The sequence below is a fragment of the Pan paniscus genome, chromosome 7 (assembly GCF_029289425.2).
Source record: "Pan paniscus chromosome 7, NHGRI_mPanPan1-v2.0_pri, whole genome shotgun sequence".
Lineage (NCBI taxonomy): Eukaryota > Metazoa > Chordata > Mammalia > Primates > Hominidae > Pan > Pan paniscus.
The window spans coordinates 76606723-76678811 of record NC_073256.2 but is presented as its reverse complement, the minus strand read 5'-3'; the positions used below and the strand labels follow the sequence as shown (position 1 = coordinate 76678811).

Here is a 72089-nt window from a genome sequence, read left to right as displayed (position 1 = left end):
GGAGTTGCAAAAGAGGTGCACAAAGACCTATGTTCTTCAAGTGTTAGCTTCTCACCAGGAAAGTGCTTTTTGTGTCCAGGTACATGAAGCTAAATAGAAGACAAGTTATTTCTATGATTAGCCATGGTTTACACATGGCAGTAGTGCTCCACAGACTTCAGTACTACCTTATGGTTTGCGGAGGATTCAGCAGCTAAGTTGGGCAGGGCCAGGCTGGAATCTTCCAAGGGCCTCGTTTAATGCACCATCAAGGAATTCCCAAAGCACACCACATCTCCCTGCCTGCAGGCTCTTCTAAATAATGGAAGTTATTTTGGAATATCAAAATATATGGATGACTGAATTAATTCCCTCACCTCAGCTAGGGCTGGGGTTGCCGTAACAAAGCGTCACAGACTGTGTGACTGAAACAGCAGACATTTATTGTCTCACAGTTCTGAAGGCTGGAAGTCCAAAATCAAGGTGTAGGCAAGGTTGGTTCCTCTTGAGAACTGTGAGAGAAAGACCATTCCAGGCCTCTCTCCTTGGCTTTAGACGGCTGTCTGCTTTCTGTGTCTTCTCATGAAGAGGGTCTTCCCTCTGCTCGTGTCTGTATCTAAATTTCCTCCTTTTATAAGAACACTCACCATATTGGATAAAGCCCACCCTAATAACCTTATTCTAACTTAAGTACCTCTATAAAGACCCTGTCTCCAAACACAGTCTCATTCTGAGGTACTGGGCATTAGAACTTCAACATGTGAATTGGAGGGGTAGCAGGGGGAGGGAAGGGGGGTGGGACATTCAGCCTGGAACATCTTCCTGGGGGTGTTTTGGTTTCAGATAGCACAATCTTAGGGTGATTTTGTTTCTGTTTTTCTCCATAAACTAGTAAGACAAACAGATTAAGGATTAAGTTTGGGAATGCTAGCTCTTGCCTGTGTTTCTTGGCCAACTCCTTTAAACCACCAAACAAATTATTGTATTAGGCTAGAGCTAGAAAGTCATTGTTCTAAGAAAGACAGACCAGGATGAGGTGGGTAACTCCAGGACAGGCACCGGATCAGCACGTTGGCAGGGAGGCTTGCAAACCCTGACAGAATGCAGGTCGATCCACACTATGATAAATCTATAACAAAAGTGACCCTGATGATAAAAATGCAAAAACAACATGAACAACAAGGCCAGGATATTTCGAAGGGTTTGCCTTCAGTTAACAAGTGAAGAAAAGATGATTCCACCTCGAACTTCAACAGCCTAGCAAAAGAGTCTCTGGTCTTTCCTCACACCACTGAACAACGAGGAGGAAGGCTCTCTGGAGGTCCTTTAAGAATTGGATTTTCTTTGGTAAATGCAGTCTCAGAAAAAAGACCTTGTAGCATGATTCACTCTGTTCCTCTTAAGTCAAAAGGCGGATGTTACTTAGTTTTGACTCTTGCTTGAAGAGTAGAATGATCTTAAAATCTCCAGAGATTTGTAACCTAACACATGCAAAATAAATATAAATTGTGTGATTTTGCTTCCAGTCTGGCCACTTTTTTCTTACATTTCTTTTCTGCACAAACATCTCAAGAAAATGCCTGGAAACTATAGAGTGATGGTATAAGGTAGAGAGAGAGGTTTACTTTTAAGGAAAGGGAAGGAGAACTCCTTTTGAAAAATGCTTTAACGCCCGGGCATGGTGGCTCATGCCTGTAATCCCAGCACTTGGAGGCCGAGGCAGGAGTATCACCTGAGGTCAGGAGTTCAAGACCAGCTTGGCAAACATGGTAAAACCCCATCTCCACTAAAAGTACAAAAAATTAGCCGGGCGTGGTGGCACGTACCTCTAATCCCAGCTACTCGGGAGGATGAGGCAAGAGAATTGCTTGAACCCGGGAAGCAGAGGTTGCAGTGAGCAGAGATCACGCCACTGCACTCCAGCCTGGGTGACAGCAAGACTCTGTCTAAAAAAAAAAAAAAAAAGAAAGAAAAAAAAGAAAAGAAAAACAGAAAGAAAAATGCATTAACAACACTAAATCATGGGACTCAGTGAAGTTAGTTTAATTTCTAAGAGAAAGTTGTACCATCTCATTTGAACTTATTAATGGCAGAGTGGACTTATCACCACAGTCCTCCTGGGAAAGCAAAAAAAGACCATACTAAACTCAGCAAAAAGCTTAAAACACCATCTGTTGCTATGTTGAAACACTTGACTGGGGGGAGAGAGAGAGGAGACAGCTGATCAGTTGGAAGGCACTTTCAGACACACATATCCATGCTGAGCACTCTGTTTAGAAGCTTAGAGAAGAAAAGGAATTTCTTGGATGCCCTGTTGGGATGCTCGGATTATGATATTACTTGAAAATGTGAGCAAACTTCTAAGTGTCACACTCATGGAACTTTACTGAAGCAAGATAGATCAAACAAAGGTGCCAGAGAGGTTTGAATTAGGGAATAGTTTAACTTTGCTTTGAAGGGATTTCCTTCCTTCAACACACACTGCCATTGTCTGATGGTTGTTTATTTGCTAAACCACAATCAAATTAAGCGTAAATGGAAACCTGCCACTAAGAAAACCAATGGCTTGCCATTGCCCCCACCACACCAGAATTCAACTCCTTTTCAGAAATGTTAAAGGGAAAAGATTTCCCTGGAAGTAAAATACTTTTTAAAAACATAACACATGACAAAATTTATCATTGTCTTTCCCTGGGGGACTTTTTGGCATCAGCAGCTACTGTGCCTAAACATCCAGTGTCCTCGTCTAACAGGAATGTGCGAGAGCAGAGAAAGGCTCCGAGTCATGCAGGAATGGCTTCCCAGATACGCCGGGACACAGCAGTTTAATTGGATGTCTGGGCTTTTATAAAGAAGAACGGGAGGCGCGGAACACCACCACCACACGTGTCAGCTTTGCAGCAGAAGAAAAACTCCTCCAGCCTCAGCAGCCAGTCTCTCCGGCTTCTCCCTGCGACTTCAGGCGGACCCCCAGTGACCGAGACCAAGGAAGCTGTGAGCACAGCGGCTGAGAGCTCTGTCCTGTCTCTGATGTTTTCAGGGCCAGCGCTCTGGGCCGTCCTGGCTCCCTGGGCCTCTCCCCAACCCTGGGGCCGGCGCGCAGCCTCCCGGCGGCCGTGCAGAAAACAGCCGGTAGATGGCGCTCCGAGCTGCGACTCACCGGGCCCGCCACGAGCGCTGCGGATGGCGCAGGCGAGGATCCTGATTCATAAAAAACATAAATCCTACTTGATGAACAATAATAATAAAGGAAATTGACTACTGGGCACCATAGAGATGAATTTTTAAAGCCCCGAAATCAAGTTATTTGATATTATTTAATTTAACTTACTAAATTTGAATAACTGTGGGATGTAATGGTGCATGGCAGGGCATTTAGGTTTTATCGCTTCTAAATGTTTCTCTTTAGGGCGATTGCACGCCGCTGCATGGTCGCCAGAGAACTCTGTCCCCGTCTCCAAGCTGTGTAAACAAATTGAGGACAGAATAATTACACATTGGGAGAAAGGCAGGGAAAATCTATTGAAGGCACAGAGAGCCCAGCTACAAAATGTCCCCTCTTTCAGCTAATAAACTACCTCTAAAGTACGCAAAGATCCATGTTAAAGAATTTGTTAATATAAGCACAGCAACCAAGCCTATGCTAAGCACTTTCCAGGTGCTTCTTGTAGTAGTATCCTCATCTCCTAGTAAAACAAATACTATCTATAATATTTATTTTCCTCCCTAAATTTTTTAACTGATGAAAGTACATTTTTAGTAGCTTCCAAACTGACAAATTCGGGCGCTGCAACATTTAGAAACTTTGCTCATCCCTTGATCAAAGAAAAATTTTCTGCAAGCAGCTATAAAAAGTCCTTTTATTAAAATGCAGCCGTCACATTCTCCTCAGTGTAGCTCCGGCGCACACATTATGTGTTTGCACAGATGCGTGTGTATATTTGCATAAACAGAGGGAGGTGCACACACACGTATTAATTCAGATATCGAGGCGTGCGTATACATATACGGGTATATATATGCTGTCTGTGTACCACTCTCTATTGTTTTCAGCGTAACTGATTTTGGCACCAGCTCTTTAGCACTTTGGAAGGGCCTTCATTAGCACTGGGATAGTATCCAAAAAGAATCCAGAAAAATCAACACATGGCTGCTCTTGTTCTCACGATAAATGACAGCTTTCCTGGAAAACAACAACAGTCAAGAAGCAAAACAAAAACCAAAAAGCAACAAGAGTAGCAATAACATGAATAGAGGAAGTCAGACATCACTAACTTGGATTTTTTTAAATGTATTTATTTATTCAATTTTTTACAACTGTCTTCTTTGCCACTAAGCTTTCAGGTACTTTCACACAATTAAAAATATAAATAACAAAGGTCTATTAGGAACCTAGGGAAAAAACCACAATCATGCAGGCTTGTGTCTCCTTGTCGATACAAATATGCTAGAGATCAGTGTGGCATAAGCTGCTCGTTAAACTATACCAGCTCCCAAAATGAAGCAATCATCTACAACTCCTTGGAATCAGACTTCTGAAAAGAAGAGCTTTTCTTGGAAAACAGAATCTCCCTAATTACCTGAAAGTCTCCTCTTGAAACCATTAGTAGGAAGTCTTGGGTTATTCAGATGCCGTGAGGATGTGCAGGGAAATCGGTCATGTCTAAACTCGTAAAAAACCCAGTAGCATCCAGTGTGTGTGCGTGTGAATGTGCTCTGACACTCATGCCTTAAGAGGTGAATAATAAATCACACTTTGAAGAAAAGCAGTAACTAAACTATAGAAGACTTTGACTTAAAGGGTTAATGTCTAACACAGGAACAGAAAACAAAATACCACATGTTCTCACTTATAAGTGGCATCTAAGCATTGGGTACACATGGCCATAAAGATGGGAACAGTAGACACTGGGGACTACTGGGGGTAGGGGCCAGTAAGAAAGAGGGGAAAGGGCTGAAAAACTATAATAACTATTGGATACTATACTCACTACTTGGGTGACAGGGTTATTCATAACTCAAAACTCAGTATCATGCGATATACCCATGTAACAAACCTATACATGTACCCCCTGAATCTAAAATAAAAGGTAAAATTATTTTTAAAATAACATAAAATAGAAAAATTAATTCCTTTGCACTTCAGCTGTCAAAACAACCATGGAGGCCGGGTGCGCTCATGCGGTAATCCCAGCACTTTGGGAGGCGAAGGCAGGCGGATCACCTGAGGTCAAGTGTTCGAGACCAGCCTGGTCAACATGGTAAAACCCCATCTCTACTAAAAATACAAAAAAAAAAAAAAAATTAGCCAGTCATGGTAGTGTGTGCCTGTAGTCACAGCTACATGGGAGGCTGAGGCAAGGGAATCGCTTGAACCCGGGAGGTGGAGGTTGCAGTAAACTGAGATCGCGCCATTGCACTCCAGCCTGGGCGACAGGGCGGGACTCCATCTCAAAAACAAACAAACAAACAAACAAAACACAACCGTGGAAATCTAATGTATGTGGCCCTTTAAGGCTAGCAGCTCTGCCCAGGAGACCAGCCGTCCAAGGAGAAAACCCCACCGAATCTCATGAAAAGAGAAGTTATTGTGCCCGACTCCTCCATTGGCCCTTGGCCTTCTCTTTCCTCAGTTTCTCAGTCAGATTTTCTCATTTAGAGCTGTTTATATTGCAGGCTCTTGAAAGTTCTCAAGAGAAGTGGGAAAAGGAACAGGAAAGGAGTGAAATGATTTTTTTAAAGGGGGGAAGCAAGTGTGTAGAATTTCTAGCGACATGCTTCAGAACAGGAAAAAGTGTGTGCAGCATGGGCTAGGAGAGCCTTTATAGAGAGCCCTCCATCATGCTGGTGGGGTAGGTGTTAAGGAGAAGATAGTTGGACATGGGTAGGTGGCAACAGAAGCATGTGAAAGAGCCAAATCCTAAACTTCAGATATCCTGGAGTGTGGCTCTGGAGTAATTCAAAATACAGGAACAGTCTGAGATTATTGATAACAGCAGAGAGGAAGCAAAGCATCTCTAAATTCATTCATTCATTGCACAAGTAGATATGAAGTGCCTTTAATGTGACAGACACCATGTTAAGCATCAGGCATGCAAAAGTAAGCAAGCTATGTCTTCTCAATGCCTTCCATGCTGAGAAACATGCTGCCATGTTGTCCAACTTCAGACTGAATCAATTCACAAAACCTTCTAACTCAGGAGGCAGGGGTTAAAAACCTGGTAAATCTGTGGGCTGAGAGGAAGTTAAGCCCCAAAGCTGAGTATTCCTAAAGTGCCACGTGCTTGGCCAGCACCTTAAACTGTCTTGGAGTTGGCTGCATGCTAAATTCACACCCTCCCTCTCAGGGGCTAAGCTGTTATTCCAAACTATAGCTGAAGTATCTGTTGACAACAGTTCAACCTTAGAAGTGGCTCAATTTCAGCCTATTGCTGATCATTATTATGAATAAGCTAACACAATCTCATGTTTGACAGAATTGTCTCTCTCTCCAATAAGGGCCAGAAAGCCGACTGAAATGTTTCCAAAAAGGGAAGAGATTCCAAGTAGAACTGAGGCTACTTCTCAAAAGCCTATTCAATAACCCTTCTCTCTTTCGTTTCCCCCAAAATGAGAATAGAAGCAGACTGGTGTTTGGCAGGGAGACCAATGTCAACACTCTCTATATTTACTTATTTATTGGCAGTTTGGAAGGCAGCCACCATTTATGGTCCTTCATTCCCAAATAGAGGCAGTGATGGTTCCTGCCAACAACGTCTCTAAGCCACCTGACTGGCCTCTCTCTGCACAAGCCAAGAGGAGAATGAGTCCAGGCCATTCATTGTTGGCCACCATGTTTATAATACAGCTAACGTGGCCTCTACTCTAAATGAACCCAACTGCAGATGACAGTGGGCTGCAAGCTCCCTGAAATTGTTTAGCTCTCACAGAAGCAAGGCTTGGAAAGGCAGAATCTGACTGTATCCATACCCAACCACATCACCCTACTCCAGTTAAGCTTGTATTGGTGTTCTGCTTGGAAGGTACAATTGCAGGATGATGTAAAGACCTTAGAGAGGGTCCCAAAGGTTCCATGTCTACATGGATGATGATATGTTTGGGAAAATTGTCCCTCTGAGAAAAGGCCAAATAAATGGAGATTTGCTTTAGTGGAGCAAAGAGCGAAAGCTAAGATGAGGATATGGGACCTTAAAACATTCTAGAATGATAATGGGAGAGTGAGACTCTCTCTTAATGAGAGTAAACAGCTGGTCTCAACTTCCAGCAAAGCTAGAATAAGATAAATTAGAACATTCTAGAGCCAATAGGACCTTAGTGATTGTTGAGTTTGACCCTTTCATTTGACACAGGATGAAGTTTATTTTTTTTAGGAAAATATTCTGGATGAGAAGTAGGTCTCCTGAGTCTAAATGGAGTGTGAGATTCTCACAAGTGGCTGACACCAGGCCAGGAGGATCAGTTTAGACATCATTAGAATCACAAACATTACCAAAGGTGTGCGTGCCTCAGGTTAAGTTCTAGACTGAGGTAAGTGAGTTCATTCAGCCAGGAACACAGCATACTCCTTGCCAGGAGTTGAGAGATCTCCTGAATCTTTACGATGGGAGAAGACGACTCTCCATAGACTGCTTACTCTCGTGCTTTAGAAGCCCAGCTGACTTTTAAAATAGGGCACAGGCCAAGTTCAGTCAATCTAAGGCATAGGAGAGTACAGTTTTACTAAATGCTAGAAGGAGCCTAGTTATGAAATCCAGAGAGGCTTCTAGAGAAGCAGCTCAGCCGCAGCTTCCCAGGTTGTCCATGCTTATAGGCAATTTCACGGGAAGCAGGTTGTGGACACACCATGTAAGTCACTAAAGCTCAGTTGGCCTCCACCACGGCTGCAGCATGAAATTTCCTGTTTGCTCCACAACCTCTGAATTCAGAGCAAAATTGCCACCAGCTGTGCTCTTGACTAACTTTCTTTCTTCTACTGCAAGTGAGGAGCAAAACATTGTAGACAATAACATGAATGGAGGTAAATGTAGAAAACCCCTTTTCCACTGAGTTAGTCAAGGCTGCCAAAGTCAAAGTCAACCAAGCCACTTGCTGAGATGCCGCCTGATCTCAAAGATGATCCTCCATAGCCCAGTAGATGGAATGATGAGACTAGACTGGAGCTCCAGAAAATGTACAATCAAGATATAATTGTGTCTATAGGAGAAATGTGACCTGAAATGTTTCAGCAGTTTATACATTAATCAGTGTTACACAAATGAGGTAAGTGGTATGATTTCAGTTCCTGAAACACTTTGCCCCCTTTTCACTCTATCTCTTTGCACACACTGTTCCCTCTGCCATCCCCAACCCATCTCCCATCTCCACTGGGTCAACTTCTGCTCATCTTTCAAAACTCAAAGCAAATGTCATTTTCTTAGTGAAGTCTTCCAATGTTCCCAAAGCAGAATTAGGCACTCTCTCCCTGTAATTCTAGATATAAAATATTAGATTATTTGTGTATATTTGAAACTTATCACATTAAATTATAAGAGACAGTAAGGAGGAGAGAAAATAACACGAAATTTGGAGTCATAGAAAAGAGACCCCATATCCCAACTCCTACATTTCCAAGCTGTTGTCCAAGAGCAAATTACTCACCCCTCCTGACTCAGTAAAATTCCATTCATCAAATAGGGGTGATAATGCATACGTTAGAAAATTCTTGCCAATGATGTGAGATTGACGAATAAAGCTCCCACACTCTGCCTGACTCACAGTCAATAACCGGTCCTCTCCCCTTCCTTTTTTCATCTTCCCTCCAAAGGCAAAAACAGGTTTTTCATCTTTCTGCCCTCAACATTGAGCATAAAACATTGAACACAGTAGGGATTTAATACATGCAACCATGCAGTGAAGTTGATCACTAAGGACGTATTGGGGCTAGATTTTAATTCATAGAATGTCAGGCCCAGAAAGAGCCCTAAACTGATGGCATTCAACCAGGTGATCAATACAGAGGAAGTTCAGAGGCAGTCAGTAGTGGGGCCCAGAGGAGCCCCCCCAGCCCTGATCTCAGACCAGGATTCCTCACCCTCTCTCACAGCCAGTGCATGCTCACCTGCTTCTAAAGGTTGCAAACTGGAGCCTGAATGGCCTTTCTGGGGATACTTTTCAGCTGGCCTCTTTGTCCCTGGACCTGGAGACCAGCACCAGTCCTTGTGGCAGCTTTCCTATGAATCCTGTCCAGCTATTAGTGGTTAAGGGCAATTTCTCATCATCTACACTAATACGGCTTCATTCAAATTGGAAATGATAGATGATTAACAGGCACGAGAAAACATGTTGTGCTACATTCGGAAAGGATGCAAATGACAAAAACATGTTGCCTTCTGGACAGGCAGGGAAATGGCGTATAGCAGAACGCACCCGGCTTCTTGCACCTCCGTGTCTGGCTAGACGGTTTTATGGCATTTAGCAGCACTGTGCGAAGGCACCCACGGCATACCATAATTCTCACAAAACAGCGTTTTCATGTGCTAATGGCAACCAAATCAGAGACACATGGATTTAATTTCCTTCAAAATACCCACGGGTATAAAAATCAATGCAGGAAAGCCATTTGGCTAACTCTATTTGGGGCTTTTCTGAGCCCAAAAATTATGAGAAATTGTTGGAAATGGCTGCTGAGCCCAAAAATCCCACCAGGCTCGGCTCTCCCCCAGTGCAGCCCTGGCCTAATGTGATGCGAAGCCCCGGCTGTCTTTTTGGAGAGAGGCAGGTGCTTGCTGTGTGGTACCTTACCGGCTGCCATCTCTACAGATTTCCTGCTTTGTGCTATTAGTTCATTTGCTCAGCCGCTCCCACCACATTGCCGTAAGGGAGATCTCATTTTGGCAGCAGATCGGGATCCCTGCCTGAAAGTTGATAGAGGTTGAGCTATTTGCAGAAATAATGCTTTCCAGACGTACTAAACAGTACCCCTCTTTCCAGATGGAGTGGCATTAGTGTTGCTTCCAGCCATTTCCTCACCTTCTGGTATACTTGTCAGTTCTCCCATATGCACCACAAGCCTTCTGTATTCTGGGGAGTCTCGGAAAACTGCTCAGACCCTCAGCTTCTCACCACTTGCATGCACAAATGCAAGCACACACACATTTACGCAGCTTCCACTCTTATGTATGCACATGCAGTTTTCTTCCCCCAGTCCACTTAGATTTTGCCAGAGTGATAATCACTGAAAGTGATAGTTTAGCTGCTCAGGGAATTAGACAGGCATGAATACATGAGACATCAGAGTAAAGTCCCTAGGTTTGGTGGATGTTCCCACTGTCAGTAGTCATCAGTGACATTGTCATTCACATTGTCTTTTGGTGGCCTCTAGTCATAATGTCAGACAGAGCCCTTGGTGAAGGGGCTGCTCCCCCACCCAAGATAAACCTCTTAAGAGTGGGATTAAGCCCGTTTGTGTTATGACCCATAAGACACTTTGGGTCGTGGGGCCTCCATAGCATCACATCCATGTGCTACAGGTTGAGTACCCCTTACCCAAAATGCTTGAGACCAGAAGTACTTTGCATTTCTGGGTTTTGGGATTTTGGAATACTTGCACATACAGAATGAGATATCTTGGGGATGAGACCCAAGTCTAAACACAAGATGTTTTTATGGTTCGTATACATCTTATGCACATAGCCCGAAGGTAATTTTATATAATATTTGTACTAATTTTGTGCCTGAAACAAAGTTTGTGTACACTGAGCCATCTGAAAGCAAAGGTGTCACTACGTCATGTTGGCACTCAGAAAGTTTTGGATTTTGGAGCATTTCAGATTTGGCATTTTCAAATTAGGCATGCTCAACCTGTATTTCCTTATTGAGTAACCACCCAGCTCACCATATTTTATTGATTCTGGTGGTCTAATCATACTCAGGCCAGTCTTAGGGGTCAGATGAAGCTTTGGGCTGGAAGCTTTGGGATGGAAGTGGTGGAAGGCCGGTTGGAAGCCATCACATTTTTCTACCAATAAGCTCTCCTTTGGTTGGCCATTCCATTTTATATTCTAATTCCCTCTGGAAGCTGAGAGGTCCATTTTGAGGGAACAAAAGGTAGGGAGGGGAATGGTTTCTGTGTGTCCAACCCCTGCCCCACCCTGCTGCTCTGCTTTCTCAATTTGACTCGCTTTTCTCCCACATGTGTTCAAGATGGTGAAGCTCTTCCAGAAATCTAAGATCTGTCCTGTTACTGCTGTCACAGAAGAAAGACCACGTGACTCAGAGTGGATGAGGTAGTTTGGATCAGCTTCTGAAGAAAGCCTGACATTGGACCCTCTGAACACTACTACACACTGTGCAAGTCACATTGAGCAGCACAGCCCAACTACTAAACACTATTAAAACAAGATAAATCCATTTAACAAATACAAACCATTGGATATAACAGATAACCTTCCTCTTCAGCTCAACTCTTCAATTATTACTCAGAATCAGTATATTCTGTGTGACTGCAAACAAGTTACTTAGCCTCTCTGTCCCTCAATTGCCTCAACTATAAAGTGGGGCTAATACTAGTAAATACCTCATAGGTTTGCTGAAAGGATTAAATGAGATAAGGCACGTACAGCACCTACTACAAGCTTGCAGTGCAGCCAGTGGTCACTATGTGTAGGCTTATAGCCAAACCACAAATGTTCTTTCTACCTCCAGGAAAACTTATTTCCTGCTACCTTCCATGCTTTTTGGGACCAAAAAGACCTTGGGTCTCAGCCTGGCAATTGCCACTGGCAGATTTGGTATTTCTAACACTTCTGGGACATTGTGGCCATTGGCCTTCTTGTCCTTGCCCTGTGAACAGAGTCACTGATGGTCAGGCCATCACAGAGGAGCTACTTCTAGAAAGGCACTCTCCTGGTCACCTTAAGGAACGCTTCATATCTTCCAGCCTCATTTATTGATCCCCACATCTATTGAGCCTGCCAGAATGACAGAGATAAGATTATTTTGCAGTTGTTTTGCCCAACTATGCTGTGTCCTTCCAATTAGGAAAAAGTGACCTTTGCAATCAAATAATTACCTCATTTACCCCACTGTGCATCATCCTACCTTCGTCAAGTCTTCATAAGCCTTAAATCTTCCTTATTCAAAGCTTTACAGTTTTGCCACACATTTCTTAAAAGCCCCACGCTTTTTTCTCTGATCAGTCAAAACACATAAAAACAACTAAAGACTTCTCACAAGTTACAGGAATTTCTTTAAACATTTCAAAGTGCATGTTGTTGCTTGACTGATGTGTACGTACAGTTGAAATCACCTATTTCATATTCATTTTCTTGATGCCCATACTCCTTTAATTCCTAGAAGTCCCAAAGAGCAAAATATCACCCTCCCTGATTCTTTCTGCTACTGCCGTTGATAAAAGGAAATGAAATGTATGAGTCACCACCCATCAACTCAGGCTTCCGATTACATTTGGAGACATGCTCATTAAAGCAGGTATGGGGTGCAGAGTAGAAAGGAGGAGTTTCCACGTAGCCCATGGTGATGGGAGTAACAAGTTGATCAGCGTGGCACACCAGCTCCACGAGGGGGAATATCTTAAACAATTCCATCAACACTGATTTACTTTAACCAAGTGATATTTTAATGAGCCAACCTCCATGCTCCCTGGATGACATGACTTCTCAAACTAAGAGACCACGCCACCTTTACAAGAAAGAAAAAAAAAAAAAACACTAAAAAGTCAGAGAGTTGACACTTGCAGATGAGTCTAATTCCCTTTGTCCTGTGGATATGCACCGTGTTGGGAGAACTCCAAGTGCATCGAGCTGATTTTTGCTGTCATCAGAACTGACCCTCAGTCCCCCAGGAGGCCCGAGGCCTGTCTGCTACAATGACAGGGACAAGAGCCAAGCTTCAGCTCGGGGTCCTCAGATGTGCAGCACAACAGGCTGCGTCCAACCTTGGCGAGGGCAGCTGGATCACATGAATTTTTAAAAGTAACACAACTGATGGTGGGAGGAGGGGTCATGGAATATATTCTTACTTTTTCCCCCTGTGAAATCCCCATGGAGGAAATCCATGGACCAGCATGTTGATTTTGGCATCGGCACACACAGTGCCTCTGTTCTGAAGATGAGCTGACACGTGCAGATTTGCAGATCAGCCATTTCAAAAGGTTAATTAAATATTACCATTGTTTTCCAAGCTATCAATGTATGATCTTTTATTTCTTCATGCAGAAGGCTTCACCCCACTCAAAAATCAGGGTTTGAATTTGTTTTCCAGTCCCTTCCCCTTTTTAAAATCTGGAAAGAAAATGACCAAAGGACCGAGAGAGAGAAAGAGAGCATGAGAGGGGAGAGATGCAGAGACTCCCAGGCCAGAGGCAAAATGCAGCTGGGAGCTGGGGAAGGAGACTGGGCCAGCATTGTCTGAGGTACAGCCCTGAAACACATTCTCAGCCACAGCTGGGGACCAGAGCCATGTCATTCAAAGAAGGCTCTATATGGAGGCTGGGAAGGAGCCCCCTGCTCTCTCCATCTTTATTTATTTGTGGCATAATTGGCTGTGTTGGGGCTCAGGAACGTTGCAAGTTTTGGCCTCCAGTGGTTATGGGGGAGGGTCAGGATGTGGACCACCGAATGGCCAGGAAGGACCGAGGCAGGAAAACAGCCCACTTGGCAATGTCTGTCTGTCCCCTGCCATCTCCAAATGACACGGTTCTCTCCCTGCCTGGGATGTCCTGATGTTGGTAGCAGGAGGGCCTCAGTGCAAATGGGAGAGGGATTCCAAGATGGACGGCAAGGGATAATAAGGCAGAGGTCAGGGAGAGGACAAGGTTCCCTCCGGCAGGAAGTGCCACCCTCTGTGACTGCAGTTTACAAGAATCCTGAGCCACGATGAGCACAGCAGTCTGCAGGAAATCTCTGCAGACAACCCATCTTCTAGGGCAAGCAGGACATGTTTTGTTTGCAAAGTAATAATGCCTCCCTAGATGTGAGGAGGAAGAAGCTAGCCCACAGTGTAATGAATGAAAAACAAAGGAGCGGGGTGAAGACAGGTGATGATGGAGGCAGTGGGAGCTGGCACAGATGGAAAGAGCGGGGGAGCACAGCACCAAGCCTGGTCATGGATGAAGCTGGACGAGGACTCGCACAGTGCTGCACAGGACACCAACCCCTAAACATTGGCCCTCCCCTTTCCACCCATATACATGTCATGCATGCTGAAATGTCAGCCTCTGAGGGCTACATGTCAGTACAACACAACACTCACAAGTACAGACTCTGCTGTCAGAAGATCCAGGTTCAAAGCCCATCTCCATCACTCTCGGGCTGTATCTCCTTCACAGTTCTCATTTCCTAATGTTTCCATTTTTCATTTGCAAAATGGAAATAAATATTGCTACACTATAGCATTGGGAAAAATGATATAATGAAAACAAAATGTATGTAAGGTACTAAGGTGCCCAGTATATAGCAAATGTTCTTTAAATGGGAGGAAAGAGAGAGAATGCAAAAGAGCTTGGGTAAGCGAGAAGGTGGGCAGTGTGGTCAGGACAGGTTGTGGGGTGGAAGGAAGTTAGAGGAAAGGGTACTGGGGGAGGAGAAGACTCCAGATAGAGGAAGAGGAAATGCAAGAGTGGGAGGGAAGAAAACAGGAAAGGGAAAGCTGGACATCTTTGCTCTCCAGAGCCATCTGCTAAGAAGCCTCCCAGGATGTTCAGGGTCCAGCATGCCTGGGTGAGCGGATTCTGGGTGAGCATCTGCCCTAGCACTGTCTCCTTTGGCTAAAAGGTGTGCCTTGACACACTGGCCTTCTCCACTCAGAGCTGAGCCCCTGCATGGGCGTGAGGCTTGGCAGTGACCAGGCAGGCGGGAATGGAAGACACTGAAGGTAAACAGATGCAGATCGCCATTCACTCAAACACAGTCACTGCTTTCCCATCATTCCCCAACACCCAATTACTTTGTTACAGTCTTCTACATTTAAGCTTTGTTTTTTCAACAATAACATGGCACCGAAATTGGTCACCACACTCATAATGGAATATTAAAAACTGAGACATGGGCTGGGCAAGGTGGTTCACGCCTGTAATCCCAGCACTTTGGGACGCCGAGGCGGGTGAATCACGAGGTCAGGCGTTCGAGACCAGCCTAGTCAACAGAGTGAAACCCCATCTCTACTAAAAATACAAAAATTAGCCGAGTGTGGTGGCAGGACCCTGTAATCCCAGCTGTTCGAGAGGCTGAGGCAGGGGAATCGCTTGAACCCAAGAGGTGGATGTTGCAGTGAGCCGACACCATGCCATTGCACTCCAGCCTGGGTGACAGAGTGAGACTCCACCTCAAAAAATAAATAAATAAATAAATAAATAAATAAATAAATAAAGACATGATGCATCAGGCTACCTGCAATACGATAAAATGGGTCAAAGCACAGGCAAAATAACCCCATCATTAGAAAAAATTTTTAACGTGTTTTCTAAATTAGAGAAGAGAGGAGTACCACAGAGTAACTATTATTTCCTGAGACAGTAAGAATTGGGGATTTACTTCTTTTTAAGAGATAGGGTCTCACTATGTTGATCAGGCTGGAACTCAGTGGCACAATCACAGCTCACTGCAGCCTCAAACTCGTGGGTTCAAGAGACCTTCCTGCCTCAGCTTCCCCCAGTAGCTGGGACTACGGTAATTTCGTCTGCACAAGCGAAAACCATGAAGAAGTAGAAAGGACAAGAGCATGCATGGTCTCTCCAGATCAAAGTGTAGGGTATCCCATTACAGCGGTGACGGGACAGGCGTGGAAGGAAAAGCATGTAACAGATAGGGGGGACTCTTAGCTGAATTGGTGCGAACCAAGTGTGTCCTTCCGCCTAACGTGTGCCGGGCCCTGCATGAAATGTGGGGATGCACCGCAGAAGCCCCAGCCAGGCGCTGCGCTGCTTCTCACATAGCTTACATCATAGCACAGAACAAAGACCCAGAGAGTTGACAAACAATGACAGGAACCTGAGAGGATTGTGCCAGAGAGTAAGCAGTATGCAGGCAGGCCAGCCTGGGAGCAGGAGAGCTGGTAGAAAGTCCATTCTGGGCAGAGAGACCAGCTGCTTTAAGTAGAGCAGGTATGGTGGATACTCATAGAATTGCCTGTTTAGTGTAATTAACCACCCCCTCATCTCCACCATTAACAAATGGGCAACAGTAAGGACATAATCTGGCCCACTCTTTAATTGATGTGAGGGTAGACAGAACCTCAGCATCCTGGCTCTAGGTCAATTGGTCCAGGAGCAGACTAGGTTTGCCAAACTTCGCAAATAAAAATACAGGCCATCCAGTTAAATTTGAATTTCAGATAAACAATGAATAACTTTTTAGTATAAGTGTATCCCATACAACTTTTGGAACATACTTATAACTTTAAAATGATGAGTTGCTTCTGTCAAATTCTAATGCATCCGGTTGTCCTGTATTTTATCTATCAACCTTACTCATGACCTGGACTGGGCCCTCAAGAGAGTGCTTTCTGCAGGATGCAATTAAAAGACAAACGAGTCTGCCTCTCTCAGGGGAGGACAGTGCAAGATATTTTCTGTCACATGAAGAAGGCCAACCTACCAAGGGAGAAAATTAGAGGAAGTCAGAAGTCAGCAACAAGCAGAGGTGAATGGAGCAAAAGTAGGCAACATTTGGGGCCAGGTTCAAGTCTTTTCCCTGCCCTTCCTACCACCTTAGTGATTCTGCTATCTATTTACTGATTCCCTACTCCCTCCCCATTCCCATCCCAGCCCCAGCTCCTGTGGTCAAGGGAGCAAGGAGAGGCATTTGAATTCATCAGCTCAATGGTAATAATATCAAGCAAATGCACCTTTGGCACAATAAGGCCAGGGTTGCTGTGTTGTATGGTACATGGTCAAAGCCGTTTCTTATATAGACAAGATGAGGTATTTTTCCACAGGAAGTTAATCCTCAAGATAGTGAATTATGTTTGATTTCAGAAACTTAAAGAGAACACAAGCCAGCGTTGAAACACACACCTTTCTCCCACCCCATCGGCAGTGTCTCTGCAAACCAAGTGCAAAAGCTCACTGATAGCTCATAGGATACCTAAAGTGCCTAAAATTTGCATGACAAAATATATATAACAAGTAAGAGACATTGGGTTCATGCCCCATAAAGAGGTCCTACAGACCAATAAGAAAAACACAATTGGCAACTGCCAAAATCGGGCAAGGGGGTATTTGCAAAAGAAATAAAAATTTCTAATAAATATATGAAAAAAAGTTCAACCTCATTAATAAGCAAGTATATATAAACAAAAACATCAAAATACTCTTTTTAGACTCTTCAACTGGCAAATTAAGAATATCAATTTGCCAGGCACAGTGACTCACACCTGTAATCCCAGCACTTGGCGAGGCCGAGGCGAGTAGATCACTTGAGCCCAGGAGTTCGAGACCAGCCTGAGCAACACAGGGAGACCCTGTATCTACAAAAAATTAAAAGATTAGCCTGGTGTGTTGGCATGTGCCTGTGGTCCCAGCTACTCAGGAGGCTACGTGGGAGAATCGCTTGAGCCTGGGAGGGCGAGGCACTGCATTCCAGGCTACACAACAGAATGAGACTCTATCTCAGAAAAAAAAAAAAAAAATTGTTAAGAGTGTCAATTTTACTGAATGCTGGCAAGGGCACAATAGAATGTATACTCTCTTATACTAATGGTATGTGTATCCCTAATATGCATATAAATTAGATAAAATAATAAATGGCAAAGAGCCTAACAGAAAAAATGACCAAAGGGATTGAATAGCCAATTCACATAAGAGGTGCAAGTGGTCAAAAGAGATTAGGTATAGATATAGATTCAGATATGGAAATTTATATTTAAATAAATGCTCCCCATCACACCCAGGGAAGATCAAAGTAAAACAAAATACTAGTTTTGTTTTACTAGGCCAAGATACTTGTCTTGTCCTATGACATCATGAGTCCTGATAACTTCTATTCCTGGGAAGCATTTGGGGAAATAGCCAGTCTTTCACAAACTTCGTAGGAGTAAATATTCCTGCAGCATTTTTGCAGGGTAACTCAGCAATATCAGTTACAAGGACCTGAAATCTCTAACATCTCTGTTTCTTCCTTGAAGATAGAAAACTATTGTTTACCCTCCTCCTCTTAAAAGTGAATGCCCGCCTGCTGTGGTGGCACATGACTGTAGTCCCAGCTACTTGGGGAAGCTGAGGCAGGAGGGTCACTTGAACCCATGAGTTTGAGGCTGCAGTGAGCTATGATTGTGACACTGCTTTCCAGCCTGGCCAACATAGTGAGATCCTATCTCTTAAAAAAAAAAAAAAAGTAAATCCCCAATTCTTACTGTCTCAGGAAATAATAGTTACTCCGTGGTACTCCTCTCTTCTCTAATTTAGAAAACACATTTTTTAGAAAAATTTTCTAACAGTGGGGTTATTTTGCCTGTGTTTTGATCCATTTTATCTCTACTGAAGGCAGCTTGATGAATCATGTCTCATTTTTAATATTCCCTTATGAGTGTGGTGACCAATTTGGGTGCCATATTATTGTTGAAAAAAACAAAGCTTAAATGTGGAGGACTGTAACAAAGTAATTGCGCGTTCAGGGATGATGGGAAAACAGCGACTGTGTTTGAGTAGATGACGATCTGCGTCCTGCGTATCCAAGTTGCCCTACTAATAAATGGCCCATTCCTCCTCTTTCTTCCTTGGAATTCTTCCCACTGACCCATCAACTAAGCACATATTCCCTCCTTCAAGATTTCCTTCGTTCCTGGGCAGGAGTCCCTGTGCTTGGAATCCTGCCCCATCCCATCCTGTCAACCTGTCTCCTGCAATCATTCTAGCAGCTCCTGAAATCCTGCTTCCTCCACAAAGCCCTCCCCAGCTGAGAGCAAAGTGATTTTCCTCCAGCTTCCCACCTGTTCCGAGCGCATGGCCCTGCCACACTGCTCCTTCCCTCCCCCTTCCGTTGTCTGTACCCAGGGGCGGTGCGCTCAACGACGTCCTGTCCACTAAATGGCCACTGTGTCCTGCACGTCCTTTTCTGTGCCGGTTTGTGTCCACAGTGGCAGATGCCCGTGTTTATAAATGTGCTTTGCTTCTATCAGCAATGCGGGAGTAGCGTGGTGGCTGCATGCGTTCTCAGGAGATGACCTTACAGAGCATCACCAAGTTCAAAGTTCCATGGCTTGGTAAACCAGGCTTGCATTTAGGGTCAGGTTGGCTCTCTGGGAGACTTCCTGGAATCTTTCTATGCCTGTCTCAGGTTTCCTTAGGATAAAGTGATGCTGATTTAACTGGCAAAATCTGAAAACTAAACTAACGATAGTGACCTTAGTGCAACCAAGAACTTGACTTTTTAAGTGGTTAAAAATACTACAAATAGCCAAATCTAAATATTAGAATCCACCCTCCCACAATTCTATTTTCCTCTTCCATGGTTCAGTAACACTTCAATTGAACTGAATTCCACAGCATTAGCAATCTGGTATCTGCTACTATAAAACATCTTCACTTGCTAAAATAGATGAAAAGTTTTCTTTTAAATCCTTTTTCCGATCTCATATCTAAACACGACTAAAATTAATTTCACACTATTTTCACCTTTGGGGAAAATGCTTGCTTTTACAGCCTTCTCCTAATGTCAAAACAAAAGTTTCCTTTTACTTCTCAGAATCTCAAGATCCTTTTCTGATAAAGAGAAAAACAAATGCGCTGGAATTAAGTCCTGCATTATACATTACTGAATCAAACCAGGAACTTCAGCTTCCAGGAACTGGTAGTGCTAATGTTAACAGGCAGCATGAAACAGAAGAATGCAGGAATCACCCAATTTTCTCACTCACTTATTTCCCCCTTTGTTTCCTAAAGTGTTGTACAGATATTTGAAAGCCATATTTTGAATCCTTTACAGTTTAAGGTGAGATACAAAGGCATTTTTTACAATATTATATATAATTACATTCTGTAGTTAGCAGCACTACAGAAGGGCAAAGGATTTTCCCTCCTCCTCTGTCAGGGAACAAGAGAAACAGAGCAGGCTCAGGCTTCAAACCTCTGGTCCTTGTGAGTGATGTTTTTCTGTTTTACATAGACACCGACAAAAATATCCCAAGGAGTCCAAACGGTGATATACAATCAATTATAGATGCTAGAAAATGGAAGCACCTTGCACGTTAGCATTTCTGCCTTCTAATAAAGCAGTGGGGATGGGATGCCCTTCTTCATCTGTCTGCTCAGGATCATTTGTTTCTTCACACCCACTGTGTCTTGGGTCACCTGCCCAGGACCGCAGCAGACAGACGGTAAAGGCAGGTGAGTGGCCGCTGACTGCTGAACCCTGCTTCCCTCCTCCTCGGGCCATCTGATCTGGTCCAACGGCATCCTTGAGAGTAAGAAGAGATGAGGAATTGTTCCCCTTTCAATGGCAAGGAGAGGCCAGGAGAAACTACAGGTCCCAGTCTCTGCAGAACCATCAAGGGCTCCCTCCCTCCCACACCAAGCAGACAATCACTTTCCCAAATCCAGAAGATCAGCAATAATTGATTTGGCTTCTGGCCATTACCCTTCTGATGCAAAAGCAACAGCACAGTTCACTAGCTCTTTCCGATTTGTCCCTGCCCTCCCTTAAAGTGACTCCTCACATCTGATTAAAATCGGTAATGTGCTAGTCCTGGAGAGAAGAGGCGCTATTTATTTCTGTCAAGTTCTGCTTGGAAGGTTTGAGGCTTCCTCCTACCAGACATTTCACTAGTAAACAGAAAAGTCACCCATATTGTCATGCTTGCCCTGACCTGCAAGCTAGTGAACAATAAATCTTAATTATAGTTAAATGCCAAAATCTGCAAAGAATGAGGCAGCACTAGTCAACTGTGAATTGGTCCGACTCCCCCGCCTCGGCTGGGGTGCAGCTGCAGGAATACATAAATTAGTTTGTGATTTGTTTGTGCCGGAACAATCAGTCGAGGCTGTTTCTTGAGAGCATTTCCAGTATCAGTGGGCACACTGGCATTCATCCTATTGCCATGTCAGATGCAGGTGGCATCTGGGAAGTTTTATTTTAAAGGACTTTCAGCATTATGCTCGGGTTAATAAGAAAGTGCTATTTTTAAATATCTCGGCAGTTTTCCAAAGTAGCGCTCAGCCTCCTGACATCTGCTCCGTCCATACTTGTTACCTTTGGGTTTATTCGGAGAAGCGCTGAATAACCTTTTTGTTAGCAATCTCCTTTTTGCACCGTGCAGGGCCACTGGAGTTGGAGGCAGGCGTCCATGTGGGGGCTTTTTTTTCTTTTCTTTTCTTTTTTCCCTGCTGCTGTAAAGCTCATGTGCTCCTTGGTATTCAAGCATTTGCTTGTCATAATGCTAAAAAAAAAAGCCACCCTGTTGTTCCCTTGCCTGGGTCCCCTTGACGTATTGGCACCCATATGAGAGAATGAGAAAGGTGATTGCTGACATAACTCTGTTTAATGGCTTCAGGCTGTTCTATCAATTTTGAGACTGACAGGAGTTCGGAGATGAAACTTGGAAGGATGGAGTTTGGGCTGCTCAATGCTGGATCCCATGAATCAATCCGCAATCTACTCATGTTATTTTAGATGCAGATCCTGTTGTCATTGGGAGTCAGTCATCTGCAAGATGCCCCTATCGGGCAGTTTTCTAAATAATAAGGCTGGCATGGATTCCCAGCTTCTGGACTCAGCAGAGTGCAATGACAGACATTGGGATGAAATGGCATTTCATTAATTACCAGGTGGATGTGTATATCGGTAAGAAGGAGGGTTTTGTTTTGTTTTGTTTTAAACAAAAAACAAACAAACAAAAAACATCTTTCCCGACAGAGATGGGAGATGGGAGTTGGGGAGGGGGTTACAAAATAGGCAGCTTTCTGATGTCCTTTTTAAGAAAAATGAAAGGGGAAGCTTTATTTGGTACTTGAATGGCAGGTAACCCTCACCGCGGGGCCCAGGCAGAGGCCTCCCTTCCTGCCCCAGGGTGCGTCACGGGTGCATCCCAGCTCCCCCGCAGCCCTGCTGCCGGCTCCTCCAGGCCCGCGGAGGCCCCACCCTGTCGCCAGCTTCCTGTTTGTGTCGCTGCTTTGTTGCTTCCTGGCGGTCACTCTGAGCCTGCCCTTCTGCAGAGCCTCCATCCTGGGGACTGGCTGTCTTCCCAGCTCTCTCTTGTGCTAGCAAATCTGTCTGTGCCACAGCCTAAACCTTACATTTTTAAAGACCAGGCCTGGTCCTGGAGTCTGAACTGAGCCTTCAGTCAGGGCCGGCCTCTCACATGGCTCTGGCTTTCTGGGGACCTTTCTCCCAAGAGCTGGCTCAATGCATTCTTACGGATGCTTCCTCACCTGGCTGCCTGCATTCCTTTGAGGAAGGGACAAGAGTTGTTTCCTCCCTTTACAGGCTGAGAAAGAAGCCTGGAGAGACTGCAGATTGAAGTGGTCCTGGGGAAGAACAGAATGAGCTCCCAGTCTACTCACCCAAGTTATATAAAGGAGCATCCGCTAACATTGAAACACCCACCCGAGGCTTTCTACCACGTGCAAAGCACTTTATATGTGCTATTGCATTTAATCCACACAAGCACCTTGCCAGGTCGGCATTATTAGCCTTATTTTAAACCATGGAAACTGAGGCTCACAGAACTTATTATTATGCGTTTGTCTGAATCGACTCCTCTCTCTCTTCAGGTACCTGGGAGCTTCCCCAGGGACACTCTTACCTCATTCAGATCCCTGCTCAAATGCCACCCCCTCAAATGAGGCTCAAATGATAGATTGCTTTGTCTGAAACAGCACTGCATTACCTCCTGACCCCTTATCTTGTCTTTATCTTTCTTTTGAGAATTTTTCACCACCTAATATTGTGTATCTATATTTACTTGTGCTAGTTTGTGTATAAGGTCAGAAACTTCATCTGTTTTGCTCACTGCTGTATTCTCCTGGTACATGGCAGGTATGTAATACATATCTGTTAAGTGAATGAACTAATGGATAGATGAATAAATAAGGCTGCATGTCTTTCCATCTTAAAGCCAAAACAGTCATAATGTTTGGTCAGAATGCCAGAAATGACAGGTAACAATCTCTCCCAGATATGGAAACCCGGGCACAAGACGGACCAGTTCAGGATTCTACCATAAGGCACTGGTAGATCTAGAGCTAAACCATCAAATTCTGTGACTAACAAACTGAGTCATTGCCAGTTATCCTTGCAGTGGCTTCCTGCACCCCAGAAATTGTGGCTGGGAGCTGCTTTATTAAGCTTCTCAAAGATATCTTCCTGCATACTACCAAACTCTTGCCTAGACCTCGCTCACCTGACTTCCAACATGTTGGTGGCTCCTGACAGGCCAAAGGTGGTGAGCCTGTTGAGTTGACCCCTGTGTTGTTCTGAGAAAAATCACAGTAACCCTTACTGCCTTCCCTCTATCCACTCCCCAGAACCATACTTTTTCTTTTAAGTCAAAAAACATAATTCCTATGTTCTCTCTAATCCTTGAAAGTGACCCCTTCCAGTGTTGGGGGGCGTGCAGTGACAACCTCATGCTTAGAAGATCCAAGAGGAAATGTTTGGAGCAGGACCCAACCAGAGACCCCCCAGAGCAAGTCCCTCTAGAAGTTACTCAAGTGTAACAGAATTTTCTCAGAAACCGCTCTCTCTATCTACCTATCTGTCTGCCTTTTAACTGTGTACCTCTGAGCTGCAGAGAGCCAGCAAGGGAAGAGGACAGCATATTTGCAAGTCCACTCTTGGGCTCTGCTTCTGGGCCCAGGAAAGACACACCTGCAAAAGCAAAATGTAAGGCAGCAGATTTGATATGCTAGACTAGACCAAGACACAAAACCCCAAGGCCCTGCCTTCTTATTTCCTTTTCTACCAGACCCTCCACCATATATGATCCTTTTAGCAAGGAAAACTTAATAGAGAAGAACTCAAAAAGAAGACTGACTCTAAGATGAATGCTTTCTCTCTTTCCCAACCATGGTGGCCCACAAGGAGGCAACTCAAACTTTATTGCAGATGGTAAGTATAGGGGGCTCACAAATGTGTAAGGCATGATTTTCTACTTCAAGGAAATGAGCATCTTGGATTAAACAAGCATACAGGCTGGGTGCAGTGGCTCACACATAATCCCAGCAGTTTGGGAGGCCGAGGCAGGTGGATCGTGAGGTCAGGGGTTCGAGATCAGCCTGGCCAACATGGTGAAACCCCGTCTCTACTAAAAAATACAAAAAAAATTTAGCCGGGCATGGTGGCAGGTGCCTGTAATCCCAGCTACTCAGGAGGCTGAGGGAGGAGAATCGCTTGAACCTGGGGGCAGAGGCTGCAGTGAGCCAAGATCATGCCACTTCACTCTAGCCTTGGCAAAAGAGCAAAACTCTGTCAAAAAAAAAAAAAAAAAAAACAAAAAAAAACAAGCAAGCATACAGGAACTAGAATACATGTTAAAGTGGATTGATCAGCTGGGTGCAGTTGCTCTTGTCTGTAATCCCAGTACTTTGGGAGGCCAAGGTGAGAGGATCCCTTGAGCCCAGGAGTTCAAGACCAGCCTGAGCAACATGGCAAAACCCCATACCTACAAAAAAAATACAAAAATTAGCCAGGCATGGTAACATATGCCTGTAGTCCCAGCTACTCAGGAGGGTGAGGTGGAAGGATTGCTTGAGCCTGAGAGGCGGAGGCTGCAGTGAACCAAGATTGCACCATTGCACTCCAGCCTGGGCAACAGAGCAAGACCCTGTCTCAAAAAAAAAAAAAAGTGGGTTGATTGAAGGCACAACATGCTTTAAAGAGGGTTCAAAAGAAAGGAGAAATTACAGTCGACAGATTGAGAGAGTCAGGAAAGATTTCATGAAAGTGGCTTCTGAGACAAATCTTGAAGGAATGGTGGGATTTCAATAGGCAACGATGGTGTAAAGAAAGAATGTCCCAGCAGTGCAGAGCCAGAGGGGCAAAGCACTGCGGGTTGGGGAAAAGTAGTTGAGTTTAGCCGGAGCTTGGGATACATGCCAAGGAATGAAAGAAGATAAAGCTGCAAAGGAATTAGGATGCAGAAAGCCAGTCAAAGGAGTTTGCCCTTGATTTAAAAGGCAAAGGGGAGTGGTCCATCCATACAATGGGAAACTACTCTGCAGTAAGACAAGGATTTGTCATTTGATTCAAATTTAATTCAGCTCTAAAGACTAATATTTGATTCAGTTATTAGAAAACTGTAAGGTGTGTTTGGACAACTTGGTTTGCGAATCTTCTCTTTCACCTGTAAATCTTATGAAAGCAAAATACAGATTAAGTATGTAATCTCCACATTGAGATGTGCTGTAACTGGTGGAACACACACTGGATGCTGAAGCTCAGTATGAAGAAAGGATAGAAAATATCTTAGTCATCATTCTGATGTGGATTATGTTTTGAAATGATAGCATTTTGGATCTCTTGGGTTAAATAAAAATGTTATGGGAGCCAGGCATGGCAGTGTGCACCTGTAGTCCCAGCTACTCGGAAGGCTGAAGCGGGAAGATCACTTGAGCCCAGGAGTTCAAGTGAGACCAGCCTGAGCAATATAGCAAGACCCTAACTCAAAAATAAGACCAAAAAATATAATGAAATGGAAACAGCAAAAGGCGCCACAGGGGAGTCATTGAAGGTTTTTGAGCTGGGAAGTTACTTGATGAGAGATGCTCTAAAATAATAATGATAATAACTTTAAGGGGGTGTGTGAGGTAGACTGCAAGTTGGGGAGACTACAGACAAGAAAGTCCATTGAAAGGTGTTTTTAATGGCTGCACCAGGAAGAACCTGACTGAGTCAGAGGCTCAGAGATTTGAACTCCACTCCCCAAATATGGTTCAGAAGTGGACTCCCTGATGCTCCCATTGGGCTAACACCAACCCTCAATCACTTGCCAAATACCTCACAACTAGGAAAGTTCTGGGTTCTACTGGGAGGGTTCAGTCACTGTGAAGGGTCAAAGGTCACCCTGATGAAGGACCCTGGACCAAACCTGACCCCTGGCTTGACTTGCAGGAAAACCTCACAAGGTTTGTTATTACATCTTGAGCTGGAATTTACCATTGGAAATTCAGCCTTTGTCACAAGCATGAGGAGAACTGTTTTGCATTAGATGACATTTTCAAAATGGTGTGAAAAATCTTTGACGTTTTTATTAGAAAATCTATAAAGCCCAAACAAATGGTTTCATGCTGCTTTGCCTCATTCTTCATAGGTTCGTCGGCAATCCATCATCCCTCTCACGTCTCCTGTGCCCTCCCACTCCCCTTGAACCCGTCAGCAGCAACATCTTGCCCGTGAACAAAAGAACTACTCAGAGAAGCCCTTTCAACCTTAGCTGTCCTTTGCCTCTCAACTTTTACCCCTTAAATCAACTACAATCATTCCATGTTCACTGGCTCCCTTCCTGAAAGGAGAAACAGTGTTGTCACCTCCTTCCAGAAATCCTTTCCTTTTCGTCTCATGACACTGAATTACAGAAGCTTGACTTGCCCTCTCTTCAGTTAGAGATGGGACTCTCTTTCTCTGGTCTCTTTTATGTTTGCTTTAACTTCCAATTTGAACCAAATCATTGGATTCAGAGCAAATCAGTGAATACTGTCTCTCCTGAGAAAATTGTTAGTCTCTTCCTTAGATTGCCATTTTGAATAAAGAACTCCTGTATCTTGAATTTCAAATAAGGTGACCTGCCTCAGGCTTCAGATGCAGCTCTTCCTCACTTTCAACTCTAACCCATCCAAGCCAACTCCATCTGTCTGATTATTATGCAACTTCCTGCCTATCCCTTCAGCCTCCCTAAAACAGACAACAGAAAGTTGTTAGACTTTCTCTTACCCGCTTTCACCCAGTCGTTTCTCCCCTGTGAACCTTTCTCCCTGTACCTCCCTCCCACCCATCAGCACAGTAGCTGGTACTCCAGGTGTTCACAGCAAGAGTACTGCTATACAGCCATTGGACACTGCCACTCTCTTCCGCCATTTTTGAGTGAGTCTGATGCCTTTGCCAACACCATCACCATTTGGTTCTTTCTTACCTTCTCCACCTAGCTCCCTCTTGCTTTATTAATCACCTTTTATCTATTTTCTGTTTTATACTGCTTACTTATTCAAACAAATTTGTTAGGTGATCACAGTTGGCCAGGTGGTATGTTGGCATGGATTTGGGGTTGTTTTAATGTTTTCATTTAATTCTCACAATATCCTTGTGAGGTAGGCAGGGTGGAGATGATCACTGGCTCCATTTTACAGATGGTAAATCTCTTTCATAAGGCTTCCCAGTTCATAAAGTGCAGAGGTCAGAGCCAGGTCTTCTGCCCCCAGAGAGCAATGCCTTTCTACCATACCCCACTGTTTCACTTCCTCATCAAATACTATTCCATGTTCTCATTCTGATTTCTGGCCTGTCACACCTCTCCCCAGGCCTCTGCTCAGTTCAGCTTTACCCAGGTCGCTTCCTCTTCTCTTGGCTCTCTGCCCATGTTCCTTTGCACAGTAACTGCCAGCCAGTAGTAGCACTGCACGCTAAGCTGAAGGGAATTAACCAGCTAGAAGTCTTGCTCCGTCTTAGAGCTAAACACCCTGGTTTGGCTCTGAGCTGGCTTTAGAGTGAGATTTGGATCTCAAATGCTATCACTAGTCCTCTCCCACCCTGCACTCCATCCTCTGTCGCCTCGATCCCACACATGCCCATCACACCCCAAGACACTGGCCCTCAATGGCAGGACTGTCTCCTGGGTTCTCAAACCACTCTGGGCTGTAAAACCTGGGAGGCTCATCTCTGTGCTTCTTTTTTTCTCATCCTCAATGTGTTTTGTAGCACTCCCTGGGGGCAAATAAATACTGAAAAAAGAAAAAGAAGAAAGAAAATCCCAGCAGACAGAGTCCGGCAGCCCAAGCCACTTTACCTGCAACTCAGCTGACACTGGGTGAGATGCTCAGCAAACCTCTACTACAGGTGCAGGGAAAAGCTGCAAAAAATACAAATACAAATACACTGCTTTGCTGTGGATTCTTCCTTTTTAAACTGAGACTTTCAGGGTCATATTTATTCCCCTCCAAAGACCCGGAACAAACCCAAATAGCAGAAAATGCAGCATTGCTCTAAAAGGCACAAATTAGCCAGAGGCAGGGGGTGGGGGAAGTAAATGGAATTCCTACAGTACCCCCAAGCTCAGCAGGAATTCTTTTTGTCCCCTAATCCATCTCCTGTGTCACCAAGTGTGACGGTAGCCAAACAGGCAGGCAGGCTCTCATGGCCACAGAGAAGACAGGACGCCCCCACCCTCACCCCTTACCCCTCACCACCAGGGCAAACACTTCATATGCAACTTAAGTCGGGTATTCCGGTGTGACATTGTGGCAGTGGAATCAAGGTCAAATAAGTTCACTGAATAAGGCTGAGGGGGCTGAAGTGGCAGATGATAGTGGGATAGGCAGGAAGTAGGTAGGGTGTGGGTAAGGACTTGCCAGCCAGCCCTCCAGCATTGACTCAGCACCCCTCCTTTCCCTCTGCATGTCCTGCTCTCAAATCGCTGCCAACTACCAGCCCCAGCACTGTCAGTAAAAGAGTGGGACGAGGCGCTTTTCTCCTTTTGTCTTACATCCTCCTTGAGGGAGCACTCAACTACGAGTCCACACATGGGTTCCTTTCTTCTGAGAGACAACGGGCAAATCACAAACTCAGTGCATCTGTTTTTCTTAAAAAGAGGAAGATGACGCCTTCCTTCCAACCTGTTCCCAACCTTCCCACCGTCCTCCACAAACACACACATACACACAAACACAAACACACACACACACACACACACACACACAAGCACCTTAAGGACTAGAAAGAGTCCCAAGAGGGCTATGACCTTTTTGAGTGAACTCCACTTGAATCTTAGAACATTGGTTATTCAAGGTGATCCTGTACTGTTTAAAAGAAAAAAGTCTTAGGCTCTTCTCAGCTCAAGAGAGAGCTGCACTGCAGCCTGAGTGATGGTGGCAGCCTCACCTTTCGTTGGTGGCACAGCTTCTAGGGAGGGTGGAGAGCATGCCTCGACCTGCACTTGGCTGGCATCGTTCATCACCACAGGAAGCCAGTCCCTTCCCAGAAAGGCAGCCAGGGACTCATTCCTGATAGCGACATAGGAGAGTTCATGACAGATGGAGACTGTGAACCCTTGTGGTCAGCCACCCTCCCCCTATTTGACTCCATTCTAATCAGCATAGATTTAACAATGTGTACAACCTTTATATGTGTATATATATGATTTGTATATGATCTATAATTATATGTGCATGCATATAGATGCTAAATATGTATATAGTTGGCTGGTCTGTGTATTTGTTCTCAGCACACACTCCAGATGCTGAGGCTGTGTTGTGCTGTAAACCTGTATTTTAGGCAAGGATGTCCTACAATCATTTCTAGATGCTAATTGCGACAGCTCCCAGGATTCCCAGCATGTCTGCCCGCTCTCTGAAAGCTCTTTGAGGGCTTCTCATCATTAGAATTCCCCGAGTTTTCGCTCCTTCCTTACAAGCCATCTGGCCTCTCCGCACTGCAGCTGCAGTCCACCATCCCCCGCCACACACACCTGAGCCTTTGACATCCCCCACCTGAAGCAAATCCATCCATCAAGAAAATCAAAAATTGCAACCAGGAATATTTTTTCCCAAAATCCAAATTTAAATTTTTTTCTTTTAAACCTCTATTAGGTTTCAGATCTTTTTTTTTTAATTTCATTATTTATACTCTTGAAATATACATTGCTGTGTACTAAGGTGGGGACGGGGGTGAGGGTGGGAATCTACCTCCATTTAATCATGTAGTCCAATTAGCTGAGGCCTCTTGCCTCAGTGGTGTGCCTCTTGAACATTATAATTGTCATTAACTAAAAGAGCAGAGAAGGTCAGGATGTAGAGGCCTTGGAGAGTCAGAGGTTGCAGACAATCGCGCAGGGCTTGAAAGCCTCTGTGTTCTTCTCTCCTGAAGAAGGGTAGGTGCCAATGAGCAAGTCCTTGCTCACAGTCATTAACCTCAGCTAGAGGGACATTTTGAGTGACAGAGAGCCACCAGAGCACCACACAAAGGAATACATAACTGGTGGTGGCATTCATCACCTGGGAACCTGGGAACAAGAAGAAAGAGAATAGAGGCCCAATAGCAGTCTCAGCTACCGTTCTGAAACTGTCCAAGGTGGGCCTGGTGGTAGAGGGTCCAAGAGAATGATCCAGCTAAAAGAGAAATTTCCACTTTTCTTATATCTGGAACCAAGTAGCTCCTTCTCCCACTGTCTTCATTCTCTTGTTGTTGTGATAGCTGCTGTTGGCTTGCTTTTGTTTTAATTGAAGAGATACTGAAAAGCCATTTTGTAAAGATATTGCATGCAACCCAAATGGCTCAGGCAGACTTTCCTTTATTCATAAGATGCCAACTGTGAGCTCGTGCTCCAGTGACACAGGGCATGTGACCAGTAAAAGCAAAATCCAGACAAAAGAGATGATGTCATAATAACCCTAATAATATGTAGGCTAAGGAGATTTACCAAATAGATTTTTCCATTCAATAGCATTGCAGCCAAAAAAGAATTTTTTTTTTATTATACTTTAAGTTTTAGGGTACATGTGCACATTGTGCAGGTTAGTTACATATGTATACATGTGCCATGCTGGTGCGCTGCACCCACTAACTCGTCATCTAGCATTAGGTATATCTCCCAATGCTATCCCTCCCCCCTACCCCCACTCCACAACAGTTCCCAGAGTGTGATATTCCCCTTCCTGTGTCCATGTGATCTCATTGTTCAATTCCCACCTATGAGTGAGAATATGTGGTGTTTGGTTTTTTGTTCTTGTGATAGTTTACTGAGAATGATGATTTCCAATTTCATCCATGTCCCTACAAAGGACATGAACTCATCATTTTTTATGGCTGCATAGTATTCCATGGTGTATATGTGCCACATTTTCTTAATCCAGTCTATCATTGTCAGACATTTGGGTTGGTTCCAAGTCTTTGCTATTGTGAATAATGCCGCAGTAAACATACGTGTGCGTGTGTCTTTATAGCAGCATGATTTATAGTCCTTTGGGTATATACCCAGTAATGGGATGGCTGGGTCAAATGGTATTTCTAGTTCTAGATCCCTGAGGAATCGCCACTCTGACTTCCACAATGGTTGAACTAGTTGACAGTCCCACCAACAGTGCAAAAGTATTCCTATTTCTCCACATCCTCTCCAGCACCTGTTGTTTCCTGACTTTTTAATGATTGCCATTCTAACTGGTGTGAGATGGTATCTCATTGTGGTTTTGATTTGCATTTCTCTGATGGCCAGTGATGGTGAGCATTTTTTCATGTGTTTTTTGGCTGCATAAATGTCTTCTTTTAAGAAGTGTCTGTTCATGTCCTTCGCCCACTTTTTGATGGGGTTGTTTGTTTTTTTCTTGTAAATTTGTTTGAGTTCATTGTAGATTCTGGATATTAGCCCTTTGTCAGATGAGTAGGTTGAGAAAATTTTCTCCCATTTTGTAGGTTGCCTGTTCACTCTGATGGTAGTTTCTTTTGCTGTGCAGAAGCTCTTTAGTTTAATTAGATCCCATTTGTCAATTTTGTCTTTTGTTGCCATTGCTTGGTGTTTTAGACATGAAGTCCTTGCCCATGCCTATGTCCTGAATGGTAATGCCTAGGTTTTCTTCTAGGGTTTTTATGGTTTTAGGTCTAACGTTTAAGTCTTTAATCCATCTTGAATTGATTTTTGTATAAGGTGTAAGGAAGGGATCCAGTTTCAGCTTTCTACATATGGCTAGCCAGTTTTCCCAGCACCATTTATTAAATAGGGAATCCTTTCCCCATTGCTTGTTTTTCTCAGGTTTGTCAAAGATCAGATAGTTGTAGATATGCGGCATTATTTCTGAGGGCTCTGTTCTGTTCCATTGATCTATATCTCTGTTTTGGTACCATGCTGTTTTGGTTACTGTAGCCTCAAGCTACCAATGCCTTTCTTCACAGAATTGGAAAAAACTACTTTAAAGTTCATATGGAACCAAAAAAGAGCCCGCATCGCCAAGTCAATCCTAAGCCAAAATAAATTTTTTTTAATGTTATCAGCTCACCACTCATTTACCCCTTGCCAGTGGTAGCCCATCAGGTAGAGAGGCATTGTTGTAAGAGATCTGCCCTGTGAAACAGAAGAAAATAGGGCCTGACTGCTAATTCAGCCAAGTCAGAGTAGCAGCTTCATCCTCCTTCACAGACCACAGGTTTGCTTAGCAAAACACAGTGCGGGGACATGCATCAATATTTTTAACTGCTGTTTACCAAATGCTTGCTTTATGCCAAGTTTTAACATACAGTTTCTGGTTCAACCCTTTGTTATGTTATGTCCCCCTCAAATTTATATATTGAAGTCCTAACCCCCTCAGAGTGTGACTGTATTTGGAGATAGGGCTTTTAAAGAGATAACTGTGTTAAAACAAGGTCATTAGGGTGGGTCCTCATCCAATACAACTGGTGTCCTTATAAGAAGAAATTAGGACACAGACATACACAGAGGAAGGACCACGTGAAGATACAGGGAGAAGATGGCCAACTGCAAGCCAAGGAGAGAGGCCTCAGGAGACACCAATGCTGCTGACACCTTGACCTTGGACTTCCAGCCTTCGAAACTGTGAAGAAACACATTTCTGCTATTTAAGCCACCTGGTCTATGGCACGTCATAATGGTAGCCCTCGCAGACTAATGCACCTTCCCAACAGCCTACATATTCAGTTTAGGAGCAAGGACAGAAAGGCTCCATGACAGAAAGGAACTAGTTCAGAATCTCAAAATCACAAGGGGGCAGAGAAAGAATAAAAACACATCTTCTGACTTTCACTCCATGGCCTTGAAAAGAAAATGGCATCTCCCAGCTCCCTAAAGACAGGAGAAGCACTGGACAAAAACTTGCCTGCCCCAGGGACAGGCAGGCATCACCTTAAACCTGCCACCCGATGGTAGCTCTAGAGAAATGGTTGATGGGGGAGGTCAGTAAGAGGCGGTGCTAGCCGCTGTGCAATGGGTCACGTTAGGGCTGACCCATCTTGGCTATTCAGGAGGAGCTGCCTTTCCACCAGGCTGGGAGGCAGTCAGAAGGGCCAACTATCAAGCAGCTTATGTGGTTAGGGCTCCCCTAAGGGTTTCCTGTGTATTAAACCAGATCATCCTCACCACAGCCCACTGGGCTCAGGATGATTATTATGCCCATCTAATAGATGAGAAGCCTGAGGCACAGAGGTGAAGCGATTGGCTCAGAGACACCAGCCAGCAAGAGAAGCACAGATGAGAACACAGGGGGGCCCACAGGTTTCCTTCCCACTGTCTGAAACCACTTCTAGAGTGCCGGGTGCTAGAGCCAAATTCCACACTGGAGACGTGACAGAAATGAAGTATAGAGCCATTCCACACTGGCAGTATAGACATTAACTGAGACTAGATTGTGTAGGGTGGGGAGAGGATGGAAGTCTCTCTTCACAGTTCCAGAAATGTATTGAGATCTAGAGAGCAAGCTGGGCTGGGGGCAGCCCCTCCCACCAATCAGTGGTGACCGTCATCATCTGTACACCACGTGTGGTGGAAATGACAGACAGAACAAATTAAAGCAAGAACAAGCCCCACTGTTTTCCAGGTGTTAGGGCTCTTTCTCATCCCTTCATGGCCACATCAGGAGGCTGATAAGGAGGTGGCTTTTTAGTGCTCCAGCCCCCTTTCTTCTTCCTCACAGTAAAAGCAAGGTTCAAGGAAACGAATGACCTGCTGGCAATCCAGGCCCTGACAGGGCTCCTCCACTGAGTTTCACTGTCCTTCCATGACCTTCCCTAATGCCCTCCAGACCACCTCCCCTTCCTTCACTGCTGCTCTTTCCTCTGAAACACTTCTCAAATTCACCTCCCACTTCTCCCTGTCTCACGGGTCATGTCTTGCTCTTCTTAATTTGCCTAAGCCTGACGAGATCTTTAGTTCTTAAATCTCCAGACTTTTAGAATCCTCAAAAAGCAATCGAGTTTACTCAGGAAAAAAAAATGCTTGTAGATACCTCCATGGAGCTTTTGTGCAGTTGCCAGAGCTTCACTGACCTCCCAAACAGGGACACTCTCTAAGAACCCCTATCCTAGTTGTTTCCTTTTCCTTTTGAATAAACTCCTGAAGCTTTTTTCTCTCCAGTACAAATGTTTGTCTCCATTACATTGATTCGAGGGAGACCTCTGCTTCAGATGGCTCCTCTTGTTTACGTCTCATCCACCTCTTTCTGATCATTCCAGCAGTCTTTCTCTTTCTTTGCTTCTCAGGGAAACTCCATCTCCTCCTGAAGTCTATGTATCATGCACAGGCAAAATGATCTTCTCTTTATTTCCTATAACTGCGGCTCCCTCTCCTAAGCATTCTATATTAAACTCCACTCAATACGAAGCTTGGAAATAGGTGATGGAACACAGGAAAAAAAACGAGACATAACTATGCTCTCATGGAGTTTACAGATGAGTAAAAAATATAAAGTCAGACAATTCTTACAAATTGGACACATTACCTTACCAGAAGAGACATGGGCCATTCTTTGAGAGCATATAGTAAAGGGACTTAAGCAAGGAGCTGACTGGGCCCAGGGGATGGCATGGGAAGGCTGCTCTGAGAAAGTGGCATCTCAACAGGAACCTAAAGAAGCATCAGGAGGCCGGGTGTGGTGGCTCACGCCTGTAATCCCAGCACCTTGGGAGGCCAAGGCGGGTGGATCACTTGAGATCAGGAGTTCAAGACCAGCCCGGCCAACATGGTGAAACCCCGTCTCTACTTAAAAATACAAAAATTAGCCGGGTGCAGTGATGCACTCCTATAATCCCAACTCCTCAGGTGGCTGAGGCAAAAGAATTTCTTGAACCCGGGAGATGGAGGTTACAGTGAGCCCAGATCATGCCACTGCACTCCAGCCTGGGCAACGGAACAAGACTCCATATCAAAAAAAAAAAAAAAAAAAAAAAGAGTGGGGCTTGATCAGGCCAAAGGGTGAAAGAGAACAAGCCAAGCAGAGGTCCTGGTTTGTTGAATTCCACATTAGAGGGAGCATGGCAGAGCTCAGAGTCTCAGAGTCCAGCATTGGGGAGCTCAGAGCTCAAGGGCTGACAGGCACGAGACAAGAGGACACAGAAGCAGACTGTGGCCGTCCTGAAAAGCCAGGAAAAGGACTTCTGATTATATACCAAGGGTAATAGGATCTGGATCTGATAAGGATCTGCTGTGAGGAAGGAGATGAGAGTATTTTTCACTTTAAATTTGTGAATATGCAACACATTCACATGTTTTCCAAAACCAGAAAGTATAAAAGCTATTCAGTACAAAGTATTTTCTGGCTTGGTTCTCCTCTCTCCTAAATAGATAACAATTTTTCAGTTTTACATGTGCCCTTTCTGCCTATACACATATGACTAGAGCAAACAAGACTAGAGATTTTTTTTCCTCTTTACATATACAAAAAGTAGCATACCATGCACAGTGTTCTGTAACTTCAATTTTTTTTGTGCTAGCTCTTGACTATTTTGCATGTTGTTGACTTATGTCTTGTAGTAGTATTATTATTGTTATTATTAATATTACTTAGCTTTTCACCAATGTAGGTCTTTCCTTTCCTACCAGATGGTAAGCTTCTGGGAAACACAAGCTGCATCTTACTCAATTTTGCATAAGATAGGTATTCAGTAAAAAAATCTGTTAATTAGTTGGGCACGTTGGCTCATGCCTGTAATCTCAGCACTTTGGAGGCCAAGGCAGGTGGATCACTTGAGGTCAGGAGTTCAAGACCAGCCTGGCCAACATGGTGAAAACCCGTCTCTACTAAAATGCAAAAATAAATTAGCCAAGCGTGGTGGTGGGTGCCTGTAATCCCAGCTATTCGGGAGGCTGAGACAGGAGAATCGCTTGAAACCAGGAGGCGGAGCTTGCAGTGAGCCAAGATTATGCCACTGCACTCCAGTCTGGGTGATAGAATGAGACTCTGTCTCAAAAAAAAAAAACAAAAAAAACCCTGTTAATTAATATAGGTGATGAATAAGCATCTTTGTTGAAAACATCAGTTACTATTAAAAAGAACAAATGGTTCATCTATCCTATTCTCTCAAATTTTTTACTTTTAATTTTGCCACTTTTCCAACATTCACCAGAGTAGACATAATAGACTCCTGGGTACTCATCCCAGCTTCAACAAATTTCCACATTTTGGTGATCTTGATCCTTGCCCATCCCCACCACCCATCCACCCTGGGGAAGAAGAGGCTGAGGTATTTTAGTACAAATGCAAGACATCATGTAATTTTATCTGTAAATACCCAAACGAGCACCTCTAATGGATAAAGGCTTTGTTTTAATAACATAAACGTGTGCCGTCAAAATTAACAGCAGTTCTTTAGCAGCATCTATTGTCCAGACCATAATCAGACCTCCCTGATTTTGGCAAAACTGTCTTTACACAGTTAGCTTGTTGGAATTAGCAGGAGCCACACAAATCCACCGATGATACCTGAACATTGTGTTCATAGTTCTTAGTTCTCTCTCATTCCATCGTTTCCTCCTCCTGCTTTTTTTTTTTTTTTTTTTTTTTTTTTTTTTTTTTTTTTTTTTGAGATGGAGTCTTGCTCTGTCACCCAGGCTGGAGAGCAGTGACGCGATCTCGGCTCACTGCAACCTCCACCTCCCGGGTTCAAGCGATTCTCCTGCCTCAGCCTCCAGAGTAGCTGGGACTACAGGTGCCTGCCAACACACCAGGCTAATTTTTTGTATTTTTAGTAAAGATGGGGTTTCACTGTGTTAGCCAGGATGGTCTCGATCTCCTGACCTCATGATCCGCCCACCTCGGCCTCCCAAAGTGCTGGTATTACAGGCATGAGTCACCGCACCCAGCCTCCTCTGCCTCTTTTATGCCATAGATTTAGTAGAGAAACCAAGTCATCTGTCCTGAACACTGTCCACATTCTGCACTTAGTTGACTGCTTTCTTGCAGTATCATATAACTTGTTTTCTATTTCCCAGGTTTTCCTGAAAACTGGCAAGATTTGTTTTGAAAATTTTTTCTTAGCCGCTTTGTGGAGATTTGATTATACAGTGGGAGAGTGGACATTGAAACGCCCACGTTACTTGCCCTGGCACAAGATAGTAGCCCCCAGACTAGAGCAATAGCACATAGCTTCAGGGGTCACGTAGACAAAGAAATGGGCCAATTCAAGAAATGTTTAGGAGGTGGAATCAACAAAACTTGTGGACTAAGTGGAAAGGAGTGTGTTTCCAATGCTCTGTTAAGAATCTGCACTTTGGGAGGCCGAGGTGGGTGGATCACCTGTCAGGAATTCAAGACCAGCCTGACTAACATGGTGAAACTCCATCTCTACTAAATATAAAAAATTAGCTGGGCATGGTGGCACATGCCTGCAATCCCAGCTACTTGGGAGGCTGAGGCAGGAGAATCGCTTGAACCCGGGAGGTGGAGATTGCAGTGAGCCGAGATCACGCCATTGCACTCCAGCCTGGGCAACAAGAGCAAAACTCCATCTCAAAACAAAAGAAAACAAAAAAAAAGAATCTGGGGCTAGGGCAGTGGCTCACGCCTGTAATCCCAACACTTTGGGAGGCCAAAGCAGGAGGATCATTTGAGCTCAGGCAAGGCCAGCCTGAGCAACATAGGGAGACCCCCATCTCTACTAAAAAAAAATTGTTTGTAATTAGCTGGCATGGTGGCCCACACCTGTAGTCTCACCTACTTGGGAGGCTGAAGCAGGAGGATCATTTGAGGCTGGGAGATCAAGGCTGTGGTGAACTTTGATCATGCCACTGCACTCCAGCCTGGATGACAGAGCAAGACTCTTTTGCAAAAAAGAATCTGAACCTCTATAAGACAAACCAAAAAAGCTACTTTCTCCTGGAAAAAACATTTACATGTTTCCCTACATTCTTTTCACAATTATCATTTATGGCAAGTTTTAAGGCATACAAAGTTGGAGTAGTATTGTTGGTGTTAAATTTTATTGCTGTGGCTTTAAAACATAAACAAAAAAAATTCCTTCTTAAGTAGTTGGAAATTGTAATCATACTCTTGGGAATAGATTTTACTGCTATGGATACTGTAAAGCACAAAGATAATAAATTTAAATTGCAGAATTAATATTGAGAATAAATTTTATTGCTCTGGCTAGCACATTAAGAAGTAGAATTCATAACTCTTTTTTTTTTCAGCAGCTGTTTTACATAGAATGACTCTGGTTCTGGTGTGCAGGGAATATCAAAGGTCACCGGCATCACAGGTCATATGTCCTAATGAGGAACCCGGGCCCACGGGAGCAGCTTGATTCTTACAGGTTGTCTGGGAGCTGGAGAGAAGCTGGCCCAGGCACCAGTATCTGGCAGGTGGGCAGGCCGGGAAGACTACCTGCACCTCCTCTTCTCAGCATTGAGGAGAGGTCATCTGGGTTGCTACTTACTTCTCCCCCTACCACTCGCATGGAGATGTCTCTGCACCCCCCAGTCTCTACAGGGTCCTTTTTTGAAAAGCTCTCCAGTTCAAGAATGGAGTTGGGTTTTGATGTTGGATGGTCTTTCTCTTAGTGAACATTCTCTGCTCACTCTGCATCCATCTCAGTGAGGGGACAGCCACACACTCAACCAGGAATCAGAAGTCATTCTTGGCTCTCCTCTCCCTCACATCTGCCACTCACCAGCCCTGCAAATCCTACCTTCCCAGATGTCTCTCAGATTCCTGGCTCACTCCCCACCCCATTTCAGACTACCATCATCTCTCACTAGCACTTTTATTATTTTTTAAGTTTTTTTAAGAGATTTGGTCTTGCTCTATCACCAGGCTGGAGGGCATGATCACGGTTCACTGTAGTCTTGAACTCCTGGCTCAAGCAATCCTCCCGCCTCAGCCTCTGAGTAGCTGGGACCACAGGCTCGAGCCACCACACTGGCTCTCATTGGCATTTTTATTACATCCTCTTTCCTCCATGCTTATCACGATAATGATGACCATTGTTACTGGGCATGAATGAAGTGTCAGGAACTGTGCTCAGTGCCTGATATCAGTATCTCATTTAACCCTCATAACATCCCTGTAAAGTAAGGATACATTTTTTTCATAAATGAGGAAATGGAGGTTCAGAGGTTAACTATTGAAAGATATCATTTATTTGTTTAAATCACCAGGCCCAAGCAGAAAGTAAATCTTAGATCCTTTCCTATTCTTCAGTGACTCCCTGCTATCATTCCTTCTTTCCTTCCTTCCTTCCTCCAACAAACGGGCAACTTAGCATGAAACTCAAGAGCACTGCCAATCTCTCCAGACTCAACCATCACAACTCAAGTAACTGTAGCTCTCACAGAGTGACTGGTAGTTCTTGGGATGTCATTTGCTCTTGTCTGCAACGTAACCCATTTCCATTTCATTTTCTAGCTTCTATTTATCCTTCAAGATTTATTTTAGACATCATTTCCATCAGGAAGCCACTCTTAACTATGCACTTCCAGACACATGAGCATGCACACACACAAAGCTGGGTATGTGGCTCCCCTCCCGGCTCCTCCGGTACCCTGGGTATCTCCCTATCACAGCGCTCATCACGTTCCATTGTAATCATCTGCTTTGTCTTAGAAATGCCTCTGGACTGTCATTTGCCTGAGAGCAGGGACTGTGTCTTCTGTCTGAACTCCCAGAATCTGATATCTAGCACACAGTGGCTACTCAATGGCAGCTTACTGAATGAATGCATGAGCAAATGAATAGGTTAAACTACAGTGAACTCAACAGCAATGATGAGTACAATGACACGTAAGCCTTTCTAGTCTCAAAGAAATATCAAGTCATGCCTCTTATTCAGTTTGAGGAACGATACTACTATACTGTTTCAAATTCAATCTGCAATTACCCACCTGTTCTCATTCTAATGCCCAGTACGATGTTACCCATAAGCTTATGGCAGGATATAACTGATGGAGGATAAGCAGTTCCTTTCAGTGCCCTTTAGTGAGTGCATGAAAAATAGCACCTTAGCAAGCATACACATAAATGTTGGGAGTGATGTTTACCATGTTAACAACAAATTTGGAACGCTTCAGGTAGTTAATCAGAAGGTTACATAAATTCTAATCTTCCGCAGTTCCAGAGTTGGCTCAATTCCTGCGAGCTTTTTGCTTGAGAGAAAACTCCTAAGTTCTTAAGTTATGTGAAGCTCTTTGCTTTGCAAATGGTCCCCACTGAGGTCATAAACTCCAAAAGTCAAAGAGTATGGAATTCGGGAATATAGAGAGTGGGAGAAGCTGACACAAGCCAGGCCTCTGACCCTGGCTGTTCATGGCTGGTTCCTGCCTCTGTTTCTGTTTCCATAGAAACAGCCATCCGATCAGCAAAAATAAGTTCAAGATTCTTCACTTTGTTTTCCTTTCTTCTTCCTTGGAGATAACTACTCAAGGTTTTGTTAATTAGAGAAAATGGGCTTGTGGCTGAAATTTAGAATCTTTTCAAAGTTTAACATTCTAGTAGAAACAAAGTGGCAAGTCTATCTGCACACTGGCCTGCCCCTGTGACAGCTGTCCATCCTTATCTAGGAAGAGGTTTTCATAACCTTTGCATCTACAATCGTCTTCCAAGTTACTTACAGCAGTTGGATAACCTTTATGACTGCACACATTGCTGGGTATTCAGGATGGTCCCTATCAAACTGAGATGAATGTGTTCCATAATGTCTGTTTTTATTACATTAGTCTGGGAAGATGAAATCAAAAGGACTACTTTCAACAAAAATGTCCTGTGTCGACAGTTCAATACTCTTTCTACAGGCCCTGGTGATTGCCCTTATTGTATGCCGGATAAAGGCTAAACGTGCAGCTACCTGCTAGTTTGACAAAGCTGTTCTCTCGCCAGCAGGTTGCTCAGGCTTTTTTTTTTTTTTTTCACAGCAGCCCTCTAATTCCACCAAACCCACTGGATTAACAAAAACCTGAAAGTAAAATAGCACAAAATGATATCCCTGCATGAGCTACTATTATACTTTGCAACCTACAATTACACGGGTTCAATCTAAATGCCCCAAAACATTATTTCATTAATTCAAGCCATTTCAGAACTGGTAAATATTTTCTTTTCTTGGGTTTTTTATTATTACTCTGTTTCAGCAGAGAATTATGAGGCAGGCAAAGGCCACCTGAACGAGCGTAGTGTGGAGCCAACTGCACAGAGTCAAGATGACAGGAAAGGGAGGGGCCGGCAGAAGGATGGGAACCAGAGTGGACAAAGTCCATTTGGAGGGAAAAAGAGAAACAATGAGCAGAAAGAGAGAAAGAGATCAAAGAGGAGGGCCAGTGGCGATCAAGGTGGAGCTCTCAGGCTGGTAGATTGAGGTCATCTATTGCCTGTGGCTGGTGCCAGTTATCCCAACAGCAGGGTCTGGCACAGCTGTGTGCCGTGGACATTGGGCATGCGCAGGAGCTGGGGACTCACAGCGGATTGAAAGCCCCATGTTGGAGGTGTCCTGAGGTCTCTGAGTCGAACCTTTTAAAGAGATTTCCTCCCGTGACAGAATCCTTGGACCAATATAGATGCACAGTGTGTAGTTAATTGACTTTCTGAGAGAAGAAAAAATAGCCTTAACATTCTTAGTTGGTCCGAAATCTTCCTTCTGTAAAATAGCTTTCAGGGTTGGAAAAGAGGATTTGGAGAGGACTTCGCTTGGGCAAAGGGTGCAAATGAACTCATGTGTATGGGTGGGCAGCGCTGTGTTGAGAGGCTTGCAGAACACTTACAGAATATTTCTCCACCACTGATTCATTCCAGAGGCAGCAAGGGGGTTAAGAGGAGGGATTTGGGAAAGAAAGGAACCTCGATTCCAGGAGCAGCTCTGTCACTTCCTAGCTGTGACCTAGGGGAAGTTATTTAACTTCTGAAGCCACCATTTCCTCATCTACAAGAAGAAAATAAAAATAGCATCTACCTCATAGAGTCCCTAGGAAAATTAAATGTGATGATCTGGGTACCATGCTTAGCACACTGCTGGGCACATATTTGACCTTGGATGAAAGGTAGTATTAGTTGAAGCATTTTTAATGGTGTGAATAGAACTAGACTTTATGGGCCAGGCACGGTGGCTCACGCCTGAAATCCTAGCACTTTGGGAGGCTGAGGTGGATGGATCACCTGAGGTCAGGAGTTCGAGACCAGCCTGGCCAACATGGTGAAACCCCATGTCTGGTAAAAATACAAAAATTAGCGGAGCATGCTGGCGGACGCCTGTAATCTCAGATCTCAGCTACTCAGGAGGCTGAGGCTGGAGAATCACTTGAACCTGGGAGGCAAAGATTGCAGTGAGCTGAGATCCCGCCATTGCACTCCAGCCTGGGTGACAAAAGCGGAACTCTGTCTCAAAAAAAAAAAAAAAAAAGAAGAGGAAAAAAAGAAAAAAAACTAGACCTTTTGACTCTTTGTAAGTGAGGACAAGCAGTTAAAGACAATAGGGTCTTAATTCTCATTAGCAAATACTGGGACAAGAAGCTACATACAGGTGGAAAGCAGGTGCTGGAATGAGAAAGATATCCTAGGGAGAAAGGGATTCCTCCAGGGTCATCCTCACCACCCTTTCCCACTGATGAGGAAGGAGCAGGGGAGGGAGGGACCCAGGAGGTGCTGGGGGCAGGGTCAGGGTACAGGCTAGGCTGGGGCTGCAGCCAACCCAACTGGCTGGAATGCAGGTCAAGCCAGAAGTTCTCCTTTCCAAAAAGGAAAATCCTTCTTCTGGAAAATGTTCATGTTCTGAACCTCAGGGCAGGGCAGGTGTTGGTGGGGGCTGTGGGAGGGTAGCTCTACCAGGAAAAGGAAGACCTGCCCAAAAGTCCTACCAGGCTGTAGGAGGAAGTGGGGGTCTCTGGTTATTGTTCAGGCAGAGATGAACTGCCAGCTGCAGCTCATGGTCATTGTGCTTCCACGGATTTCACACTGTGTGCACAATTACGTAACAACAGACAACACAGCAAAGGTGCCAATTCCCTCTGCCAAGGCACCTGGATATGCTTCTTTCCTGGGACTGGGTGCAGCACTCAGACATCAAAAACCTTGATGCTCCCTCCCTTCTCCCTGCAAAACCTCACTGAGCTTCCAGAGTCTTCCCTGGGGGCACCTCACACCCTATCCTTTGGATGGAGAAATAATTCCTTGCTGGTTAGTGTCTAGGACAGATGATCATTGAAAACCTCTGTGGCAGCAAAGCCTTTTTGCAAATGCTGGCTCCTTGGTTCCCTTGCCCTCCCTGGCTGCTGGGGAGGGAAACCAGCTGCATCCCGGAAAACAATTCCACTCAACAAACAATGCAGTGCCCCGAATACTCATAATGAGGTCTGGTTCAAATGTTGGCACACATACAACATATTAATTAAAATAACGTGCATGATAAATAATATTGGGATCCAAAGCACAGAACTCCTCTGAAATCGCAGTTGGTAATTATGTGAGCGCCTGCTAACACACACTCAGAATTCCAGTGTTGCTTATGTGACAAAATTAGTCTCAGAGAGGTGACCTTGAGAGGTGTCTTGTGTGAGCATCCTCCTGCTCATAGACTGTACGATGTTTAAATATCCCCGGAAACAGAGTATCCATCCTAATTTTCAAGCCCTCAGGGAAGAAATTCCTTAAGAGACCTCAATAATTCAATTTAATAATAATTATATGAGTACCAGCTAGCGTAAGTCTTTCTGCTTAGCCCTGGGGATGGGGTAGGCAGAGCATGATTCAGTTTGGGGCGTGGGGGGTTTGTTTGTTTTTTGAATCTAGTTCTTACTCTGTCACCCAGGCTAAGTACAGTGGATGTGATTGTGGTTCACTGCAGCCTTAAACTCCTGGTCTCAAGCCATCCTCCCGTCTCAGCCTCCTGAGTCACTGGGGATTACAGGCATGAGCCACCATGCCCAGCATCACATTTTCAAGGAGTAGTAACTGGTTATTGGGTAATATCTGTCCCAGACAGGAAGTTCTTCTAGATGCCTCACCTAGATCTTTCAGGCTGCAGTTAAAAACCTCACTGCCACTTGTTTAGTCAAGGATTCCAGTTCTAATGCTTCTAGGGTCTTTATTAGGTATCAGGGGCTGGGGGCAGTGGTGACAATAGGCAAGTGTCCTAGAACTTCCACTCACCACCAAGATCCTGACCTAAAGGTTCTCACCAATTCCAGCACAGTGAGGCAATTATATGCTGTCTACTTTACATAGGCCTTTTAAAGGATTACCAAATTTGACATTTATTGGCCCAGTTAGTACAGAAATCTAACTGAGAAAGGAAGAGACCCTATTATCTTGATTCCAAAATCATTTTCTATTTGTGCTTCAGTCAACATTCCAGCATCTGGTTAAATGTATTTAATTTCATTCCCTCAACAATAACCCATGTACCACACCAGTGACCACAACTTTGGTGTCCCAGCTCCTAAATTCTATTAGTGTTCAGAAAGCCTCTTGGTTTCAACATAATGTTCAATCAGTGCAAAGAAATTAATTAAATTAAAATTATTTTTATTGTGATTTAATTAGCTTGATTTAATTACTTTGTTCACTGACTGAGCATTCTGTTGTTACGGCCAGACCCTTGCTCTCATTCGTGGCATGAATGTTCCGACAGAATTACACATTTTCTCTGTTCAGCCATTGGAGCAGGCTGGCGGAGTTTGCCAGAAACTCATGATTTATCACAATCAGCATCATCACAAATTATAGGAAGCATCCAGCAAAATGATAACTTCTAAATGAAGTGTCTGAAAGCAGGTCACACCACCAGCCTTGGCTGTTAATCTGTCATATTTCACAGTCAGCCTGACACCCCGTCTAATTCGTCGCGCCTCCTGCTTCGCAGGGTGCCCTCATGAGGGGTCCCGCTCCTGCACAGGCCTCCATCCTTACAAACACCAAGGCTTGCCATCCTCGGCCTCCCTGCAGACCGGACTCCACACCCACCCTGGCCGCTCAAGCTGCTGTTCCTCTGTACTTTCTGCCACTCAGAGGTTCATGAACTAAAATTTAGCATCTCCTCCAATTATGAATATAGAACAAACCACAGAGCATCAGCAATCCCCAGATCTTAGCCACCAGGGAACACCAGATATTTGCACAATGACATTGCAGTTACTATAACTATCCTGGAACACTGTCTATCTTCATGCCTGCAAAGCAACAGCGAGTATGAGTCCCCTCCGTGGACAACACGTGATCCCCACGTTTCTTCCTGCAGGCCACTCCACACAGTTCAGTGTGCTGAGTCAAGCTGAGCAGCAGCCTGTTTTGAAACATGCTGATATCTTTCACAAATAAAATCATCTTTAACTTGCCTATATGTGAAATGCACCATCTTGATTCATGTGCTCAAAGCTACATAAATTCATTTTCTTATGTTCTAGCATCTGTATTTCAATATATTTGGCTTGTGGCATACTCCTATGTATTTTATTGTGTGATTTAAAACCATTGTTCTGAGAAGGAATCCATAGGCTTTGCCAGATGGCTCTAACAGTAGAGACCTAAGCTTTTTTGTTCCTGTGTTAATTTCCTGTGGCTGCTGCAACTATTACTACAACCTTGGTGGCTTCAAACAACAGAAATATATTCTCTTAAATTCAACATCAGCATCACTGGGCTGAAATTAAGGGCCCTCCTCCATTTGGAGGCTCTAGAGAAGCCATCCCCAGCCTCTTCCAGCTGCTGGTGGTTTCTGCATCCCTCCCCCTGTGGCCGTGTCACTCCAGTCTCTGCCTCTGTGCCCACATGGCCTCCTCCTCTTCTGTGTGTCCTCTCCCTCAGCCTCTCTCTTATGAGGGTGCTTTCTTGAGTCTTTTGGATGGGCATTTAAGGTCCATCAAAAGGATGATCTCATCTCAAGGTCCTTAATTTAATCACATCTGCAAAGACCCTTTCTCTTTTTCTTTTTTTGAGATGGAGTCTCACTCTGTCACCCAGGCTGGAGTGCAGTGGTGCAATCTCGGCTCACTGCAACCTCCACCTCCCGAGTTCAAGCAATTTCTCATGCCTCAGCCTCCCCAGTAGCAGGGATTACAGGCATGTGCCACCATACCAGCTAATTTTTGTATTTTTAGTGGAGGCTGGGTTTCACCATGTTGGCCAAGCTGGTCTCAAAATCCTGACCTCAGGTGATTCGCCAGCCTTGGCCACCCAAAGTGCTGGGACTACAGGCGTGAGCTACCCCACCCGGCCCCTTTTTCCAAATAAAGTAACATTTATGGGTTCCAGGAATTAGAACCTGATATCTTTGGGGCCAGCATTGAACCCACTACCGTTTCTATGCTTAATTCTTTATTGACCATACAATTCTAGCCCTGAGTCTTATGACATAGAGACATAAAATGCTTTCAAAGATGTGACAAGATTGATACCAAATTAAATTAAATACACATCCATGCCAAAGCTCATTAAAATAATTAGTTAAGGATTGAGGTAATGGTAAAAGAAAAGGCAAAGCCTTATAAGTTTTCACCAAGACCTAGAAGAGGACACAGGACTGTTTGTTTGCCTCTAGATGAATAAAATACATGCTTTGCAAACCCGGCCATTAGAACTTGTGCAGTTCTTGAGCCCTGAAGATCTCACAGGGCTTGGGTCAGCAGTTCTACTTCTCCCTCCTAAGCCTCTCATCCTGCCCCAAGGGTGTTGTATTTATGTCTTCTACAAAGTGTTGAATGAGGAACTTACGCTGCTGACCAGAAGTGAAAAGGGGCAGAGATCATGTCTTTTTCAATTAAATAGAACAAGAGGAAGTAAGTGCTAACTTCGACCTGATAGTGATTAGAACAAAATCCCTATAGTAAAGTGCACTGGACCAGAGTTTATTTTCCAAAAGAGTTCTACAATCACCTCTTCTGGACCTCATGAAAAGGGTGCATGGGTTGAACCCAGGCAGGCTGACAGTGTGACAACCTCTCCCTAGAAATCAGACCTGCCTTCCCACCCCAGCTACAACTCTTCTTGTGTAATTTTATTCACAAAACTGTCTTTCTAAGCACCACTTCCTCACCTGGGGCTGGTGGACCATGTGGGCTCCTTAAATGCAGGACTCACTCTTATTTTTCTGTGTGCAGATTTGAGCACATTGCCTGGCACACACACAAAACCGTCAATACATAGTTGTTTACTTCAGTTGAATGTCTGCCTTACCTGACTCAACACTCAAAGCAGATACCAGGAGGGATGCCTCTAGAGATAATTCTGAAACTCTCCATAAGACAGGAGGAATCAGTATTGCTGCAGATGTTGTCGCTCTTCTACTAAGTCATTTCTCAAGGTTCCCTCCAGCCATACGATATTTTTGTCTCTTTTAAAATTAGCCTCAGAGAGTGCTCATCTGTGCTGGAAATGAGTAGAAAGAGGTCTTGGTTACACAGACTCTTCAATTCAGAGGGCAGGCCCCATCGAGGGGAGCTGTGTGCAAACCTTGATGCTCATCTTCTGACTGGAAGGGACCTTTGAGACTGTCTAGTTCAACAACCCCCCTTTATAGATAAGAAAACAGAGTTGTTCAATGTCACCTGGCTTGCTAGCACAAATAACTCAGGCAACTAGAACCCAGTCCTACTGGCTTCTAGTCCAATGCTCTCTCCACTCTGTTATGTTCTTTCTTTAACATAAGGTCTACACTTGGCCTTGTAAAACTAGCTCAATGTGCTACCTCACAGCTAAGTTTTTCAAGTTGTCAAAATATAGAGTATGTAGGTGACTCCTCTCACACAGGCTGGATTGTGAGAATCCACTAATAAAACCATTAGAAGATACTCTGAAACAGTTTGGAATGGTTTTAGTTTGCTTGATTTTATAGTGTTATAGTGTACCATTTTTATTCCTTTCTTTCCCTGTATTTTTTTAGTTATTTCTTTTTTTTTTCTTTTTTTGAGATGGAGTCTCGCTCTGTCACCCAGGCTGGAGTGCAGTGGTCTGGGCTCACTGCAACCTCCACCTCCCGGGTTCAAGCAATTCTCCTGCCTCAGCCTCCTGAGTAGCTGGCATTACAGGCAGGTGCCATCACCCCTGGCTAATTTTTGCATTTTTAGTAGAGACGGGGTTTCACCATGTTGGCCAGGATGGTCTCAAAATCCCTATCTCAGGTGATCCGCCTGCCTCGGCCTTCCGAAGTGCTGGGATTACAGGCATGAGCCACTGCACCTGGCCTTTTTTAGTTATTTCTTAGTGGTTACCTTGGGATTACAATTAACATCTTAAACTTATTACAACCTAGTTTCAACAAACCAACTTAATTTCAATAATATACAAATATTCTGCTCATATATATTTCCATTCTTCCTTGTTTATATTGTTTTTCTCACAGATTACACCTTTATACATTGCATGCCGATTAACATATAATCATTGTTTTATGCATTTGCCTATTCAATTATCTAGGAAAAGAAAAGAAGATACATACCATATCAAAAGCATGATGTTGGACTTTATATTTACCTATGTAGCTACCTTAGCCAGTGCTCTTTCTTTTTCTTATGGCTTCAATTTACTATTAAGATCTACTGTCCTTTCTTTTCAGCCTGAAAGATTCCCTTTAACATTTCTGTACCAGACCTACTGGTAATGAGCTCCCTCAGCTTTTGTTTATCTGGAAATATTTAGTTTTCCCTTTATTCTTAAAAGATAGTTTTGCTAGATATACAATTCTTGGTTTCCAGTTTTTTCTTCCAGGACTTTACATAAGGAATTCTGGTCTCCATGATTCCTGAGGAGCAATTGGCTGTTAATCTTATTGCAAATTCCTTGTACAGAACAAGTTGCTTTTCTCTTGTTGCTTTCAAAGTTCTCTGTCTTTGGTTTCAAGAATTTGACTATAATGTGTCTCTGTGTAGATTTCTTTGAGTTTATGCCTCTTGGAGTTCATTGAACTTCTTGGATTTATGTATTCATGTATTTCCTCAGATTAGGAAAGTTTTCAGCCATTATTTATTCAAATATTTCTTTCTTCTACATCTGGAAATCCTAATTTGTATGTTGGTGTGTTTAATGATGCCCAACACATCACTCATACTCAGTTCATTTTTCTTCATTCTTTTTTCTTTCTGCTCCTTAGACTGGATAGTCTCAATTGTCTCAAGTTCATTTTGCCTGCTCAGATCTGCCGTTGAGCACCTCTAGTGAGTTTTTCATTTAGTTTTTGCACTTTTCAACTTTTCTATTTGGTTCCTTTTTATAATTTCTATCTCTTTGTTGATATTCTCATTTTGTTCATACATTATTTTTCTGATTTCCTTTGTTCCTTTGGCATGGTTTTCTTTAACTGATTTCACATATTTAAGACTGTCGATTTACTGTCTTTGACTAATCATTCCTGTGTCTCAGATTCCTCAGGGATGATTTCTGTCAAATTATTTTTTTCCTGTGAATGAACCATATTTTCCTATTTCTTTGTATATTTTGAATTTTTGTTGTTAGCAACTGAATATTTTGAGTGTTATGTTATGGTAACTCCAGAGATTTAATTCTCCCACATCTCAGGAATTGCTAAATCTTGCTTTTGGAGGACTAGGGTCAACCATTTTGAACTTTTCTAAACAAATTTTGCAATTGTATATTACTTGTTTTTTGTGGTCAGTGAAGTTTCTGCTCCATTGCCTCTGCAGTCAGCCAATGACTGACAGATATTTCCAGACTGTCTACCTCCCAAAAGTGTCTGAGGGGATGGAGGAGTGAAACTAGCAGGTAGGGAATAGATCCTGTCTCTTTAAATCCCCTCGGGAGCTGCTTTAGCCCATGGGGGTTGAAACAATGGCCAACCTCTGTGCCAGCCCCTCCACAATCAAAAGCAGTGATCAGCAATCAAAACACACAACCCCAATTTTTGGAGGATAAAGTTTCTATTGCCCCACTGGGCGGCAGAAAGCCGCATCAGGAATGCATACCACCGCCCCCATGGCAAGCAGATGCAGGGCTAGGGGATGAGGGCGGTAGCCACTGCTAGACAAAGAGCTGAAATTCACTGAAAATTGCCAGTCTCTTTATCAAGCTCTCACCTGAATGTTCAATTGTTCTATTAGACTTCAGAGTTCCAAAATAGTTGATTCAGACCGTTCCTAGCTGATGCTCAAGTCCTAAATTCCTAAAGCTTCCTACTCCACCGTCTTCCCATGACATTACCCAGTAGTGCTTAATTTTGATTTAGAAACAAGATAGACAGCAGGGCTGGTGGCAAACACCTGTAGTCCCAGCTACTCAGGAGGCTGAGGCAGGAAAATTGCTTGAGCCCAAGAGGTGGAGGCTGCAGTTAGCCATGATTATGCCACTGCACTCCAGCCTGAGCAACAGAGTGAGAACTTGTCTCTAAAAAAAAAGAAAGAAAGAAAGAAAAGAAACAAGATAGAGAAAGTAATTATTAATTCCAAGTTCAAAGTACATGTTTTCCCAAACATGAAAAAGCATTTTTTCAATGTGGGTCTTCACTTTTTCATAGTCTCTCATCAGGGATTAAACAACCCAGTGACTTTTGTCTGCCATCTTTAAGTCACAGATATTCTTTAAAAATTCCTTTAGGAGGCAGGAAAAGTATGAAATATGCTGGTAACTTGAATTGGAAAAAAATTTAAAGCTAGAAGGTCAGAATTGAAAGATCAAAGTGATGGCACTCAGTGAGGTACATCTTCTAGGGAATCAAAAGAGAAAATGAGTTTTCAAAATTAAGGAAAGTTTGATCAAGAGAAACATTGGGTCTCAGGGCAGAGAAGCCCCCGGCCTCCTTGTACTTATTGTATGTACTCTTCACTTAGCGCTTGGCTCCTGGTGGCTTGTGGCATCTCCATATTATGGTCCTCCTTGACCATTTAACTTTCACATCATTTAAGTTCTGCTGGGACATGGGTTCTTTACTCCAGCACAACTAGCTCCCTCTTAAGAACAATAATTATTTCTTAAATATTATAATTAATGTGAAAGAGGAAGAAGACAATGCAGGAAGAGGGGGTGGGGAAGGATGTCTTAGTTTTCTAGAGCTGTCATAAAAAATTAACACGAACTTGGCAGCTCAAAACAAGAAATTATGTTCTCACAGTTTTAGAGACCAGAAGTCCAAAATTAAGGTGTCAGCAGGGCCATGGTCCCTTTGAAGCTCCAGATACTGCCTTGCCTCTTCCCGCATCTGGGGGCTCCAGGAAATTTTTGTCTTGTGGCAGCATAACTCCAACCTCTGCCTCCATCTTCACCTGACCTGTTCCTCTGTGTGTCTGTGTGTCTGTTTGCCAGTTCCAGTCTCTGATTGATAGGGATATCAGTCGTTGGATTTAGACCCACCCTAAAACCAAGATAATCTCATCTCAAGATCCTATACTTAAATGCCACTACAAAACCCTAGTTTTTAAAAATAATAACAAACACTTGCTTTCCCAGACATGCAATTTTGTCTTGCATCAGTGCCATGAAGTAGGCAACATTAGTGCTCTTTTACAAAGAGTGAAATGGGGCTCAAAAAAGTAATGCAGGATTATGCAGGCATTCAACTGTGGCACTGGGAATCAGACACAGGTTCTAAATCCTGTGCTTTTTTCTCTCATCTATGATGTCTTCCTTTTTACTCCTGCTATTTCCTTTTCCTCCTTTTTCCCCATTCCAAGGGCACTCACAGGCTTAGGATATGCACCCATTACCCTGTGATCCATGGTTCTCAGCACTCTGAGTACCAAAACCATCCAGGGAGCTTTTCTCAAAGCTGATGACTGGGTTCCAGTCCAGGCCAATCAAATCATAACCTCTGAGGGTGTGCCCTGGACATCAGCAGTTCATCCAAGCCCCCTCCAGCTGATCCTCATGTGCAGCCAGGATTGAGAGCTACTGCTGTAGATGTTTGTCTCTCTTCTAAGCCATAACAAATAAAATATTCACTCTTTCAAATATCAACAAATTTTTGGAGCAATTCTTTTTTTTTTTTTTTTTTTTGAGATGGAGTCTTGCTCTGTTGCCCAGGCTGGAGTGCAGTGGCATGATCTCGGCTCACTGCAAGCTCCGCCTCCCAGGTTCATGCCATTCTCTTTGGAGCAATTCTTAATAAACCAGTTGACTAAAACCAAAAACAAAGTGGCCAATGACACTTAAGCTGACATGTTTAGTGTCCTTCCCTTCCCAAATTCCACTGAAAGAATCAGAGAGTCATACTAAGTGGGGAGAAAACTGTATCACATCAAGGTAAAATAAGCATGGTATCAATGGGCTAGAAACTTTGAGGAAGTCAATGTTTGTGTAATTTGGTGCCTGTGAAGGGATGGATCAAAGTACTGACAGCCCTGTTCAATACTCACAAAGGAAGTACCTGTGGGAATCAAGTAGGTGATTCCCCAAAGATCTGGGAAGTTCTCAAACTTGAAATGGAAGAGGATGGGACTCTGGAGGGTGGCAAATGAGAGCAGTTTGGCAGCTCCACCAGGGCTTCACAAACAGAGCTGCTGGCCTCCGGGAGGGACTCGTGGAGGCGGGAGACTTGGGGAGTGCCCCCATCTCACCTCCCCACAGAGGCTTAAAAAAAACTATTTGAAAAAAAGCAGTGAATTCCTCAGGGAAAACTGCCTTCCAACAACTTCTCCCAGCTGAATATATCCCTACACAAGGAAAATAAAACTGCCAAATAAATAAAAACATAAAATTTCCCCTTCGGGAGTAAGAGAACAGGAACCAACACAATCACTGACAAAACCATCTCAAGTCTCCAAACTGAATAAATATAGATCTCCTTCCAAAGGAAAAAGCAAATCAAAAGAATAAAAATAAAATTACAGATCATCTTGTTACAGTGGGCAGCTAGTCAGACATGAACAGGACAGGAGAGGGCCTCCACCCTCCACCTCCCCCACCCAGGAGAGTCAGGTGACCATCAGGTGACAGGAAACACCTGAAACTGGCGATCAGCAGCTTCCCAGTAAGATCTCAGGAGCTGGGCGAGTGAGCTCGAGCATGAGCATTATGAGGCAAAAGAGTTTAACTGGTATATGACCTTCCGGGGGCATTCCATGGGAAAAGGGATGCAAGACAGCAGAAGCATGCCAACATATAAAACCCCAAGTCAAAAGGCAACCCCACACTTGACCTGCAAGATGCTCCCTTGGCCCTCTTCCAACTGTACTTTACTTTCTTTTCATTCCTGCTTTAAAGCTTTTTAATAAATGTTCACTCCTGCTCTAAAACTTGCTTCAGTCTCTTCTTCTGCCTTATGCCCCTCAGTTGAATTCTTTCTTCTGAGGAGGCAAGAATTGAGGTTGCTACAGACCCATACAGATTAGCCACCAGTAACTCAGATACCCATCATCAATGACAATATGAAAAGATCAAGTACACAAACAGAAAAAAATTTTGGAAACTCATAGCAAATGTTTATCTCTGAAATATACTTATTTCCAAAAGCAGAAGGTAAGTTTAACACAACCTTTAATTTTGCATAAGGAGAAAACAACTGATAAATATTCCTAACCAATGAAAATCATGCTCACTAAACATTTTCTTAAATCAACTTTAACTTGCGCAGTGTGGCAGGTTAAATTTTCTAAAGATGGCCAATCTTTCAACCCACATGCTCATTTGCAATGGGTCCTTTCTCTTCCAACCCAAGGAGGAATCTCTTTCTTCATACCCTTGAATCTGGAAAGACCCCCATGACTTATCTGACCAACAGAAGCAACACTGTGCCAGCTCTGGGCATAGCCCTCAACCACCCCAGCACTGGCAGCATTCACCTCCTGCCCACTGGAAGTCAGCAGCTGGAAGTCAGAACCCAATGGGTTCATCTTGCCCACTGCCCAAACACAGCCGATTTATCAAGATGAGGAATTGCAATACAGAGAGTTTAATACACATAGAGCCAGCTAAAAGGGAAACCAGAGTTTTATTATTATTCAAATCTGCCTCCCTGAATTTTTGGAGGCTAGAGTTTTTCAAGGATTGCTTGATGGGCATGGGGCTAGTGAAGAGGAAATGCTGATTGGTTGGGGCTGCAATCACAGTGTTGTGGAAAACGGTCCTCCTGCACTGAGTCCACTTATGGGTGGGGGCCACAAAGGAGTTGCTGGTCCAGGTAGGGCCATCTGGTCATCAAAAATGCAAAAGCCTGAAAAGACATCTCAAAAGGCCAACCTTAGGTCTACAATAATAATGTTATTTACAGGAATAATTGGAGAAGTTGCTAATCTCACGACCTCCAGAATAATGGCTGGTAATCACTTAACTATACCTATATCTTAAGGGAATTCAGGCCTCTCTCATCCTCCTAACCTGGTGTCTTTTCATGAGTTTTAAAATTAATAAACTTATTAATTTTAAGTTTTTAAGTTTAGTTTGAAGAGGGCTATTATTATTTAAACTATGCACTAAATTTTTCCCAGAGTTAGTTTGGCCCATGCCCAGGAATGACCATGGGTACTTTGGAGGTTAAAGGCAAGATGGAGTTGGTCAGATCTCCTTCACTGTCATAATTTTTTCACTGTTATGATTTTTGCAAAGGCAGTTTCATGACCACACTGAGACCACCATGCTGTGAGAAGCCCAAGTCACACAGAGAGGCCCTAATGGGTGAGACAGCATACAGAGAGAGAGAGAAAGACAGTTACAAAGACAGAGACAGAGAGGCCAAGGCACACCAGCCATGAGAATGACAAAGCCAGCATAGAAGTGAACCCTCCATCCCAGCTGCACCAGTTGAGGCCACGTGATCAGACCCACCACCCAGCCGAGCTTACCAAATTCCTGACCCTAAGAATCATGAGCAAATATAATTGCTTGCAAGCCATAATGTTTTGGGGTAGTTTGTTACACAAAAATAGAAAACTGAGAGAGGCAGCCAGTAGCAGCCTGGGGTATCTTAAAGAGAAAAGGGGGAAGGTGGGGGTGGGAGTGATGTATACTTCCTGAATGTTGAAATCCCAAACTGTCTTCTCGATTCAGTTCTCAGAATGCTGGCAGCCAAGGTATTACCCTCTGGGCAGGAGACTGGCAAATTCTCCTCTGGGAAATATGAACAGCTCTAGAAGACCTAAAGCAACTCACTCAGGGATTCCTCACAGCCACCCTGCTGAGAGGCTCATTTTCACAGGACCCCAGCTATAGGCAGGCAACCCCCATGCCAATAAACATGTGTAAACAACCCAGGTTTACTCTGCACCTCAGGAAGCCTTTATCATGAAAGAGAGAGACCAAATACACAGAAAAAAAGGGGATTTGGAAGAAACAGACACTATGCAGGCAAGAGAAAAGTTAAAATCAAAGTGAGCATTACTGTCCTTGGGGACAAAGATGTAGAAGATACTGCACCCACAAAACAAAGAAGAGCAGGATGCTATTAAAAAGGAAAAGTAGGCCGGGCACAGTGGCTCTCATCTGTAATCCCAGCACTTCGGAAGGCCAAGGCAGGAGGATGGCTTGAGCCCAGGAGCTCCAGGCCAGCCTGGGCAACATGGCGAAACCCTATCGCTACAAAAAATACAGAAAAATTGGCTGGGTGTGGTGGTGGGCGCATGTAGTCCCAGCTACTCGCAAGGCTGAGGTGGGAGGATCACCTGAGCTAAGGAGGTCGAGGCTGCAGTGAGCTGTGATTGTGCCACTGCACTCCAGCATGGGTGACAGAGTCAGATTCTGTCTCAAAAAAAAAAAAAAAGGAAAAGTCATCAAAGAACAAAAAAAAAAGTTGCTAGATTGTTAGACATTTAAAATATAATAATATAAATAAATAACTCAGCTGAAGAGATGGAAGATAAGTTGAGGAAACTTTTTAGAAAGAGGAGCAAAGGACTGAGATGGAAAATAAAAGAGAAAAGATTAAAAAATTAGAAGACCAGTGCAGACTAACAATTATCTGTTTCATCCAAATAATAGAGTTCCAAAGAGAGAGAACTAAAGAAATAGAGGGGATGAAATCACCAATAAAATAATTCAAGGAAATTTCCCAGAATTGAATGGCATGATATATACCAAGTCACATCATCATGAAAGTTCACAGCATTGGTGAGAAAAAGAAGATTCTGCAAGAGGGAATGGAGATTTCAAAGGAAAGGTCATGTACAGAGGTTAAGAAGTCAAATGACTTAGAACTTCTCAATGGCAATACAGGGAGATAGAAGACATGGGTGCAATGCCTTCCAAATTCAGAGAAATTATTTCCATCCTGGACTCACCTACCCAAACTGTGCATCAAGGGCACGTGATTTTCACACAAATTTTCAGACACATAAGGTTGCAAAAAATTAACCTCCCACACACTTTTCTTAGGAAACTGGAGAACATGTTTCATAAAACAAAGGAATTAACCAAGGAGGAAGAAATGAGATCCAGGAAACAGGCTTCAACACAGTAGAACAATAAAGGAAATTCCCAGGACATTAGTGAAGAGGGATCTCAGGATGACCAGCAGCCGGTCCTGAGGAGAGCTCAGCAGAGGGCTCCAGGGCAGACCTCTCAGAAGATGAGGAGACAGAATGGCGGATGTGAATCCACATCTCAAGAGGAGATCCAGATCACAGGCATAGAATCAGAGTTGAAAAGTGCATGGAAAACCAAATAAATAAACCAAGAACAACTTTAATCCAGAGCAGCCCTCCCCAGCAGAACCAGAATGTGAGCTCCGTGTGTAATTTTAAATGTTTTGTAATCACAGTTTTTAAAAGAATGCAAATTCATTTTAATAATACAGTTGCTCCTTGATATATCGGGGGAGGGGACTTTGATATATCGGGTTCCAGGACTCCCTCAAATACCAATATCCATGAATGCTCAAGCCCCTTACATAAAATGGTGTAGTAATTGCATAGAACCCATGCACATCCTGTTGTATATTTTAAATCATCTCTAGATTACTTATAATATCTAATGCAATGTAAAGGCTCTATAGATAGTTGTTATACTGTATTGCTTTTTTATTTGTTTTATTTTTAATTTTTTTCTTGGATGTTTTTGATCCTAGGTTGGTTAAACTCATGGATGCTGAATCCATGGACGGGGAGGGCTGACTGTGCGTTATATTTAATTCAATATATCCAAAATATGTCAACATAAAATCAATAAGAACTAAAAATAAAATCCTAACAGCCCCCGCCCCTGCCAACTGACTGAACTGACCCCCTCTTGGCCAAGGGGATCCCAGAGAAAACTTAAAAACTGAGTTCCTGGCCATGATGGGATAGGACGTCAAACACGTATATCCCCTTTCTTTTACGGTTTAGACACAACCACTGACAAGCACTAATGTTAAAACAGAGATCATAAGGCTGACAGAACAGACTCTTTGTGGCAGTAAGATACCGAATTCGAAACAGAACCTAAGGCCATGCTAGGCAAGGGTTAAGTCATGCACCCCTACACTTAAAGAGTATACTATGTCCTAATGGCTACAGGGTTTTTCTTTTTCTCTGGCAGCCAAACAAGCAGTGGCCCTGAGATAAGCAATATTGAAACAACTGCAGCTCACCAGCCACCAGACACTGCCTGACTAACCCCCAACCCCTGTTCTACAGCCATAACTACAGCTTTGATTGGACAAGAGCCTTATTTCAGTAACTTTCTCCTGATAAGAGACCACTGACTATAGACTGGTTCTGGCTGGATTACAGAGGCTGTACACTGAGTGCCTTGGTGTCCCTGCTTCACCTTTTGACGTATAGAGCTTGATTGTGATACACTTCATTGTTGTCTCCACCACAAGGTGAACATGGCTTGTATGTAATATACATGTTTGTTCAGAACACATGCATTAGGACCCCCTTTGTGAACATCCATAGCACCATGCCTGGCCTCCTAGTTTTCTTTTTCTTTTCTTTCATTTTTTTTTAATTTTATTTATTTATTTTTTTTGAAACAGGGTCTTGTCCTATTACCTAGGCTGGAGTGCAGTGGCATGACTGCAGCTCACTGCAGCCTTAACCTGCCAGGCTCAAGTGATTCTCCCACCTCAGCCTCCCAAGTAGCTGGGACTACAGGCACATGACCCCACACTCAGCTAATTTTTGTATTTTTTGTAGAGACGGGGTTTTGCCATGTTGCCCAGGCTGGTCTCGAACCCCTGGCCTCAAGTGATCTGCCCACCTCAGCCTCCCAAAGTGCTGGGATTATAGGTGTGCACCACCATGCCAGCCCTAGTTTTCTTAACAAACATAACAATATTAGTTATTGTTAATAATATTGATTAAACTCATACAGGTTATGAATCTGATTTTTTTTTTTTTTTTTTGAAATGGAGTCTTGTTCTGTGGCCAGGCTGGAGTGCAGTGGGGCAATGTCAGCTCACCGCAACCTCTGCCTCCCGGGTTCAAGAGATTCTCCTGCCTCAGCCTCCCTAGTAGCTGGGACTACAGGCGCACACCACCACGCCAAGCTAATTTTTTGTATTTTAGTAGAGACAGGGTTTCACCATGTTGGTCAGGCTGGTCTCGAACCCCCAACCTCAGGTGATCCGCCGGCCTCGGCCTCGGCCTCCCAAAGTGCTGCGATTACAGGCGTGAACCACTGCGCCCGGCCTTGCACAGTGGGTCACACCTATAAGCCCCGCAATTTGGGAGGTCAAGGTGGGAGGTCACTTGACCCCAGGAGTTTGAGACCAGCCTGAGCAACATAATGAGACACCATCCCACAAAAAATACATAACAATTCGCCAGGGGCAGGCCTGTGGTCCCAGCGATTTGGGGGACTGAGGTGGGAGAATCGCTTGGGCCCGAGAATTTGATGCTGCAGTAAGCAGAGATCACACCACTGCACTCCAGCCTGGGCGACAGAACAAGACCCTGTCTCTAAATAAATAAATTAAATTAAATGATCTCTGGCAGATTAGTCCACGGGTGTGTGGAGAATTTTCTAGAAAATACTATCAATGTAGGATTGTCACTTTAAAACATCACCCGCTCTCATTGGTCCATGGACAGAGCAATTAGGCAAAGCTAGGAGGCAGCCCTGAGTACTCATAAGAGGGAAAAGAAAGCAAAAGGGATGCCAGTGGTGGCAGATGCTTCCTCCTGGCCAAATCCCAAATCCCACCCTCAGCACCCACACCCTGAGCCGTGGGCAGGAGAGGCCTGAAAACGTCTGTACAAATAGCTTCCGAGAAGCCCTGGGGATAAAGGAGCCAGAGGCAGCCACACATGGTTCCCAGAAGCTGAATGCTGCGCAGACGACAGGGTAAGTATGCACTGCACCCTGCTTCACCCACACCTCAAGCCGTCCCCTTCTGCTGGGGTCTGGCTACTGCACTCGTCTTCCCCTTGGTAGCTTCACGATTTATGTCTCTATGCGGCTTCCGTTCCCCTTCCCTCTGCCAAGCCAGTACCACCATCCTTCACCGCCCAGTGCAGAGCTTCTTTCTCCAGTGAGTTTTCTCTGACCACTCCTGTCCTCACCAGCCATCTTTGTTTTTAATTCTCATGCACCTCTTTGTGTATGTCTTACACAGTTTGGGCATTCATTATATGCTATTTTAAATTGCATGCTCTTGTTTCATATGTAAGTTCCAATCTGCATGGTAACAAGGACAATACCCTATGCTCTTCTTGCATGTTCCATCAGACCTAGCGCAGGACTACGTCCATAGTATAGGTTTAAAGAGTATTTGATGGTCGATTATTGACAGTGAGATTTCATATGCATTTATGCATTTCTGTGATACTTTTTATCACAGAAACTATGGTATGTTATAGATATGTAGATAGATGAGAAAGAGACAAAGAGAATTTCCATTTCCATACATAGGAATTTAAGTGCAAAACTGAGTCGTTTCTTCAGTTCATGGCATGTTAATTATCATAACTGGGCATTTTAAACCCCCTCTATTCTTTAATTTTATTTGAATTTTTTCCCTCTAACCTTGATCCCCATGGCATGTCTCCTTCCTCTCTCTCCACCCAGTGTCATGTATAAGAAATTTGTGCCTGGAAACGTAAAAATACAATATTGTTTGTATGTGTATGCTTCTGTTAACATTATTAAAATGACATCGTGCTATAGATACTGTCCTATTTCTTACATGTTCATTCAACAGTCTTGCTAAAGATTTGTGTTCATTCATTACTTCAGCTGCTGCATGGTATTCCAGCATAAGTTCCCACCACATTTTCTCTATTCCCCAAATGATGGGTACCTAAGTTCCCTCCAACTCCCTGGGACCCAGAAAGATATGTAGGACATCTTTACTATGTTTATTTCCACATGAATCTGTGCAAGAGTTTCTCTGGCATATATTGGGATGCTGGGTCATGGCATATGCAAATATATAATTTGGCTATAATTTACCTTGTTCTCCAGAATGACTTCACCCATCCTGCTTCCACCTGCCATAGCAGTGACCAAAGCAGCTCTGGGACCACAGCTGAGCACCTCAGAAGATAAGTCCTGGGGTGATTCTTGTCATCTCCATGAAAAGGAGAAGACAAAAAGGCAGAGGCTGCTGCTTGAGGATCCCTTCACCTGGGCTGCATAGCTTCACCCATGCTGACCAACTTCCCCATTTCAAGCTTCAGACTCACAGCTGTGCTAGTTAGGGTACAACTTGTTCAGACAGCTGTTTTCATTCACATCTCCAAAGGTCCTCTACCTTAGAAGAAGAAAGAAAGAGGGAAAGAGAAATAAAAGAGATTAATTAAGAACACTGGGGCCAGGCGCAGTGGCTCACGCCTGTAATCCCAGCACTTTGGGAGGCTGAGGCAGGCGGATCACCTGAGGTCAGGAGTTGGAGACCAGCCTGGCCAACATGGCAAAACCCCATCTCTACTAAAAATACAAAACTTAGCCAGGCATGGCGGTGGGTACCTGTAATCCCAGTTACTTTGGAGGCTGAGGCAGGAGGATGGCTTGAACCTGGGAGGCAGAGGTTGCAGTGAGCCGAGATCATGCCATTGCACTCCAGCCTGAGTGACAAGAGACTCTGTCTCAAAAATAAAAACAAAAAACAAAAAAACAAAAACACACACATCTGAACCCGCAGTTTCATAAATGGTAAATAAAAATGCCACGCACCACGAATGAGAAATAACGTGGCTCTGGGTTGGCGTCTCTCCCCCACCAACCAGGGAATGAATGCACCCCTTCACCAGGGGCAGCAGAGGGAGGTAGCTCTGTCTTCCTGCCTGCATCCTCCTGTTTCATCATCCAGGTTCTGTGTGGCCCAGCGGCCTGGGGCTCTTTTGTTTGCCCCCTCCCTGCCCTCCATCAGGGGTGCCTAATGGGGTTCCTGAGTGCTCTTCCGCTGTCATCTATCCCCCTCCATTGTGTCCTGAGCCGTCCACGAGCTCATGTGTGAGCTTGAAGATCAGACACCACAGACACTCTTCCCCACTCTGCCTCAGCTGCCAAACCCGGAGGAGAAGGAAGGACTGATCAGACACCAAGACAGAAAAACAGAGTACCTGAGAAAGGCAGAGAGCTGTCTCCTGCCTCAGCCCCCAGAGGCCCGTGTGCCCCTCACTTCCCTCCCTTGATTCCCACCATCTGGGGTCTACCTCTGAATTGACAAACTCTTGCTTGGTCACATCTGGTTCAAGAGAAAGAAACAAGGAGTCTGGAAACCTAAACTAATAGGCAGCACTTGGCACGCACAATAGAAGCAGCTGCTGTTTATAGCCCTTTTTAAGGGTGGCCTCGGGCCGGACCTCACACTTCCCTCCCTGTGGGGCATTGTTTTACACAGAGCATCTGCAACCTCACAATCTTGCAACTCAAAAAAAAAGAAAAAGAAAATTCATGCATCCCATGAATCTATGAAGCTATAACAAACTCTCTTTCCTGGGAGAACTTCCCAGGCCTGCTCCTATTTCCCTCTCAGAGTAAGGCAGGTCCATATGGTTCCTAATGCCTCAATTTCTCTATCCATTAAGTGGGAATATAAAATCAGCCAGTCAGCTATCCAGTTAAAATGCTATCCCGGCCGGGCGCGGTGGCTCATACCTGTAATCCCAGCACTTTGGGAGACCGAGGCGGGCAGATCACGAGGTCAGGAGATCAAGACCATCCTGGCTAACACGGTGAAACCCCGTCTCTACTAAAAATACAAAAAAAAAAAATTAGCCCGGTGTGGTGGCAGGTGCCTGTAGTCACAGCTACTTGGGAGGCTGAGGCAGGAGAATGGCGTGAACCCGGGAGGCGGAGCTTGCAGTGAGCTGAGATCGCACCACTGCACTCCAGCCTGGGCGAAAGAGGGAGACTCCATCTCAAAAAAAAAAAAAAAATGCTATCCCATGAAGGCTTTTTCTAAATAACAGCCTACGAAGTTTGAAACACTTCCAATGTCTAAACTGGGGGGAAAAATCGGCATGAATTCAGATTGTCAGTTCAAGACTAATACCACATTGCAGAAGAGGCAAGTAGCAAGGCCCATCCTGCTTGGTATTGTGATCCATGCCTCTTTTCTGACCCCAGGGTTTCTTTCCCCTGGTCTTGTACCCATAGAAACAAGCGTGGACTTGGCAGGCAGGAGGAATCATCAGACTCCATCAGCTCCCTTCCAATCCCCATCCTTGATTTCAGACACCTGAGCAGGCTCCATTGGGCAAGGTGGCGCCTAATTACCTCCCTTCTGTTTTTTCCCTCCTCTCCTCTCTTGCCTTCTTCCCTCCCCACCCCCTCAGAGGACAGCCTTTCCAAGAAATAACACACACACGCACACCTGGCACGGTGAGATAGGGAAGCTCACCATGGATACCGGGCTACCATTCCCACTCCGGCAGCGGCTCCTGGGAATAAGTAACTATCTCTAGAATGCTAGAAACTCCAGATGTGCACCGACTAGTGCCTTGAGACCCAGCATCCCTGTCTCATTATGCATATTTTTTTCCACAAGTTTCATATATGCATATCAAGCTTTCAGAAGGGGAAAAAATTGGAAATGGTAATCTTCCTTTTAATATGCTACCACATGCCAGCCCCGAACAGCTGTGCACACACAACATGTTGGACTGGACATGAAATATAGCCCACGACCATTTTTTAAGCATTCATTCCCAGGACTTACAAAACACATTTACTTGGAGGGAGGTCACACAGTCTTCCTTCTGCATAAAAAGGTGGCTTTGAAATAGGTACAGCCATCTGGAAACAGCCTCCTCTGCTATTGATATGTAAAATGCACATATTACACCATCTTGCTCAGGAGCATGCAGCAGGAGGCTGAGACACACACAGGCCATAATTGTTTAAATATACAGGCCTCTGGGTCTCTGCAGGGCTTACCTTGCTCTGAAAAACCATTTGCCAGCAGTGTAGGTGACTCTGAACAGGCTGGGGAGGCAATTTGCTCACATGGGGCATTCATCTGTGTGCAGGAGGACTGTCCTAGAGCCCAGGTTTGAGAGAAATTTTTTCAATACTCCACTGCTGCTCCAAGCTTGCTAATAAGAATGTCTCAGGTGCATGACTAAAAGTAGGCAGCAAACACACTATCAAAATAATGACCCCAGCTCTTTTGCTCATTATAGCCAAGCATTTGCCTCTCACCCCAAGAAGACTAAGATCCCACTCTTAAGAATGGGTTTTGTTCCACATTTACAGACCAGGAGCAACGAGTCCTATATTCCTCACTGATGTCCACGTAGTCAGGGGGATGACTGACTCCGTCAGTTTACTAACATTTGCTCCTTAAAATTAGCATTCTCCCCCTCAGGAGTATTTTCATTGCCAGAGCTTTTCCAAATACATTTTTTTTTTTTGAGGTGGAGTCTCACCCTGTTGTCCAGGCTGGAGTGCAGTGATGTGATCTCAACTCACTGCAACCTCTGCCTCCTGGGTTCAAACAATTCTCCTGCCTCAGCCTCCTGAGTAGCTGGGACTACAGGCACCCATCATGACAATGGGCTAATTTTTGTATTTTTAGTAGAGACGGGGTTGCACCATGTTGGCCAGGCTGTTCTTGAACTCCTGACCTCAGATGATCCACCGCCCCCTTGGCCTCCCAAAGTGCTGGGATTACAGGCGCGAGCCACTGCACCCAGCCCCCAAATAAATTCTTGACCTCTGGAGGTATTTAACTTTTGTGTTGTTTCTGCCATTTTTGTTTCCTAAGCTTGTTTTTTAATCTTTGCCTTTTTTCTAAATATAAATATGTAAGGTAGCTAAATTTAAATATATATATATATATATATATGTATTAGCTAAATCAGCACCTAAAATTTAAAATGACTAACCAAAGGGTACCGAGTTTCAGTAAGACAGGATGACTAAGTTCTGGAGGTCTATTGGACAGCATGATGACTATAGTTAATTGTATTGTATTGTATCCTTAAAAATTGCTAAGAGGGTAGATCTTCAATGTTCTCACCCCACACTCACAAAACGATAACGACATGAGGCAATGGCTATGTTAATTAACTTCACTCTGGTCATCACTTCACAAGGTATACATATATCAAAACATGATGTTGTACACCGTAAATATATACAATTTTTAATTGTCAATTATACCTTAATAAAGGTGGAAAAATTTTAATTGTATCCCAAAGAAATCTTAGAAGAAATACAGAGCTCTGAAGTAACTCAAAAGGTTAAGCAGTTAAATGCACAAATAGAGCTCCTGTTACACAGAGAGAGGAGAGGGGAGAGAGGGGGGGAGAGAGAGGGAGGGAGGGAGGGAGTGAGGGGGAGAGAGGGAGAGCCTGTTGGAAGGAGGAGGCCACTGTAGGTCAGCCTGTCCTTTACATTGTGAAGAGTTTGAAAGAGGCTAATAAACCCAGCAGCCTATGGCAAAGGTAATTTATTTTATATTCCTAGTCATCACGTGCAATATTTTTTGCAGGGGGAGAGCAAATATAATTCAAAGAAAGTGATAAACAATAAAAACAGTACCTAGTGATGCTTCCACCCCCGTTCTGAGACTGTGCCTTCCTAGTCCCTTTTGTGGTGCGTTTCACAGCCTGTTTGCACACCACCATCTTGGAGGCTCCTACCTGACAGGCTGAGAGGGACAGCAACTCTGCCATGCTGGGAGTCAGTAGCCCTTCTTGGAGGCGACAAAATTCACATGAGATAACTAACTTCCAGGTGTGGGCACACATGTCTGCACCGGCACCTCCCAGCCCCAGCCCCTGGAAAACACATCTTCTTGGCTCCCAATCGGATCCCTGCTGGGAATAATTACTAAGTGGACAGATCTCCACCTGGTGGATTCCCTGAGTCCACGTGGAGGACAGCTTCTCCTGGGCTTGAAGTGAGAGGCTGAGCCTGCTCCACTCCCAGCTTGCACTCGCTACATTCTACATGGATGAGGTCACGGGACTGCAGATGAGGTAACAGTGCAGCCTGCCCAAGAGCTGTAAGAGGTTACCATATGACGAGTCGTGTAAACACAGCGAGGTCCCCGTGGGACCTGAGGACGGCTGGACTCTGCTCCTGGCTGCAGAGTGATGGGAGCTGCGGGACTCCAGGAGACTGTCTGCACTCTTAAAAGAGCCAAATTACTGCCTAAGCTCATGTCACACCTACCCGGACATCAGTCTCCCAGCCTCAGTTGAGAGCAAGGTTCCTGCAAGAGGAGGGCTGGCTGGCCCTGTGGAAGGTGTGCATGAGGGCATGCATGTATAAATAACACAGCCCCATGAAAGAAAAGCTTTCCCAGGCAGAAAGACACTGCACTGAGGCCCGTACAGCACTCTGCAAGTATAGTGCTCCACCTCTCTTCACTCACCCGGTGGAGGTGGGTCCACCTTTCTAACATCTAGACACACCTCCTAATAGTCTCTAAGTTAGAAACGTGCTTGGGAAACAAGCATTTTTTAAAAAATCAATAAAGAAATTCACGTATTAAAGATCTTCTAAACAACTATAGAATGACAGATGCATTTCCAGAGGTGGAACAGTCCTGCTCAATGGTTCCAGGGTCCTGTACTTCTTAAGGTCAGAATGTTCTTTCCAGGGTCAAATTGGATTAACTAAATTTGGCATCTATCTCATGTATTCCTTATTTATTTCTTTTATACTGAGCCCTACCAGGTACCCAACACTGTAGAAATCCCTGGGAATGTTGTAGAAAACAGAAGGTCACATGCTAACAGACAGTCTAGGAATGCTTACAATAGAGGGGCACATGTGTCATGGAGGGGAAATGTGGGAGCCACAGAGGCAGAGGGCATGGGGAGGCCATCCAGAGAACCTTATTAAGTTGAGACCAGATCAAGAGAGTCACAGTAAGAGTCACAGCAGCAGTGGAGAGGCTAGCTAACATTCACAAGGGGTTAGGGGTTTCTCAGTGCTGGGTGTTACAGGGCACATCACACACCTTGTAACAATTCTGTGAAGTGAGGTCACTGTGATCCCCATTTTACAGTGCTCATGGAGCTTACAAGAAGTTAAGTAACTTGCCTGAGGAAGTAGTAGAATCAGGATTTGAACCAAGAGGGTGAGACCCCAGAGCCTGCACTCCAGAATCACTCCACCCCAAACACTATCAAAGGGACACAAAAACAAGCAGACTCTCATAGCCACGCATGGGGCTGGTGCCCTACCAGCAACAGAGGCAGCTGGGCAGGCAGGCAGGCAGGGAGGGGAGACCCTGGCAGAGGAGAGCTAGATGATGGGGAGGGTATTTTATGTGTGTGTGTATATGTGTGTGTGTGCATGAGTGTGCATACACATGTGTGCATAAGATTGAAAGACAGAGAGATTTTGCAAGCATACCAAAGAATTTGAAATTTCTCCTAAGGGTCATGGCAAATTGTTTGCTATGGGTTGAATGTGTCCCAAAAGTTCACGTGTTGGAAACTTAATCCCCAATGTGACAGTGTTGGGAAGTGGGGCCTAAAGGGAGGTGTTTAGGTCATGAATAGATTAATGCCATTATACAAATGGAAGTGGGTGCACTCTCTTGTGCTCTGGCCCTTCCACCATGAAATGACACAGCAAGAAGGGCCTCACCAGATGCCAGCACCTTGATCTTGGACTTCTCAGCCTCTAGAATTGTGAGCCAATAAATTTCTGCTCACTATAAATTACCCACTCTCAGATATTCTGTTATAGGAGCACAAAACAGAATAAGACATCATTGAAGTACTTTAGGCACATTAACATGATGTTCAGACTTGTTTGAAACATGGCTCTGGCTGCCATGTGGAAAATGGGTTGGAGAGCAGTGAAGGGTGTGTTTGCAATAATTCAACTGAGGGATGATGGCCAGAATTGAAAAGGAGTGGTGAGTACACTACCAACACAGGAAGTCAAGCTCTATGCAGGAGGTAGAATCTGCAGGTCTTGGTCATGGTTTGGACCTGAAGTGGTGTGAGGGTGAGAGAAGAAGGAAGGTGGAAGAGGGAGAAAGATGTTTTCTGATGGAGCTGCAGGATGCTGGAAGAAGATCAGGTTTGGAGGTGCCCATTAAGCACTCAGACATGCAGATCTGAAGCTCAAGAACAAGATCTGGTCTGAAGATAAGAGATTTAGGAGTCATCAATATGACCTATTGCTCAATGAGAACCTTGTTCCTTAATGCGACAAAAACATCACTAATACCCCATTCCTTTAACTTGCATTTTTTGTGATGCTATAGAAAGGCACACTCTCCCCCACTGGAATACAAGCTACATGAGGACAAGGATTTTTTTCTCTTGTTCTCCTCTTATTTCCCAGTGCATGACATATGGGACATAGAAAATGATCCATAAATATTGTAGAATAAAAGAACTAAAGGAAAATGCTTTCTAAAATAAACATGTAAAAATGATACAAGAAGAGTTTTAAAAGTTTTAAAGCATACCCAAAAATTGAAGATTTAAATTCTCCCTCAAACCTTTGCCCCTCAGACCCACCACATAAGATGAGGAGATAATCGTCCCTAGGGCTCATCATTCTCCCATCCTTGGTCACCTGTGTGCTCACTTCTACAGCATCAAGATTTATAACTATATTTGTCCATATGCTGTATTATTTATAACTATATTTGGGCCTTTATTGTTTTGTTAGCATAGATTGACTCTAAAACTTTGAAGTTGGAAACCACATCTATAATACTACCTTTATTGCATAAATATAATCTACTGCAGTGCTTAGGAGTGTGCTTTTTCTCATAGGAAAGTCAGTACATAACACACACACAAATGGTAACAATTAGAAGTAATGGATACATTAATTGGCTTCATTTTGGTGGCCATTTCACGATGTATACATGTATCAAAACATCAAGTCATACATCTTAAGTATATACAATTTTATATGTCAATATCTTAATAAAGCTGTTTTTAAAAAACTTCAATATAGTAACCATACCATATATCACTAAGCCTGTACTGTCTATAGAAAGAAGTACCAGACATCAAGATCAAATACTTTCTGTTTAATTAAATTAAATCAACTGCTGTCATGCCACATTTCAGCTTACTTCATATTTAAACTATAAATTTCTTCTGAATATTTATTTTTCCCACGATTGCCATTACCTTACTATTTTCTGATTAACAGAAGACATATGTCCCCATCTTATCATGAAAATCTCCCAGGTTCTTCATTATATCAGGTGTGCCATGTAATCCCCTTTCTCATTCAACCCATTCTTGGGCCCTCAGCTCTCCTGTTGTAATTTGGACCAATTGTTTCCTAAGACTGCTGCACAGCTGTCATCCCCGGGCTCCTTTTCATTGCACTCCTAGGCTAGTCCCACTGTTTCTCAGATTCTCATTTTCTTTTTTCGTTGAGACCTTTTCGTTTCAATTTTGCTATGCCATATCTCAGCCACACTCACATTCTCTCTGACTTCTGAAAATACCAAAAATGTTCCCCTCCCCTGCCTCAGATCTTTCCATAGCTTGTTCCTTTATATCATTCAAGTCAGGTTTAAATGTTGCCTCCTCATCCAGCCCTCTATCCATCTAAAACCACAACAATAAAAAAAAAAAAAACCTGTTTGTCATTCCCTATTAAAACAACTTCTTTCATCTTCAACATAACACTCTCATTATCTAATATTTTTATAATTTTATTCGTGGTTTTCTTTTGGTTTTTTTTTTTTTTTTAAAGACAGAGTTTCATTTTTGTTGCCCAGGCTGGAGTGCAATGGTGCGATCTCCGCTCACTGCAACCTCCACCTCCCAGGTTCCAGCGATTCTCCTGCCTCAGCCTCCCGAGTAGCTGGGATTACAGGCATGTGTGACCACACCCAGCTAATTTTTGTATTTTTAGTAGAGATGGGGTTTCTCCATGTTGGTCAGGCTTGTTTCAAACTCCCAACCTCAGGTGACCCACCCGCCTTGGCCTCCCAAAGTGCTGGGATTATAGGCATGAGCCACCGCACCTGGCCTATTTATTTTATGTCCCTTTCAATTAAAATACCAAGTCCAGGCTGGGCGCGGTGGCTCATGCCTGTAATCCCAGTACTTTGGGAGGCCGAGGCGGCCAGATCAGGAGGTCAGCAGATCGAGACCATCCTGGCTAACACAGTGAAACCCCATCTCTACTAAAAATATAAAAAATTAGCCAGGTGCGGTGGTGGGCACCTGTAGTCCCAGCTACTCGGGAGGCTGAGGCAGGAAAATGGCGTGAACCCGGGAGGCGGAGCTCGCAGTGAGCCAAGATCGTGTCACTGCACTCCAGCCTGGGTGACAGAGCAAGACTCCGTCTCAAAAAAAGAAAAAAAAAAAAAAAACAAGTCCAAGAGAGCAGGGTTTCTTTTTGTTTTTTTTTTTTTTTGGTTGTTTCCACCTGTGAATTCTAGCCCGTAAGACAGTAAGAGACATATAAAAGAGGTTCAATGAACACAACTGAAAAGGCTCTCAGATGGCCACATTCACACACAATACCCAAGTCTCTTCTGTGTATCCTCTGACATGACAGAAGGGAGGTCAGAATCTTACTATCTCTATTCTGAAATCTTGCTACCCTGAGACCATAAGCTCTCAGAGAGAAGAGTAGCTATAAATTGGTGTGACAGGATGCTAAAGGACTAGAGAAGATGCTTAAAGAAAAACAGATGGTTGTCATTTAGCTAATTGTTAGGTTTTGTTTAGCTAAGAGGGTATGTAAGCCAAAAGAAAGAGAGAAATTGTTGGGTTTTGCTACTAGAACTATTTGTTTTTAAAATCCCTCCCTTGCAAAGCATTAAAATGCTGGATACATTGCAATATTAAGTGAATTGGTTAACTCTCAAGATAATAAGGGAAATCCCCAGAAACATAAAGTAAGACAAAACAAGATAAGCCATGAGCAAAAAAGTAAGAAAATCAGGAGTCAGGGCTACTTAGGAAACAAAGGCAATATCAGGATTCTAGAGCAGTGTTGGCAAGCTACAGCATACAGGCCAACCACCTGTTTTTGTAAATAAAGTTTTATTGGCACATAGCCATGCCCATTCATCTATGTATGGTCAGTGACTGCTTTTGTGCTGCAACAGCAGAGTTAAGTAGTTGCAACAGAGACCATATGGCTCACAGGCCTAAAATATTTACCACCTTACCCGTTCTGAAAACTTTTAATAGTTGTTCAGGGAAATGATGTCTTTTGGGCCTGTACAAAGAAAACGAGAAACCCGAGACTCACATATAGTTTAGATCTTCAAAGGGACACACCCTCCAGGGAAAAAGTGGACTAGAAAAAAAAAAAAAAAAACTGTTGGTAAAACAATCCAGAGGGAAATCTACCTTCACCACAGCTCCAAGTAAAAAATATTATTAATAATAATAATAGTAATAATAATAATAAAAACAATAATGATGGTCTCCCCTGAAAAGTTTTAACTATGAGACTGCTAGTTACAACTTTTACATAGGTCTCAGGTTCAAATTTTTACTGTCTAGTGAATCTTGAAAACTCCAAACACAGAAAATAAATGTCTGGCAGAGGGAAGTGCACATCTCCAGAACAAAGCATTCATTACACAGTTACATGAGGATTCCCAACAGTTTAAGTTCAATTAAATATGTTTTAAAAAGAGAAAAATTTTACCAAACCTCAAGACAGCCAATGACTATAAGTGGAAGTCAACAGAAACAGCAAGTGTGATTGAAACTCCAACAACTTCAAATATTAGAATTATCAGATATAGAATATAACTATGTATGATGTGAAGGTAATTAATGCCACTGAATTATATACTTAAAGGCTAACATATTAAATTTTATGTTATGTATTGTCTTAGTTTGTTATCTGCTGCTCTAACAGAATATCATGGACTGGGTAATTTGGTTTTTAAAGTTATTTGGCTCACAGTCTGGGGGTTGGGAAGTCCAAGAGCATAGCACTGGCATTTGGCAAGGGTCATCCCACGGAAAAAGGCAGAAGCAAGCACACAAGATGGAGACCAATCAGGCCAAATTTCTTTTTAACAGAAACCCACTCCTTCCATAACTAACCTCCTCTCACAATAATGGCATTAATCCTCTTCATGAGAGAGAGCCATCATAACCTAACACCTCTTAAAGGCCCTACCTCTTAATGCTGTTACAATGGCAATTAAACTTCAACCCAAGTTTTGGTGGAGACATTCAAACCATAGCATATATATTTTACGATAATAAAAACACAAATATACTTGTGTATTTTTGTATCAATTTTTTTCTATGACTTTTTATTTCCTTCAACATTCATAAATATAAGCATAAATATAAATATATATTTTACCATAATAAAAACACAAATATATGTATATATATTTGTGTATATATATATTTATGTGTATATCTGTATATATATATTTGTATATATATGTTTGTGTTTTTATTATGGTTATAGAGAGAGAGATATTAAAAGAAATAAAAGATGATAGAAAAAAATTAATAAGAAAAAGAGGACTATCAAAAATGATCAGATTTAACAAAGAACCAAATAGAATTTATAGAAATAAAACTATATCTAATTAAAATAATATGCATTAAACTACATATATATATGCATGTACATGTGTAGATGAAAGATACATAGATGAATGAATGCAAAGATAAATAAACTAATAGATAAGTGAAGCAGCAAAATAAACATGAATGACTAAAGAATTTGTGAACTGAAGACAGATCTTAAGAAAACACTCAGAATGCAGCAAGAAAAAGATGAGAGAATACAACGAGTAAGAAAAAGGGAGGAAAGAATGAGAAGTTCTAACATACACCCAGAGTCCTAGAAGAAAGAACAGAAAAAATGGGAGAGACAT

General features: G+C 43.7%; 1 protein-coding gene across 1 annotated transcript; it reads left to right on the top strand.

Moving 5' to 3' along the window:
* The first annotated feature begins 58940 nt into the window (after window positions 1–58940).
* LOC130541753 (uncharacterized) lies at window positions 58941–60624 on the top strand. Its single transcript, XM_057303014.2, has 2 exons — window positions 58941–59167; window positions 60287–60624. Exons 1-2 carry the CDS (start codon window positions 58995–58997, stop codon window positions 60459–60461), a joined length of 348 nt encoding a protein of 115 aa, XP_057158997.1. The 5' UTR covers window positions 58941–58994; the 3' UTR covers window positions 60462–60624.
* The last annotated feature ends 11465 nt before the right edge of the window (window positions 60625–72089 follow it).

Bases quoted from the DNA above. Each gene is read 5' to 3' on its own strand.
- LOC130541753 (XM_057303014.2), top strand. From the start codon at position 58,995: ATGCTTCCTCCTGGCCAAATCCCAAATCCCACCCTCAGCACCCACACC. The intron at 59,168-60,286 runs GTAAGTATGCAC...CTTGTTCTCCAG, and splicing joins AATGCTGCGCAGACGACAGG to AATGACTTCACCCATCCTGC.